This window comes from Zalophus californianus, chromosome 6 (genome assembly GCF_009762305.2).
Source record: "Zalophus californianus isolate mZalCal1 chromosome 6, mZalCal1.pri.v2, whole genome shotgun sequence".
NCBI classification, from domain to species: domain Eukaryota; kingdom Metazoa; phylum Chordata; class Mammalia; order Carnivora; family Otariidae; genus Zalophus; species Zalophus californianus.
In genome coordinates this window covers 146676277-146746575 of record NC_045600.1, presented here as the reverse complement: position 1 = coordinate 146746575, position 70299 = coordinate 146676277, and the positions used below count along the sequence as shown (strand labels likewise).

The following is a 70299-nucleotide window of genomic DNA, read 5'->3' as shown; positions in this document are numbered from 1 at the left end:
AAACAAAGAATGCAATATATGTTAAGAAAAAAAAAAGGAAGAAGATAGCAGGAGGGGAAGAATGAAGGGGGGTAAATCGGAGGGGGAGATGAACCATGAGAGACGATGGACTCTGAAAAACAAACTGAGGGTTCTAGAGGGGAGGGGGGTGGGGGGATGGGTTAGCCTGGTGACGGGTAATAAAGAGGGCACGTTCTGCGTGGAGCACTGGGTGTTATGCACAAACAATGAACCATGGAACACTACATCCAAAACTAATGATGTAATGTATGGGGATTAACATATCAATAAAAATTAAAAAAACAAAAAACAAAGTGGCTTCCTTCTAAATTTTCCAACCGCGGAAATCTGAAGGAAACTTGAAAGCTAAGCCTCTCTGCCCTTTTTTGGAGGGTGTACTGGTTGTGCCTCAGCCTGCCTCTGTTCACCCATTTACTGGGCCACACAGACCGGTGCACCCTTAGGCCCCAAACCCCCCAACCCCCCCTGCATACGCGGGAGTGGGATGTTCTTCCTGGAACACTCCGGACTCCCCAGCATTACCCAGCACCTCCCTGCCCCCCACGCTGAGGTCTCCGCAGGCCTCACAGAACGGCTTCGATGCATTACTCAGGGCTCGCCAACCTGGCTCTCAGCTGAGCAGGGGGGACCCAGGCAGGCAGAAGCCACCCCGGCCGTGACTGGGAGCAGGGAGAGACCCTTCTCGACTGAGGTCTTGCAGCTGGCAAGCCCTGGGGCTCTTGGACGTGTCCGACGGGCATCGCGGAGGCGGAGGTCGTAAGCTACAGAAGCCAGATGAGCCCGAGCCAAGGGCCCCAGAGACACAGACCACTGCAGCTGGTGGCAGCAGGGGCCGCGGATACCTGGCACACGCAGGAAGAGATGAAAACGAACGATGGAACCTAATTCCTACCAGCAGAGCCCGTCCAGGGTCACTGAAGAGCCTCCTGCCACGCTGATGCTAAAGATCTGAACCCAATACACAGACAAGCGGCCAGCCGCCCTCTCCAGCTTGGTCCCTCCTGGCCTTGAGTCACACACCACCTCCAAAAGCCCTCGGGGTTCACTGGGGAGCTGTCCTGGGCAGATCCCAGTGGGCCCAATGGTGTAAGCTCAGCCAGGGAGGCCGCTTGCTGGGTTCTCACCCTAGGCCTCGGGACAGCAAAGCTGCTCACTAACTATGTGGTCTTGGGCCCAGCTACTTCATCCCGCGGGGCCCAGACTTCATCCATCAAATGGGGACTAATAAGAGCACCTACTGTTAGATCACATAGAGCCACTTGGAGGCTCTGCTGAGAAGTGAGGCGCCTGGCCTATGAAGAGCATTAAGTATGCACTAACTGGATGCAGAGGGGCTTATCCTAGCACACGGCCTTGGGGAGCATCTCCTGCTTCCTCACCAGAAGGCTCCACTCTGGGCCAAACCCTCCCCACAGCTTGGCAGGCAGCAGGGGCCTGGGGGCGGGGGCGGGGGGGGGGGGGGGGGGCGGTTTGGGCGAGGGCACAGGGAAGGGTGAGGCGAGGCGATGGCCTCCAGGCCAGGGAGGGGTGTGTGGGGCCGCGCCAGCACCAGGCAGGTGCTGAGTGAGGGAGAGAAGAGGGTTAAAGGCAGAGCAGTCCCAGGACTGAATGAGTCATCCCAAGATTGAATTGTAGGTGCCCAATTTACATGATAAAACTCCTTTTGGAAGGACTGGGAACATCTTTGGTTTTACCAAATGATTTAGCCATGAAGGAAGACACGGAAAGACAAAAAGAAACATGAGCGGCTAGTCCAAGTTCACTGCCCTCCGAGCGGGGCCCAAGTCCCTGGGAGGTGGGGCTGCAGGGGGCTGCTCCCTGATCCCACCAGACCCCACCCCAGAGGGTCTCCCCACCCAGGAGAGGAGAGGTACCCGACCCCGCAAGCCTGATCCCCACCCCCCAGCCCTTCCAAAAGCTGGCATCCCAGGGCTCATGGAGTTGATGGGGTTTGGGAATATAGAAGAGGTCCGGGGGGGTGAGGTCCGGAGCCGAGGACCACGAGAGAATTCTTGAGGCGTCTTTGGTGCAGAGTGGCGGTTCATTAACGCCCAGGGACAGGACCCAGGGGCAGGAAGAGCTGCTGCCCTGGGAGATGTGAGGGGTGACTGTATACTATGCGATTGGGGGAGGCAAGGAAAGGGGAGGTTTTTGAAAGAACTTTCACATATTAAAGAGGACTCACAGGATACCGGCCGGAGGCCATTATCAAGTTAAGGTTGTTTTTCCCTCTAGCAAGGCATTAACACGGAGATAGTGGGGAGCTTCCTGGAGGAACAGCCCACTCTGCCCCTTCAAGCACCTGTCCATGGGCTGCAGGTTATGAGGACGTTTAAGTGTATCTACATTTCCTTCTGGAAGCTAGTCCACCGATCGACATGCTTTGTTCTTGTAGATTGCTGAGACATTTGTTAAGTGAGGGAGACTCCTGTCTTGCGGGATTGTGATCTCTGGAAGTTAACTATTTGTTTTTCCTCTCCTTAGCTTTAGGGCCATCAGGAGTGCCTGAGGAGTGTCACGGAGATCCCATCTGGGGGCGGGGCGGGTTGTGGGGTGTCAGCTCTGCTGTGTGCTCAGCTGGCCTTCTGCCCCTTCATCATTCCTAGGTATCATTACACATAACGACCAGCATTGGCTCTTGTTGATGATGTGGTTGTTGAGGGAGGTGATCACGTAGCACGAGGTTGCGTGAATTTGGCACCTCCTGCACACACTGTAGGTCTGAGTCTTAAAAGGGCAAGATGTGGTTTTGTTACTTTTATTAGTTACTTAAGAGAAATATCTCCTGTTGGCACAGAGCTTCGTGTCTTGGGCCCATGACCTCATCTCATCGTCATGGTTACTCTCTGGGCTGAGGTTTCCGGATCAGGAAGCCAGGCCTGACTTCCGTGTGCTAGGGAGAGCTCAGGCACGGTCTGAAGGCCTGGACGTCTTATTCCAAGAGTGTGTTCTCCACCAGGCACTCCCACCCGGGAGACGTGGACAGGTGTGGGGGTGTTCAGGGGGTGACGCTAGGCAGTGGACAAGCACGAGTGGGGTTCAGTGTCCTGCAGCCAATAACAAAAACGATTCAATCCCAATTCCAGTAGATCCCCATGGCGGGGGGCAGCTCTGCACCACGTCCTGCCTCCCAGGCGGCTCCCGGTCCCGTGGGGAGATGGCGTCACCAGCTGCACAGAGGGATCAGCACCAACGCAGGGAAAGGGGCAGGTGGCCAGGTGGCAGGGGCTGCCTTCCGATCTTCCAGGGACAGAAGGGATGGGATTGAGCCCTGTTCAATTTTCAGTCAGGTGCATCCTTTAAGCTTCCCTCTAAATTTGCAGGAAGCAGTGATGAGTAGTAGAAAGAGCACATGCTTGTCGGGGGCTAAAAACCCCGAGTTGACCACTGACCAGCTGTGCCCCCAGAGCAACTGACCGCCCCTCTCTGTGCTGCGCTGTCCTTGGTGTGTCTGTCCTCTTGCGGGGCTGCAGACAGGACCAGATGAACGAGGGAACGTGCAAAGGGAAAGCATTTTACTAAGGGGATCATAAAGCAACAATCAACAAAATTCAGCTCTTCCCTTTTTAAACCCTGAATTGGGCTTCCAAAGGCTGTGGGGGGACTTATCTATCTGACAGCCCAGGTGCAGGCTTGCCACCAGCGGCCCAGCAAATTGAGATTTTAACTTTGATCACAACTCCAGCAAAAGCAGCCAGTGTGAAAAATGAGCCCAGGACACCGACCGTGCTCTCCGAGTTGTGGAGAAGCCATCCATACCGGCCAGATGTTGAGCCACGGGAGGACAGCCTGATGGGGTCACCCGCTGGTCAGGCTCCACAAGCTGTGTTCCCCTGGGAGGGGCAGGGTTAACAGTTCCTCTGGTCAAAACGTCAAGTTGGAATTAATCTATATAAATGCCAAGCCCCCTCGGTAAGCAACAGTGAGGAGGATCATCATGGCCCGTCCCCACGATGAGGTGCACACCTTTCATCTACAAAGCTCGGAGCCCAGTGGGGGCCCCTGCCTGTTGAGACGGGGCCAGGCCTGGTTCCGGGCCCACGAGTGCACACCTCCCACCGCCTTCCCACGCTTCTGCACAGGTCTGAGGGTCTCCTTGCACGGCCTCTCCCCCTAAGGCCTGCTTCCTCTTTGGATTTGGTCAACTCAGCTGAGAGACTGACTCCTCTACTTCCAGAAAAAAAGCCAAAAACAAAAAAACAAAAACAAAACAAAACAAAAAAACAGGCCCCCAAAGGATCCAGAGAGAAAAGAATTTGAGGACATTTTCCCTGTCAGCACAGCTGTCAACCTTGTTTTGCAGAAAAACAGGTTTTGGTGTGGAACTTCTTGGGTTGGAACCCAAACTCCCTCACTTACTAAGGGGGTGACCCCCGGAAACCCCTCAAGTGCTGGCTTCATTATGTTCATCTGTAAAAGGGGGCCACCATTCTGCACATTAAGGGTTTGCTGTGAGCACTAAGTCACATAAATGGCAGGCACAAGCCACCTACCCATTTCAGTTGGAACTCTCTTTGTCTATAAATAGGTTTAAATAGGATTGTGGAGGCTGGCAAAACTGCAAAGTCTGGCAACCGTCCGGCTTCAAGCAGAGTTTGATCAGGGTGCCGGCTCTGTCTCTTGGCATTCCCTGGGCTCTGCTCTCGTCTGAGGAATTTCCTTTCCTGTCCAGCTTCCCTCGTAGTTATAAAATGACTGCAGTTGTTCCAGACCTTACAGCTACCCTCTGCAACACCCAGAAGAAGAAAGCTCCTATATTTTACTCTGATCATAACACTGACCACCAAGTATCCACTTCCAATCACTGTGGCTGGGGGCTACACCATGACTGGCTTAGGCCAAGGTGGCAGAGGGCTGGGATTCCCATCAGGACCCAGAGATCGAGGCTCATCCGTGTGGGATCCTGCCTCCTTCACACCCAGGTCCCCAGAGCCTGGAACAACGTTTGCCACAAGGCGTTCTCAGTAAGAGCTTGTCCAATGAATGAGGACAGGTAAGTGAGAATGATACAATCTAAGGGGACAGTGTGTGTGGTTAAAATGGGCAATCGTTTTGTGAATCCATTGTCTAGTCAGTGGTAATTTCCCAGATGCTCACTTCAGCGAAACTCCAAATACAAACGCTGACCTGCACCTTTCCCAAAGAGCGGCTTGCTTCTTCTAGGAGAGCCCGCCAAAGCCTACGGAGCGCCGGCGGGGGCGTCCCAGGCGATCGGGAACCAGCCCCACGCTCCTTGCGCACAGCTTAGTTCAGCAGAGAGCATGAAAATCAGAAGTCCAATTCCATTTTTAACCACTGGCTTCAATAAAGAATATTACATTTACCTTTGCATGGCTTTTGTTTTGTTTTGCTTAACGGAAATGAGGAGGATATTGAGACTTGAAAGGGCAGGGCTTTTTTTTTTTTTTTTTTTTTTAATGAGCGTGTGAGGGCCCCGCCCCCCGCTCTCTGCAGCCGGCGCGGAGACCTCGGGGAGCAGAGCCACAGCGCAGGGCCCCGGGGAGGTGACGGAGCAGGCGGAACTGAGGGCTCACCTTTCAGAGACCCCTCCGTGCCTCCTGCCTAGCCCGCCTGGCAGCCAGCACGCGGGGCGAGGGGTAGGAGTCCAGCCAGCCTGTCCGGCGCTCAGACCCCGTGCCCCTCTGACTCCGCCGCGGAGACCCATTCAACAGCACCAGGGCCTGAGGGAGGCGGGGGCTCGAACTCACCACCTAGCATGGATGCCTGGGATTCGGACCCACAGAGCTGCTGGTGATTGCCTGGCTGGCCCACTGCCTGCGCAAGCTCACCACGTCCACACGCGAACTCCTCAGCTTGCTCATTCCCGCCGCCCACCTCCAATCCGCAACAGCCCCCCAGCCCCCGCCCACCACCAACTTCCCAGCCAGCAGCTTGGACGGCGACCCAGCCCAGCCCCGCCTCCGAGGACCCCCTGACCCTGTCCCCTCTCCCATCCTCCAGCTTCTCTCCACCTGTCACCACGTCTGTGCCTCCTGCTCTCACCTCCTGGAAAACCTTCTGCGGCTCCCCACTGCCCTACAGAAGAGAGTCTGCATCCTTCTGCGGCTCCAAGGACTTGTTCTACTTCACCTACAGGCGCAAAGCCCATTCCCTAGACCCCCGCCGGAGGGCTCTGGACCCCAGGCCCCCGGCCCGCCCTCCCCAGCTCTTCCTCTCAACTCTGGTCCCGGCTGCTCACTGACGCGGTGCGGGGGCAGAGACGGCGGCTCCTGCTTCACTGGGGACCCTTGCGGACATCTGCGTTGTCTAGAGCCGCGAGGGGGGACGTGGCCACCCACACCTAGTACACGTTTACACTCACACCAGGCCCTGGCCAGGCTGCAGGATCTCAGCCCGCACAGGGAGGAGACCCGGCTCTCTTTCCACTTCATAGTCAAGAACCTGCCCAAGCAGGTGGCAGGGCACCCCGATTCCCCCCCCCCCACCTCCCCAGCTGGAAACACATCTGTCCCGTTTGTACGGAAAGGGCCGGTGGGCCCAGCACGCGCCTGCAATCACTACTTCCGTGTGTCCGTCCTCCCAGCCCCCCCACCTAATCAGGGCCCCAGGTCTGCATGGTTTCCTGATGTCACCAGAGACATCTGTCGCCCCCAGAGCTTCCTAAAGTGCACCCAGGGAGGCTCTGAGCCATCTGGCCAGGGAGCCCGCTGTGAAATCCCATCACCCCTTTCAGCTAATTGGCTTCAAAGCAATGAAATAATTAGGGAGGGGGCCACGGCCCGTGTCCCCACAGGGGAATGGGCAGCACACGAGGCAGACATTGTCATCTCTTTCCCCACCAGGAGCTCATCTCTCCCTGAACGCGCCCTGCCTCCTCGGCCTCGGCTACCCTTGGTGAGGCAGAAGGACATGTGGATGACTGCGGTGGGAGCACATTCTGAGATGCTCACTCATGTTCACTACCCCCATCTGGGCCGGTCGCCAGCTTTGGGCCTGCCGCCGGGGGTGGGAGGAAGGGTCTGGCAGAGGGGAGAGCCCCCAACCCTTTTCCGCGAGACTTCCCACCACCAGGAAGCAGAGGGAACAGCCCCGGGGTGTGTCGAGGGCCACAGACAGAAACGATGGACAGAGAAAAGTCTCAGTGGTGACCCGGGTGGAAGGGTAAGGACAAGGTGTCCCCTACCCCCAAGCCCCCTGACCTTGCACACGGCCACGCAGCAGGGGCACAGCTGACCTCCTGGGAAAGGCGCAGGTGAGCGGCAAGAAGTGGAAGGTGAGATGATAAAGGCCAGTGGTCCCTGTTGTACAGCTGGGATCTGGGCTGGGCGTGCACCCCAGGACCGGGCCTTGTGTTAAGCACATTGCTCCATTCTCTTAGAGCTCCCCAGCAGTCCCCACATGGCAGGCGGGTCAGAGGCCACAGTGAGGCCACAGTGAGGTGATGGGGATGAAGTAGAAGCAGCCACTGGCAGGTTGAGGCTGGGACCAGCCAAGGACCCATGCTGAGGACCTCCCTCCCTCCTCTGAGGGCTGCACCAACCAGCCCCCAGGAAGCCGCCCCTGGCCAAGGGCCAGAGCTGGGCGAGTGGACACAGTCCCAGACGCCCCCTCAGTGCTGCAGCATTGCTGGAAACTTCCCTAGGGAGGAACTTTTTGTGCCAAGGGCTTCTACTCCACTGGGCCTCTTTCCCCAGCTGGAATCCGCTGACCATCACGCTGGCTTGGATGATCAGGCCCACTTTCCAGTGGGTGCAAGGGAGATGCAAGGCAGACTGGGAGAAGATGCAGGGGCCCAGCCACAGGGGGCCCGAGGCAGAGTGAGGGGAGAGCCTCTGTCCATGGCCATCTGCCTCGGCTGGTAGGTCAGGACACAATCTCAAACACCACCCTCTACAGGGCCACCCAATCAGGAGACCCCAGGGCTCAGGGAACAGAGCTGCAGGCCGAAGAAGTGATCTGAGAGCCTCCCACTGCAGAAGGACTTACAACGTGCTCACAGCAACCCACAAACTAGGAACCCCTATATTCAGCGAATGGAGCAGGGACAAATCCCACTGAAGAAAACCTGAGTAACTCAGATGCAGCCGGCCCAACACATGACTTAAAAACAGATGCAAATCTCACTGCAAAAGCCCCAAAACGGGACATACATCATCAGCGGTTTCTCCAGGCTGTGGAGGAGGGGCTTATGCAGCACAGGACAAATGTCCCCAAGCCTCCCCCAGACACTTGTCCCCACAGCGCATCCCCCCTGTCCTTGCCCAAAGCTCTGTAACGTTTTCTCTTGCTTCCCCCACACCCTGAAGCCACACCCTGTCTTTCTGTACCCTCCCCTCCTCTCCCCTTCCCACCCCTCCCCCAGGAGCTCCCAGATTTCCCAGAGACCCCCCGCCCCCAGCGGCTTCTCCATCTCTCCACAAACGGATCTATTTGGTATCACTTAGCTTCTCCAACTCTGTCTCTCGACCCTTCTCCCTTCAATACACAATTTTTCCCGGCGGCCAAGAGCCCACTGAGACCCTCCCTTTAGAGAAGGGCTCGGGGAAGGGGACTACAGATGTGACACTGTTTCCACAGGCGGCCCTGAGCCCTGCCCAGTCCGGCAAAGATCCAGGACTGGCTCCCATGAGGTGAGCTTGGGGACAAGCGAGCTGGCCCAGGGAGCCTTTGATGAGGACCTTTGCATCCCACCCTGCAGCCCCCCCATGCCCTGGCCCCTGAGCCTCCCCATTCCCCCTCAGGCCTCCCCTTGCCGGAGCGATCACCACTGGAGGCCCCCAGGATGCTCACCCCGGAGCAGGCCTTACAACAGGAGCCGGCCGGGGTTTGGGACCAGCCAGGAAGCTGACGTGGAAGGGGTTGTCTCAGGGCTGAGCGGTGGGCAGGCCAGTCTGGGTCTGGAGCCCTCAGCAGTGTCCCCTCCCCACTCCTACTTCCTCCTGGCATCAGGCCCCAGGTCCCACCTGCACGGGGCCAGGTTGGTGGACGTCTGCAGGGGTGCTAGAAGATCAGAGCAGCAGGGGCCTGCAGATCGTGAGCAGAATCCAACTCCTGTGCTTCAAGACGGAGATGTTGAGGCCCAAAGAGCGTCAGGGACTCTCAGAGTCACAGAGCTTCTGACAGAAGGGCCTAGAACCGAGGTCTCAGGACAGCCAGGCTCATGGTTTCCCCAGAGCACAAAGCTGTGGACAGGAATGGAGGGCGGGTGTGTTGAAATGAATGAAACTGAAAATGTCATCGGTTGTTTGCATTTTAAATGGAACTCCAAGATCCTTGATTTAGGGGCAAATCCGTGGAGACGGCTCATTGGTGCCTGCATCTCAGGGCAGGTGGGTGCGGCTGCAGGACACTCCAGATGTACTTAATGCCACTGAATTGTGCACTTTACAACGGCTAAAACGGTCCATTTTCTGCTACGTGTAATTTACTACAATTAAGGAGAATCTTGCTTGGCTCCCATAAATAAAAGCTGGATGGAGGACAGGCTGGAGTTTGTACAGTGCCTTCCCTTCGCCCACCCCAGCCCTGCGCAGGGAGGCTCCCAGGCCTGTGGAGGGTGGCGGTTACCGCAGACAGACCGAGCATGTCTCCATGGACAGCCATGTGGGGACCACCGGCTCCGTGTACAGACAACAAAGCCTTCCTCCCAGCTACCAGCGAGCAGGCCTCCCCACACGCCGACCCTGCTCACCTCTGTACGTCGCAGGCATACTACCCCTTCTCCCTGCTTCCTCCTCCCTCAGCAGCCCCACGTGGAGAAACACCAGGTCAAGAAGGCTTGCGCACATTTACTCTCAGTAAAGGTTTTCACAGCCGTTTCCTGCAGGTTTATAGGCTCAACTCATTTAAATCTTTGTGTGGGGATGGGAAGGGGGCTTTTCTACTTTAATTTGGGGGCTGGCGGGGGGGGGAGGGGGCTCCAGGCAGGCAGAGGCCTCTCGTCACTCCAAGCCCATGGACCTCAGGGAAGCTCTGAAAATACCCCACAGAAAGGACTCTGTTGTGAGGAAGGGGGGCACGGGGTGACGATTTACTTCTTCCACCCTGGCCGTCCACTCTGGAGATCTGGGCCCTGACCCTGGGAGCAGGGCAGGCAGGGGAGGGGGTGTCCACATCACCCCAACAGCCTCTTCTGGCTTCATCACGTCCTGGCCTCAAAGGCACTGACCTCCCAGGGGTGTTTTCTCCATGAGACTCAGAGACACACTAGGGCCCAGAGAGGGGAGGGATCAGGCCGTGGCCCCCACACTGGGGTGCCCAGCCCCCCAAGGCCCTTGTGGCTGAGCCCTGTGAGCAGCACGATTCTGGGCTTGCTGAGCCGCTGAACTCCCACTTCCCTGTGGTGACCCTCGTGGGTCAGCTGCCACGGCTGAGGGACCCTGCAACCAACTACACGCAGCTCTGGGGAGACTACGAGGTTCCCGTGGTTGTTGTCACAGATCATCACAGACCCGATGCCTTAAAACCACAGAAAAGTGCTCACCGTCCTTGAGGCCAAAAGCCTGACATCCGGGTGTTAGCACAGCCACGTCCCCTCCTGCAAGAGAAAAACCTGTTGGCTCTGCCCCTGGTCCTGACACGGGCCCTGACCCGTTGTAACCTCCCGACACGGGGCCCTGAACCCGTTGTAACCTCCCGACACGGGGCCCTGACCCGTTGTAACCTCCCGACACGGGCCCTGACCCGTTGTAACCTCCCGACACGGGGGCCTGAACCCGTTGTAACCTCCCGACACGGGGGCCTGAACCCGTTGTAACCTCCCGACACGGGGCCCTGAACCCGTTGTAACCTCCCGACACGGGACCCTGAACCCGCTGTAACCTCCCGACACGGGGCCCTGAACCCGCTGTAACCTCCCGACACGGGGCCCTGAACCCGCTGTAACCTCCCGACACGGGGGCCTGAACCCGTTGTAACCTCCCGACACGGGGGCCTGAACCCGTTGTAACCTCCCGACACGGGGCCCTGAACCCGCTGTAACCTCCCGACACGGGGGCCTGAACCCGCTGTAACCTCCCGACACGGGGGCCTGAACCCGTTGTAACCTCCTGGTGACAGGAGCGTCCTTCGTTCTAATGAGGTGACCCCAGGTGGGCCCCTGGAGGGGATCTGGTCATGAGAAAGCCAACAACCATGATCAGAAGTTTGGCATTTTCAGGCCCCTCCCCACCCTCTGGAGAAGGGAGAGAGGCTGGAAATGGAGTTAGTCGATCATGCCGACATGGGGAAGCCTCCATCAAAATCCCACATGTATGAGGTCTGGGGAGCTTCCGGGTCGGTGAACAGGTGCCAGGAGGGTGACGCGCCCCAAGCCCAGGGGGACAGAAGCTCCTGCCTGTCCTTTAATAAACTGGTACAAGTAAGCATCTCCCTGAGCTCTGTGAGCTGCTCAGGCAGATCTGAGGTGAGGAGGTCACGGGAACACCCGACCTGCAGCCAAGACAACACAGGTTGTGGGTGGCCTGGGGCCAGGCTGCTCTGATGGCAGCCAGTGTGGGCGCAGGCTGGAGGACACAGCCCCCGGCCTGCAGGTGCGGCGCCGTGTTGGGGGGCGGGTGGGGTCAGAGGTGAGCAACCCTGCAGGACCCCCAGCGGGTGCCGCAGAGACATGCTGGTGAGGAACCCCCCACATCTGGTGACCAGAAACGAAGTGTTCTGCCTGAAAATTCCAGAAAGAAGCGTCTCCCTGATTGTGCCCCGAAGGAGCTGCAGCTCCAGGCCCAGTGGGCTCTGGCCAGAACTGGAATTCTGTGCCTGGCATTGGAGAAAAGCCACCATTCCACTCTTTTCGTGGAGGACCCTCTGGGAGCTGGGTTTACGTCCAGGTTAGGGACTCTTAATTAAAATACAAGAAAGGCTCTGACGTTGTCAGCCACTAAAAGGTAACACAATTCCACATTCCAGGCAGGGTACCCTGTATTCCACCCGAGAGCCTTCCCCTGAGCTGCCCCTCAAGAGCACACTTGGCCTCTCCATGCCCCAGCTATGTGCCCCAAATGCCTCACGCTTGACCTCTCCATGCCCCAGCCACACGGACCCCAATCCTGCACACCTGGCCTCTCCATGCCCCAGCCATGTGCACCCCAATCCCACACCCTTGACCTCTCCAAACCCCAGCCATGTGCTCCCAATGCCGCACGCTTGACCTCTCCCCGCCCCAGCCACGGGGACCCCAATACCACCTCCCCAGGGCGTCCTCTTCATGCACGACTGCCCCCACCTGTCTGAGGGCCTGTCTGCCTCTCACTGGCTCTCTCTGTATCATCCCTCCGCCCACCGGGCTGAATCTCCCCTCCCTTCTACCCCTCAAAATGCTCATCGTGCAGACATCACTTCGCAGTGAAATTGTGGCTTCCGCGTCTCCATCTCTCTCCTGTCTTTCTTCCTGCTTCCCTCTCTAAGTGGGTCTCCATGTCTGTTTCTCTCTCGGCCTCCCTCTCTGACCCCATCCCTGGCTGTCAGGGTCCTCGAGCCCCACACCGCACCCTGCCCTCCCACCCAGAGTCAGGCTTCCAGGCCCACCGCTCAGCCCTTCCAAGTCTTGTTTCTGGGAAGCCAGATTGAATTAGCTGCTGGACCCATCTGGCCAGCCCTTGGCCTAATACCATCTGGCAGCTCATGCCTCAATGCTAACCCCAGCCCTGTGGCCTCACGGCCAGAAATCCAATTTGCCACAGCTTAATTGAGCCCTGGACTCCCCGGGGCATGGCCCTCGAGCCCTCCCGCCCGGCCAGCAGCAGATTTCCCAGTGATTAGAAGGAGGGGAAAATGACAGGAGCCAAGTTAATTTCAATTACCCTCAATTTCTCCCTAGAGCAGCACGCACCCCTCCCTAAGTGCATCTTTGTGTTAGCTGCAGTGGACACTGATAAGTATTAAGTATTCTGAGCGCTCAGGGTGCCCCAGACACCCTGCCTTTACCTGTTCCCTCTGTTAGAGAGCAGACTGTGCCCCCCGTGTGCTGGTCCTCGTGCTTAGTCCTACTGACAGAGCCCAGAGAGTGAGCTCAGAGATACCACCCATGTCCACCCTGCCCTAGACCTGTTCAGCTGCTGGTGGAACCAGAGACGGGGCTCCAATAAGATTTTATGACTCTGATGAGAATTACACCATTTCCTCCTACTCCACCGCCGTCCTCCTGGGAGCTCAGCCAGAGAGGCCGCCTTTGCCGAGGTCTCTTGGGGAGGGACTAGCTTAGCAGGAGGCAGTCACCTTTCCTCTGCCTGGGGAAGCAGATACTCCTGGATGGGTTCCCGCCCACTGAGCATGCTCCCTCACCCATCCCTGGGAGGGGTGGGCTCCAACGAGGGGCAAGCTGTGTCAGGCCAGGTGCATGTACCCTGGCACGTGGCTGGATTCCTGAGGTAACAGGAGCCTGCACGTGCAGCTGGGGAGCCTCAGCATCTACACAGGTGCTCACCATCCACCAGGGCAGCCCTCGGGCTCTTAGCACAACAGCAAACACCAGGAGCCTCCCAAGTCAGGAGTCCGGGAGAGTTCCCGAAGTGCGGCCCAAACCCAAGCCAAGGGGGAGAGGAAGCTACCCACAGGACTGCAGCCTGGGAAAAGGAGGTAGAACCTGAGAATGACATCAGGCCACCTGACTCCTTCCCATCGTGAGTGCTGGCAGAAGGCTGAGGAAGGTCATGAAATCTGTGCTGTGTTTGAACTTGCTAGGACTGGCCCAGGGCCCAGCTGCTTCAGGCCGCCCCTGGTCTAACAATGGACCAGAGCCTCAGAGTGGATCTTCGAGCACAGGTGGGCCTGGCTGGAGCGACCTCCCCCACCCACAGCTGGTCTCCTGACTGCTGCCTTGGGGGGACCCCAGGGCAGGGGTCCCTCCCGTGAGAAGGCGGGTGGGCCCCAGGCTGCAGTGAGGCACTAAAGAACCAGCAAGGATCTCACCTGTGGACTCTAAAGCCCAACTCGGAGAAACAGACAGTGGAGTGGCAGGGGTGGGGGGCATGGGGAGATGTTGGTCAAAGGGTACAGACCTCCTGGCACAAGATTAAAACATTCTGTGCATCTAACTTACAGCACAGTGACTGCAGTTAATCATACTGTATCATGTACTAAATGTTGCTAAGAGAGTAGATGCTAAATGTTCTCCCCACAAGAAAGATGTGGTAACTATGGGACAGGATGGAGACAGCGGGCCAATGCTATAGGGATAATCATTTTGTAATATATAAATGTATCAAATCAGCACACTGCACGCTTTAAACTTATACAATACTACACATGAGTTCTATCTCAGTAAGGCTGGGAAAAAAATGATCAATTCCAAAGAGGTTGTGTTTCTAAGAGTTATATCTATTGATATTTACCATTTTAGATATTAAAACGGTAAGTATTTTAAAATATTTAAAGATAAAAATAAACCACCATACGTTAACATACAACATATTTTTAGGTAAGCATATATTCCAAAGTAAAAAAAGCGTAGTGAGAAGAATGGCATTGTTTCATACTTTGCAAATCTCTCCTAACGTCTGGCTTTAACTGAAGATGCCCAGGTTCTCATCCCTCGTTCTGCATTCAATCTGTCCTAATGTGGTGTTTTGGCTGAAGTATATGAAGAGAAGACGATCTCAGGGATTTTAGTAAGAAACAGGAGGGATGTTTTAATAATCTTTTCAGATAATTGTGGGTATTCTTCTGAAATACTATACTAAAAATCAACAAGTAGTAGCTTTTTAAAGGTTAGTTGCAATGTGGAATCTGAAACCACATTGATGAAAATCTGGTACTCTAACGTTAAAATCTATCAGTCTATCTTGACTTTGGATGAATCCTTAATTCATGCATCCATCGTTTGTGACATCACACATTGGTCCTTTGGAAAATATCAGTTTCCTGAGTTATGCAGATCTTTCAAATGTTGACACATTTTATTATACAATATTCAAAAAATCACTTTATTAATATTATCACAGAGTTCATCAGTCTTTAAGTTTTTAAAAGATTTTAGCTTGTGGTGGTGGATACAAGTTTTCCCAAATTCTCATCTTCGCTTGAAAGTTCAAATTTTACGGTTGCCAATAAGAACTGTCCATTGTTTTCTTGAAAACAGCGGAGGCCACAGCACAGGGAGACATGAGGTTGGTCTGCCCGGCCCCGTGGCAGACCCATGTCACACACAGCCCCCACGTCGGGACGCGCTGTTCCATACGTGCCCTGCTGTATGTTTACGGTGTTTTCTTTTTAACACGTCCACACAAACCAGTTCTTGGTGCCTCTCTACAAGGCATCGTGTAATTCTGGGGACCACAGAGGAGGACAGGGTTAGTTACAGGGCATCACGGGGCCCTCCTCTGGTGATAGGACTACAAGCTTCTGGAGTCTTGGGGACAAAGCCCTTCTGAGAGGGGCGGGAGGTACGGGGGCCACCTGCTAGCCAGCCTTCCTTGGCCCAGAGTGGATGGGGAAGGAGGGGGGAGCCAAGAGGAAGTAGGGCTTGCCAGCTGCCAGGGATGGGCACGGGATGAGGGTCCAGACACCCGGCCTGCCCGGAAGGGGTGAGTGTGGGCCATGCAGAAAGGAGCACATCCAGCCTGAGCACGCTCTGCCCTGTCTGTCTGCAGGGCCTGTCTAGGGGAGGCGGCTGCGGGGGCCAGGGAAGTGCGACACCATCACAGCTCAGAGTCTTTCATATGGCCATTACAAAGTAAGAAGACCATGCACGCTGTGCTAAGTGTACAGGCGATTATGGAGGACAGAGCAGGGACCTAACCCAGCCTGGCAGGCGCTGCAGGCTTTCCGGAAGAGGTGACCCAAGGGGAAGTGGGTCAGGAGGAGGTGGGAGTCCCTCCACACGGAAGGAAGCACCAAGAGGGCGCATGAGTGTCCCTCCCCCATGGATGAATTTAAACATCTGGGGATAAAAGGCCCGGAAGGGAGAGGCACCAGGTGCCCCCCCCCCCCACCCCGAGAAGCTACAAAAAGATGAGGCTGGAGACACAGGTGGAGTCCAGCTCACAGAAAGCCTTGAATGTCACGCTAAGGAGCACGGATTGGATCCCGCTGGCTCCAAAGGTCAGCTGAGGAGTTCAAGCAGGGAAGCACCCCGTTCAGATCCCTTTTGTAAGGTCATCTGGTTGTGGCAGTGTGTCCTGGGGGACGGGGGGGGGCAGATCAGCGAGGCTGAGTTAGGGCAGCAGCTGTAGGGATGGAGGGTGGGGGGCAGGCAGGCTTGAGAGCCCCACAGGTGTGCAGACAATGTCCTCACGGAGTGGCCTGATGACTGGGTACTCAGGGCTTCCAAGCTGTGACCAGTGTGGATCCCACCCCGTGACAACGGGACAGGCGGTGGGTAAGGTCCCAGGACAAGCGGGGTCCATTCAAGACAGGAAGTCAGCTTTATATTCTCTCCCTCATTTAAGCGATGCATCACCATCAAGTGATGCAGCAAAGAGGCCAGGAGGTGGCCCGAAGCAGGCAAGTGATCTCAGCATGCTTCTGGAAGATGGAAGGGAAGTGGGGGCCTTGGGGACAGATTACAGGGAGCAGAAGTCCCAGAAGCAGAACCTTGGAGACCAGCATCACGGAGGGCAAAGTGAGAAGCCGGGCTGGATCCGGCAGAGCCCACCAAGCTCCAAGTGTGGAGCTAATGCCACTTCCCCCAAATTGTGAACGCAGCCAGGCAGTTACGCCAAGGAAGAAATCCAGAGCTTCCTCTCTACAGATAATTGAATCAACCGCCCAGTGGGAAAGGGTATCAGCACTCCTGACTAAGTCCCCTGCATTCTAGCATGTAGGGGCTCCCACCTGTTCACTCTCCACCCCGCCCACACACACTACACCCCAGGTCTGCCTGTGCAGATACGAAAAGATGCCTGGAAGCCTCACACATTTGGCAACAGCTTCCAACATGCAGAAGAAAGTAAAAGAAGTCCTCAGAGAAAATGCGGAGAATAAAAGATAACTTTAAAAGAAAGAAAGGAATGCAGGCGTATCTTGGCGATGTTGCGGGTTCAGTTCCAGACCACTGCAATAAAGCAAATATCCCAATTTAAAAAAAAAAAAAAGAATTAGTATCCTCAGGAAAGCTCGAGAAAATACTGCATCTTAGAAAGAACGGGAGGTTAAGAAAAAAGGGAACAGTTAGAGAAAGAAATAACTTTTTAAAAACTGTGATAAAATATACATAATACAAAATTTACCATTTTAACCATTTCTAAGTTCACAGTCCAGTGGGTTTAAATATGTTCATCTTGCTGGAGAACCATCACCACCAGCCATCACCAAAACTCATTTCATCTTGCAAAATGCACTTCTACGCCCGTCAGACACTAGCCCCTAGCCCCTCCCCCAGCCCCTGGCACCACCCACTGCTTTCTGTCTGTATGAACTTGATGACTCCAGGGACCTCACGCAAGTGGTATCGTACAGCATTTGTCCTTTTGTGACTGGCTTATTTCTCTATCATGCTGTCCTCCAGCCTTGTCCATGTTGGAGCAGGTGTCAGAATGTCCTTCTTCTTTAAGGCTGAAAAATATTCCATTGAATGTATGTGCCATATCTGTTGATGGACACTTGGGTTATTTCTACCTTTTGGCTAATGTGAATAATGCTGTTATGAACATGGGTGTACAAATACAAAAGAAATATTTTTTGAAATTAAGAAATATACTTGCCACAATATAACTTTTAATGGATGATTTGGAAAATAAAGCTGGTGAGATCTCCAGAATATGGAACAAAATGTCCAAAAGAAAAATATACAAGAGGAGAGATAATACTGGGAGGAATAATTCAAGGAGTTCAACATCCGATCAGTTGGCATCCCGGAAAGAGAGCAGAGAAAAATGAAGGAGAAGGAATTATCCAAGAACTGATAAAAGCTAAGTTCCCAGAGCCATGGTTGGCCATGTTGAGGCCTTACGTACATCACGCACCATGTGGACACTGGTGCTAAAACGGATGGATGCAGTCCTGCCTCGTGGCATTGAAAAACCTGAGGGGGAGGGAGGGAGAGAAAAACCAAACAGTTGCATAAATTAATGTACAGTTGCAACTCCTGGAATGTACACCACAAAGGAGGCCATGGAAACTGAGGCCAGGGCAGGGCTTCTGAGACCGGGACACCTGAGCTCAGAAGTAAGCAGGCAGGGGGATGGAGGGCCATCAGCAGCAAAGCCAGAGGGAGTACAAGGGGTCTGAGGACCTAAAAGAAGGCAGCACTCAGGCCCTGGACACTACAGGACCTCTTCTTCATAAAGCCATTACTCCCAGGAGCAGGACACATAACTGGCTTTTCTAACACAGAGAATACAGAGACTTAGAAAAAACGCCAAGGTGGAGGATTTCATCCCAAATGAAGGAACAAGATCAAGTCATGGCCAGAGATCTAAGAGAAACAGACATAAGTAATATGCCTGATGGAGAAGATAAAACAGCAATCACAAGGATACTTGCTGGGCTCGAGAAAGGAATAGAAGACATTGGTGAGACCCTTACCACAGAGATAAAAGAGTTAAGAAACAATCATGCAGTAACAAAAAATGCAGTAACTGAGATCTGAAACAGACTGGATGTAATGAACACAAGGATGGAAGAACCAGAGGAACGAATCAGTGATATGGAAGACACTGAATGGAAAATAATGGAAATAATGGAAAATAATGAGGCTGAACAAAAGAGAGAAAGAAGAATTATGGGTCACGAGAGCAGACTTAGAGAACTCTGTGACTCCATCAAACATAATAACATTTGTATCATAGGGGTCCCAGAAGAAGAAGAAGAGAAAAGGGGGCAGGAAATTTGAGGAAATTATAGCTGAAAACTTCTCTAATCTGGGGAAGGGAACACATACCGAGATCCAGGAGCCACAGAGAACTCCCACCAAAATCAACGAAAGCAGGCCAACCCCAAGACATATTGTAACTAAATTTGCAAAATACATCGATAAAGAAAAAGTCCTAAAAGCAGCAAGACAACAGAAGTCCCTAACTTACAAGGGAAGACCCATAAGGCCAGCAGCAGATCTCTCCACAGAAACTTCGCAAGCCAGACGAAAGTGGCATGATATATTCGGTGTACTGAATGGGAAAAATCTGCAGCCAGGAACTCTACCCAGCAAGGCTATCATTCAGAATAGAAGGAGAGATAAAGAGTTTCCCAGACAAATGAAAACTAAAGGAGTTCAGGAACACTAAACACTAAACCAGCCATGCATGAAACATTAAAGAGGACTCTGTGAGGGGGAAAAAAGACCAAAACTGACAAAGACTAGAAAGAAACAGAAAACCTCCAGAAACTATAACAAAACAAGTAATAAAATGGCACTAAATTCATATCTTTCAATAATCACTCTGTATATAAATGGGTTAAATGCTCCAATCAAAAGACATAGGGTGTCAGAATGGATTAAAAAAACACAAGACCCTTACGGCGTCTGGGTGGCTCAGTCGTTAAGCATCTGCCTTCAGCTCAGGTCATAATCCCAGGGTCCTGGGATCGAGTCCCACATCGGGCTCCCTGCTCGGCGGGAAGCCTGGTTCTCCCTCTCCCACTCCCCCTGCTTGTGTTCCCTCTCTCGCTGTCTCTCTCTGTCAAATAAATAAATAAAATCTTAAAAAACAAAACACAAAACCCATCCATATGCTGCCTACAAGAGACTCATTTTAGACCTAAAGACACCTGCAGATTGAAAGTCAGGGGGATGGAGAAACATTGGACATCAAAAGAAAGCCAGAGTAGCTGTACTTACATCAGACAAACTAGATTTTAAACCAAAGACTGTAACAAGAGATGAAGAAGGGCCTTATATCATAATAAAGGGGTCTATCTAACAAGAAGATCTAACAATTGTAAACATTTATGCCCCTAACTTGACAGCACCAAAATAGAGAAATCAAATAATAACAAACTTACAGAAACTCATGGAGAATGATACAACAATAATAGGGGACTTTAACACCCAACTTAGAGCGATGACCAGATCATCTAAACAGAAGATCAACAAGGAAACAAGGGCTCTGAATGACACATTAAACCAGATGGATTTCACAGATATAGTCAGAGCATTTCATCCTAACACAACAGAATACGCATTCTTCTCAAGTGCACATGGAACATTCTCCAGAATAGATCACATAGTGGGTCACAAATCTGGCTTCAATAAGTACAAAAAGATTAAGATCATTCCCTGCATATTCTCAGACCACAACACTATGAAACTTGAAGTCAACCACAAGAAAAAGTGTGGGAAGACCCCAAATACATGGAGGTTAAAGAACATACTACTAAAGAATGAATGGATCAACCAGGAAATTAAAGAAGAAATTTAAAAAATACATGGAAGCAAATGAAAATTAAAATGAAAGTACAACAGTCCAAAACCTTTGGGATGCAGCAAAGGCAGTCCTAAGAGAGAAGTATATAACAATACAAGCCTTGTTCAAGAAACAAGAAAGGTCTCAAATACACAACCTAACCCTACACCTAAAGGAGCTGGAAAAGGAACAGTAAATAAAGCCTAAAGCTAGCAGAAGAAGGGAAATAATAAAGATCAGAGCAGCAATCAATGATATAGAAACGAACAAAAAAAACCAGTAGAACAGATTAAGGAAACCAAGAGTTGGCTCTTTGAAAAAAATTAATAAAATTGATAAAACCTTAGCCAGATTTATCAAAAAGGAAAGAGAAAGGGAACCCAAATAAATAAAATCACAAATGAGAGAGGACAGATCACAACCAACACCACAGAAATACAAACAACTCTAAGAGAATATTATTAAAAATTATATGCCAACAAACTGGGCAACCTGGAAGAAATGGACAAATTCCTAGAAACATATAAAACTGAAACAGAAAGAAATAGAAAACCTGAGCAGACCCATAACCAGCAAAGAAATTGAATCAGTAATCAAAAATCTCCCAACAAAATAAAGTCCAGGCCATATGGCTTCCCAGGGGAATTCTACCAGACACTTAAAGAAGAGTTAATATCTAATCTTTTCAAACTACACCAAAGAATAGAAATAGAAGGAAAACTCTCAAATTCATTTTATGAGACCAGCATTTCTCTGAGACCAAAACCAAAGACTCCACTAAAAAAGAGAATTACAGTCCAGTATCTCTGATGAACATGGAAGCAAAAATTCTCAATAAGATACCAGCAAATCGAATCCAACAGTACATTAACATAATTATTCATCTCTTTGGCATTGACCATAGCAACTTCCTTCTAGATATGTCTCCTGAGGCAAGGGCAACAAAAGCAAAAAAAAAAAAAAAAAACTCTATCAGGACTTCATCAAAATAAAAACCTTCTGCACAGCAAAGGAAACAATCAACAAAACTAAAAGACAACCTATGGATAGGAGAAGATATTTTTGCAAATGACATATATGAAAAAGAGTTATTATCCAAAATATGTAAAGAACTTACCAAACTCAACACCCAAAAAAGAAGTAATCCCGTAAAGAAATGGGCAGAAGACATAAACAGACATTTTTCCAAAGAAGACATCCAGATGGCTAACAGACACATGAAAAGATGCTCAATATCGCTCATCATCAGGGAAATGCAAATCAAAACCACAATGAGATACCACCTCACACCAGTCAGAATGGTTAAAATTAACAAGTCAGGAAACGACAGACATTGGCAAGGATTTGGAGAAAGGGGAACCCTCGTGCACTGTTGGTGGGAATGCAAGCTGGTGCAGCCGCTCTGGAAAACAGTATGGAGGGTCCTCAAAAAGTTAAAATTAGATCTACCCTACGATCCAGCAATTGCACTACTGGGTATTTACCCAAAGGATACAAAAATACAGATTCGAAGGGGCACCTGCACCCCGATGTTCATAGCAGCATTATCAACAATAGCCAAATTATGAAGCAGTCCAGATGTCCATGGACTGATGAATGGATGAAGAAGATGTGGTCTATATACACGACGGAATATTACTCAGCCATCAAAAAGAATGAAATCTTGCCATTTGCAAAGACAAGGATAGAGCTAGAGATTATAATGCTAAGTGAAATTAGTCCAAAAAAGATGAATACCATATGATTTCCCTCATCTGTGGAATTTAAGAAATAAAACAAACGAACATGGGGTGGGGAGAAGAGAGGCAAACCAAGAAACAGACTCTTAACTCTAGAGAACACACTGGTGGTTATCAGAGGGGAGGCGGGGGGGAAACAGGTGCTGGGGATGAAGGAGAGCACTCGTGATGAGCACCGGGTGTTGCATGGAAGTGTTGAATCACTAAGTTCTACACTGAAACTAACGTTACACGGTATGCCAACTATATTGGAATTTAAATAGAAACAACAACAAAAAGAAAGGATTATAAATAGTTCCAATGAGTTAAGTATAGTGATATTCCCATATGCTTCTACACTTAAGTTTACAACCACTTATAACTTAATAAAAGAAGATGCTATTTGAAAAACACATACATACGTACGCACGTATAATACATGAAGGAAGGCAGGAAGGAAGTGGGGAAGGAAGGCTGGCCGGTGTGGCTGGAATTACCCACCAGCCTCAAAGGGGTGGGGGGGGTGAAGGCTGAGCAGACCATGCGGGGCTCTGAGGGTCCAAGAGTAGCGAGAGGCCAGGTCTTAGAAACAAAGCAAGTCCCAGAGCGCCTGGGTGGCTCAGTCGTTGAGCGTCTGCCTTCAGCTGGGGTCATGATCCCAAGGTCCTGGGATCGAGCCCTATGTCGGGCTCCCTGCTCAGCGGGGAGCCTGCTTCTCCCTCTCCCTGCCGCTCTGCCTCTCTGTGCTCTCTCTCTACGTCTCTGTCAAATAAATAAATAAAATCTTTAAAAAAAACAAAACAAAACAAAATAAATAAAGCAAGTCCCTAGGGAGACAGGAAATGCTTTCTGTTCCTTCTGGACACCAGGACCACCACAGAAAGCACCTGCCCGCCTGCTCTGGTCCTGGTGGGGACACCCAGCTCTAAGGGAAAGAGCTAATTTGGTCCACGGTGCTGGGAGCTGCCCCCCGCTCCCCGCCCCGGGAAGCACAGCCAGAGCCCTAAGAGCCGGGATGCAGGTCTTGGGGACCGATCAGGGAGCTGGAGGGGTCTGTGCACCCACGTGGAGCATTCCTCACGCATAAGTGCCACTGCAATATAACACCCAACCATTTCTTTAGGATCAGTTTCTAGAAATGGGATTTCTGGGGCAAAGAGATGGAAAGTTTTTAGGACTCTCGCCCAACACAGCAGTTGTACCAGTTTATAACCCCGGAAGCAGTCTGTCAGCGCGGACTGTGTACCCACTCTGGCTGTTACTTAGAAAAATGGTCATTGTACTTTTAAATTCCACCTCCATTATGCACAGTGCCCACGCCCCCGGGTGATGTCTGTTTCCTACTGATTTGTAACAAGATTAACGCTTTGTCGGATACATATTGACTTCTCCCCATTTATCCTTTGCTTATTAACTTCATGATATTTTTTAATGCACAAAACATTTTGCTGTCACATTTTGCTAGTTTCTGCTTTCAGTGTTAAACTTAGAAACTTAGAATTATATAAATATTTTCCCCTACTTTATTATCTTTTCGGTATCACCTATTACATTTAACGCTTTCTCCCATTGGGAATTTGTGTTAGTATGTGGTTTGGGGAAAATGAAATCCTTAATTTTCTCAGCCATATTTATTCATTTCTTACCCCTTCTGAAATACTCCACATGTCATATTCTAAAGGAAGTATATTTGGGACCTCTGGGCACATCTTTTGTAAGTATCACAGCCTCCTACCATACTCTATTTCTTTCTTCCAATATTTATTTGACTATTTTACTAGTCAGTAAGGTTACTAGTTTACCATTACTAGTAAGGTTTGAAATGAATTGATCAAGTTCACTACCACTCTGCTCCCCACAAACAATTCCTTCAGATACTGACTAGAACTTGTGAACTAACTTGAAGATAGCTTCCCATTCACAGACATTGCTCTCTCTCTCTGGCTCTGTTACCCCACATGAGAGCATATTAAAAAGAACCAAGGTCAAAGGTGGTGCGTCCAGTGGGCTCCTGGCTTTGCTGGGAGCCCAGCGTCTCCCTCACCCTGCCCCGGCCCTGAAAGGCGTGTGAGGAGGAAGCAGTCCCTCTGTGTTCATTACTTCCTGTGCCCTGTGGGCCAGGTCTGAGCTCTAGAAAGTAGGAAGGGCCTCTCCTCAGCTCCCCCCACCATGGCACCTGCTCCCCCAGCCTCCCCGCCCCCAAGCCATGGGCAGGTGCACACCTGGCCCCCCCGCCCTGGCAGGTGGGGGCTGCAGAGAGAGGGAGGGAGCATGCCTGCCAGCACCCTGGGGTTCTGATTGAGGGGTAGGCTTCCCTGGACAGGACAACAACACAGATGTCTCTTTATATTATTGGCAGGACAGAGAGAGAGATGAAGAAAGGTTTCTAAAGACAAGATAGAAGAGAGAGACAAGAAGAACCTGAATGAGTCTTTCCTCCGAAGACGCCACACCCCGGCTACCCAGACCTCAACCCTCCATTTCTCTCCTCTATGCCCACCCCACCCCACTCCGCTCCCACGGCCAAGGCTCTCTTGAAAGCGTGGCAGGTTAATCAGCAGCATCCACATTACCCAGGAACTTGTTAGAAATCAGAAAGCTGGACCCCTGCTGGGTCATGCTGGGTCAGAGTCTGCGTTTAACAGAATCCGCAGGTGAGCCAGCGCTCTGTAGGAGCAAGGGCGGTGAGATGCTGGGAGCAGACTCATCTCAAGGGCATCACCTCTACAAAGATCCCATTTCGGAAAAACGTCAGACACAGTTCCAGGTGGAGTCAATCATAAGGCAGACACTAGTTAAGGTGGTAAGAACAGACTCTTCAGTAATAATGACGGCAATGGGGAAAGGGTCCCCAGTTCAATGCCAATCTGCAGGGGTGACCAGGCATTTCCGGGGGGAGCCGGGCAGGGGGTGGGGGCGAGCCGGGCTCTGGCAGAGACCAGGTTCGCTCACCGGTGCTCACCTGCAGGAGAAGCAAGCCTCTGTGTGACAGAAGGTAGTAATGCAGGAGCAGGTACCCATGGGGCCAGAGGGAGAACGGGGTCATTGCCCTGAATGTCTGCAATCCCGAGGCGCAGCTCTAAGGCCCTGGAGAGGGGGTTCTGGGAAGTGAAGATGCATCGAAGGGGGAGAGAAGATTTATAACTGTAAGCTTTCTAAAGTAACTGCCTGGGGGCAAGGGAGGCTGGGGGCGTCTATCTAGCACGAGGTTCTGGCTGGAACACATAGGAATTCTCCTGGCAGCCTTGCGCTTTCTCTGGCCCGTACTTTACCAGGGGCCGGGGTCATCCCGGAGATGTGTCCTTCATGGCTAGAAACTGCGTTTGTTCAAGTCTTTCCCTGTGGGGGTGGGGGATGGGCAAAATCCTCTGTGCTGAGAGTTTGCAGGTTCTATAGGCCAAAGTGGAGGCCCAGCTGACAAGAGGAGTCTGTTGGTGAACATAAATTTGGGGGAGACAGCATCCGACCCAGTGCCGCCCCCCCTGGCTCTCCCATCACACTATGCGATTCATCATTCACAGTCACCCAAGTCCATGCCCAGGAGCCATCCTTGACCATCCCTGCCTCCCCACCCTCCCACACATCCAGCCTCCAGCCTCAGCAAAGCCTCCTGGCAGCTCCACCCCTGGCCTGACTGTTTCTCCCTGCCTCTGCCTCTCCTCTCCAGGCCTGAGCCACCAGCAGCTCTAGCTTGGGTTCCCCTGAGCCTCCTAACTGGTCCCCTGCCACCACTTTGGATCCCTGGACGCTCGTCTTTATCCAGCAGCCAGAACATGCCAACGAAAACAATTACATCATGGCACTCCCCTTGTCCAACCGTCCAGAAGAAAATCTAACCCTCCTGCTTGATTGCGAGGCCTTCAGTGAGTTGCGTCGCACTCGCTCGTCCATCTCACCACACTGTGGACTGCTCCCCCCGTGTTCACGCCGTGCTCAACGCACAAACCAAGTCTGCCGCTCAATACCCTCGATCTGGAGGGGCCGTCTCCTGCCCCCGCTGCCTGGAATACTCTCCCCCCAGCTCCACAGACACGGCCCCTGCAGGCCACTGGGTCTCGGTGTAAACGCCATCCCTCCCCCTGTCGCTCCCGCCCCTCTGTCCGACCTCTCAGACCACCCACCGCCCCAATCAGAGACCTCTTCATTTACTCCTTTACTTGCTCACTGTCCCCAAGAATGCACAAGAACATAACTTCATCGTGTTCCTTCCTACATCCCTAAGACTTGGAATAGTAACTGAGACATCGTACGTGCTCAGTGAATGCTTGCAGACAAAGAGGAAAGACAGGCTTGCTCTCGGCCCCCGTGAGCCTTCTGTCCAGAAGTCCCATTGGACTGTTCCCGAGATGGGCTGTTTACTGCAGCCCGAAGCAGCGGTTCAAGTACAGCTTCTCTGACATGAGCTTCGGATGAACGGACCTGCATTTCCAGAGGAGGGCCACTGCCTTAGACAACCAAGACCCGGCTCAGGTCAGGGTCCCAGGAGAAAGCACCGCCCAGTCCTGGCTAACCATATGCGCTCTCAGGAGGACATTAATAGCCTCATCCAGTCCCGATGCATCCGGTTATCAGTGCCTGGCATGCAGGAAGCACTTAAGAACCATTAGCTGGGAGCAAAATGAAATGAGATCTATACACGGCAGACACATCTTTCCTGGTGCAATGCGGCGGCGGGGGGGGGGGGGCACTGGTCTGTCTGGGAACCTGGAGGACTAAGTTCGCACCCCAGTTTTGCTGCTTCCTAGCCAAGCAGCCTCTGACCTGCTTTCTCCTCTGTAAACAGAGAGTAACAGCACTCAGACCATTGTTGGTCATTTCTTTGTTGTACCTTCTGCATCTCAGGACTAGCAGGGGGACCTGGGAATGAGAAGGCAGCAGCCATGGCAGGGAATAGTGACACATGTGTCCCCAGCCCCGGAAATGCCCGAGCCTGTCCCTGCTGGCAGCTGTGGTCCCCGTGAGGCTCCAGAGTGACACAGGGGACCTGCTCTGGCACGCAGATCTCCATCAGCTTCCTTTCCGTCTTGACACCTCCGGCTTTATGAGAACAGGCCTGGGACTTCCCACGCCAGCTCAGATGAGGCAGCTTCCCTCAAAGCGTGTGTAGGGTAAGACCACTTTCCATACCATGAATCTTCATCCATGCATCCGTACAACAAGTGCATGTTGGGAATCTCCTGCTACTCCTCTTGGGAGCTGAAAAGGAAACCCAGGCTAAGAAACAGTGTTGGAAGGAGGCTGGGAGTTCGGTTCTGTAGATGTTTGAGGGCCCTGTGGGCACACCTGCCTGCAGCCAGAGGAGCGGTCTGGGGACTCGGGGGTCTTGGGGGTCTCGGGCTCCTTGCTGTGCTCAGTCACTGGCAGAGGCTCCCCAGGAGGCTGAGGTGATACCTGAAGATGCAAGCCAGCTAACGGCATCCCTGTAGCTCAGAGATCTGAGCATCGTGATCGCCACCCCACACGGGAGGAAACACTTCTGCACCCGCCTGCCCTGCTCACGGCACTGCTGGAGAAGCAGGATCTGATTAGGCCCCCAGCTTGGCGTCTGAGCCAGAACAGCCCACCTCGGCCTGGGTGCCCAGGGACACCTGGACGGGCCCCATGGGATCAGGAATAGAAGATCAAATACTGATGAAGGAGGTCCTTCAAGAGCTGAGACCATACAGATTGGGAGTAATCAGGGCAGGTCTCCTGGAGGGGACGGTGGGGGTGCGCCCTGAATGCTCAGACACCTGTGACAAACGGGAAGGTCAGAGGAGGCGTTCAGGACAAAATAGGGCAGACACTTAGGACTTAAAGCTGGGGTTAGGAGAGTCTGAGACACAGACCCTAAGGGTTGAAGAAGCAGCAGTCAGCATTACCTCGTGGAAGGATAACCCACCTATTAAGCACCTACTGCATGCCTGCAGACTATGCAGGGCACAAGAAGAGGGAAGGGGCAGTGGGCTGTCTTCTGAGCCCCTGAGCCCATCACAACCCCAACCATTCCTGCGGGTCCCGCCCTCTCTTCACACATGGAGAAGCCGGGGTCACTGCCCAGCACAGCGGCTAAGTTCCCGGGCCCTCAACCCAAGTTCTCGCGCTTTCCCTGTGCCGCGGCTGCCCCCGGGGGGCATCTTCTGAGCACCTGCCGAGGGCCCAGCGCTTCACCCAGGCCTCTTGCTCAGTCGTCAGGACGGCCCTGCACACGGGGGACTGAGAGAGAGCTCCCAAGGGGCAGAGCAGGATGGGGTCTGTCGACCTCACCGCCTTCCCCCCACACCCTACAGTCCAGAAGGGCCCGGGAGGATGATGGAGAAAACCTGCTCCCACCTGCTATGAGACGGGGGAGGGGTCTCTGAGAGCGGCCCGGCGTCCAGCCAGAAGCAGGCACTTGATGAAGCCCCGGGCCAGATGGAGACCCTGGACTCGCCTGAGTTGGGGCTGGCTGGAGCCGGAGAGACCCGCCGCTCTTGTCTCACACACACAAGGTCTCGGGTCTGAGTCCGTGTCCCCAGGCTCCAGCTGTAGAACCTCAGCTGTGCCTGCCCACACGCGGCTGAGCAGCTTAGGGCCGGGAGCCCAACTGTGCCTGCGGAGAGAGGCAGCAGGTGCAGGGAGAGGGAAGCAGAGGGGGCAGGGGCGGAGCAAGGGCCATGGGATCTGACTGAGGCCCGACCGGACAGAAATCATGATTCCACCTCGAGCCCCAGCGGCGGGTGAGTGGAGGGGCCGTGGGCTTCGGTGCCTGGTCGTCCTGGGGCCAAACACCAGCTCCACGAACTCCCACCCCTTAGTTTACTGTAAAATGGGGCAACAACGTCTTGTGAGGACAAAACAGGAGAATGAATCACACAGTATCGAGCGCCTAGTAGAGCCTGGGTCATTGTGTCTTCCTCCCCCACCTGCCCTAAGAAACGAGGGTCCCAGACCCCACCCTGTCCCCGGAGCCCTTTCAGATGGGCAGGGGGCAGACTCAGACCTGCTGAGGGGCAGAGAGGAGAGGGGAGTTCAGCGCCTGCCACGCACAAAAGCCCGCCTGGAGGGAAGTTCAGGGTTCAATCAGGCAAGAAACAGACCCTCCAGATTTATTCTAGGAATTTCATGGCACGTAGCTGGGGCACGGCTGGACAACTGGAGAAGAGGCCACCAAGAGGTCAGTCTGCAAAGCCATGGCCAGCCTTCCACGTGGGACTACCAAGCGAAGCAGCTGGGGGGCTCTGTGGGCAGCTGGGACTCCCGAGAGCCCCCACATCTGCAGGTCTGCCCCTGAGCATGGGGTGCTGGGCCGGGGGCCATTGCTGGTCAGCAGGGTCAGCAGGTGGGACAGAGAGCCGAACCCAAGCGCACTGCTCCATCCATCACTGAACATAAAACCACAGCCTCCTCTACCTTCCAAATCTCCTGCAAATTCCTCTTTCGGCCCACTTTACCCCAGAAGCAAAAGGAGAGGGGGATCCTGGAAAACAGAGTTCCAGCTTACGCAAGCTGGTACAGGATACACCATGCGAAGGTGAGCTCACATAACCGGGCATCTTGAAGTCTAGCATTCACGGTATTTAGTGCATCCGCAGCTGTATAACCAGCACCTCCACCTGTTGCAGACCATCTCATCCTGGAAGAAGCCTGCAGGCCCATTAAGCAGGGAGTCCCATTGGACCGTTTCAAATAAAGATAAAATACAGGTGGTGGTCAATGTGTTTGATATTCTTATTTTTTTAAACGGGCTATTACTCTAAACACCCGCTCCTTTACATTCTAAAGGAGGAGGTTCAAAATGGCATTCTTCAAAGGATGAATTTAAAATTTCGGCCCCATGTCTTTCCCCCTTGAATTCAGGAAGAGAGGGATGAGGAGGGAGCGAAGAAGTTCCGTTCACGGGACTTCTTACAAAACAGGAAGGGAAGCCTCGGTGTGACCGGCCCTGAGCCAGGTTGTCAACACCTGTCAAATCTGCAGTTCAAACGAACAGCGAGTACTATTCAGTATAAGTATGTCCCGTGCAATATCTGGGTCATACTTTTGCCCAATTTGACAACCTTCCATGGGGGTTGTTCAGAGGAGCGCTGGCGATCCAGGAAGGACGGTATTACTGTTCGTGGGGGGCACTATGTACCAAGGGAGCCTTCGGAGGCTGTTTCTGTGCCATGGGCAGCACCCCTCCTCCTGTGCCCAGACTGGCCCAGCACCAGCTCCCGTCCTTCCCCTGCCTCCAGCCCGGGGAACCGCAGAGAGGTCACAAACGAGAGAGCGCTGTAAGGCTCCAGGGCTCTGACCTTATCCTGCTTCCCATTACTCTCCCAGCAGGGCTGTTGTGGGCTGGTTTGGGGGTGGTGTTGTTAGTCAGTTTTTCCTTTCTTTAACTTGTCCTCGGTGCTTATAACCCTTTTCCCCACGTTATCCTGCACAATTTCCAACAAAGGAAAAGTTTCAAACGAAGACAGTACTTGTCCATATCCTCCTGCAAATGCAACTGAAACCCCGAAGAAAGAAGAGGGGACCCTGAAAGGTGGAGAGATGTCAGACTGACTAGGACCCTGGGTTTTCTCTCTGCCTGATAGATGCCCAACTTGGAGCCCAAGAGGCCAGCAACCTGGAAACAGACAGAAGCCTCCATGGAAGGCTGCTCTCTCTGACCCCACACTGGGGAAACGCACAGTCCAGCAAGACAGCAAGATAAACAATATTAGTTCTCCACCAAAATGCCATGGCTCAGCCCCACCCTCAGCAAAGGCCTCCATCCTTGCACACACACCCCTCAACCAGGGTGTCAGTCGGGGTCACCGAGGAGGAGCATCAAGCCATGCCTCTCCTCCCACCTTCCCAGCCAGACTGGGGTCAACCACACAAGCAGGCACCTGGGCGTCCGCCCCACTTAGCACCAAAACACACACTGAAATAAAATCCAGACTCTCAGAATCACACATGCACACGTCCAGAACAGATCTAAAGGCCCTCGTCAGACCAAGAACCGGGAAGAATTCGACGTGAATGAGAGAAGGGCCCATGCCCACGGGGACTCTGCATCTCTCGCACGAGGATCCGAAGCCCCACAAACACGTGCCAACAAATGGTTCAACCATGAGTGAAACAAAGAAAGAGAAAAGTCAGAACCACTTCACGGTGAGCTCCAAACCACCCATCACCTAGATTCCACAATGAGCCCCTCACTGAACTTATTGGCTTGCCCACCAATCTGTCCGTCTAGGTGTCTGCACGCCTCTGTCCCACCCTGAGCCCCAGGCTCCACAGATGAGCTCTTCCTGGAGTGGGGACAGGCAAGTCAGGGCTCTTGTGGCTGGATGATGCCCAAGGATGTGTGCGCACATGTGCGTGTGCATGCGTGTGCGTCTGTGGGGGGGCAGGCGTGTGCGTGTGTACGTGTGTGCGTCCATGTGCAGGTGCATGTGCGTGTGCATGTACGTGTGCATGTGTCCATGTGTGTGTCCATGGGCATGTACATGTGTGTGCATTGTGCATCCATGTGTGCGTGTGTGCATCAACGTGCGTGTGCGTGTGTGTGTGGACATCTGTGTGCACGTGTGCGTCCATGTATATATGCATGTGTGTGCACGTGTGTGTGCATGTGTGCATGTGCATCCGTGTGTGTGCCAATGTGAGTGTGCATGTGTGTGCACGTGTCTGTGTGCACGTGTGCATGTGCGTGTGGGGGCAGGCGTGTGCAGGTGTTGTATGTGTGCTCCACATGGGGGCCAGCACTGATGGGAAAGGCAGTGCAGGACAGGTGTTAAAACCCAGGAATTGGGAGCCCAACCAGCTCACCGCTATCACCCGGGGTAGACAGGCTGGAGCCCACGGCAGCAACCACAGGCCTCAGGACCGATCCCCAGACCCAGGAAGACTCAGCAAGAGGAATCCATGCAGACCACAAAACCCACCATCTGACCACAGATGGAGAAACCAGTCCTGAGTCTTGCTATAGATCTGGGGCTGATCCCAGACTGTTCCACTGTCTGTAGGGCCAGAAGCTCTGTGGTGGGCCTCAGCTGCAAGCCACCCAACCTCACCCCCGGCCAAGGCGACTGCACAAGCATGTGGCCTGTCTGTCTGGCCCATGGACAAGCACTCAGCCTGCAGCTGGGGCCAGGCCATCCGAGGGACCCAGCACACAGCAGGGAGGGCTCAGCCCATCTCCACAGCCCTTGCTGTCCTGGGCCCGCTCACCAAACACCTGCGTACCACCATTCAGCTTCATCAGAACTTAGTCACATCTAGCTGTATTTGCCTTAGATCTTCTTTTCTTGTTTAAAGAGATAAAGCATTTTCTATTTTTTTCCTTTTTTATATTTTTTAAACATTTAATTGCGATAGAGTTAACATACACTGTTCTATGAGTTTCACACGCACAATACATTGATGGCATTCTCATCACGACACATGCGTTCTTCATCCCCATCACCTGTTTCCCCCACCCCACCTCCCCCAAATACTTTAGATACAAGAGAAGTCCCCAGAACCTCTCCCCAAACTCATTCCTCTTCCCACCGCCGGAGGTAAGTGCTGTGAATTTAGACTTTATAACTCCTGTGCAATCTTTACTCTTCTGCAACTTGAGCGGGTATCTTGAAATGTGTTCTTTTTTAAAGATTTTATTTATTTATTTGAGAGAGAGGGAGAAAGTACAAGTGGGTGAGGGAGAAGGGGCAGAGGCAGAGGGAGAAGCAGGCTTCCTGCCGAGCAGGGAGCACAATGTGGGGCTCGATCCCAGGACCCTGAGATCATGACCTGAGCCGAAGGCAGACGCTCAACGACCAAGCGCCTCTTGAAACATGGTTTTAAATACTAGTTCCTGAGCATATGCCCACATATCATGTATGCGACTTGTACAGATTATTCAAAATTCACTCTTTTAACACCATTTGGTAGAAAGAATTACTTGTGTTATTAACATAAGTCTACATCAGGGGGATCAGCAAACCTTTGTAAAAAGGCAGCTAGTAAATATTTCAGGCTTTGCAGGCCACATTCGGTCTCTGTCACATGTCCTTTGTTGCTTGCCTTGTTGCTGTTTTGATTTTACAGTCACTTCCTAATGCAGAAACCATCTTCCTAGCTCCAGCCTGCACGAACGCAGGCGTGGCCAGACCGGGCTCCAGGTCCTATTCTACTGTATGAATCTCTCACAGTTCTCTCTTCCAGGCTCCTACGGATGGACATTCCAGCTGGTCCGAACGGCATCACACACAGGACTACGCACATCATTGTGTAAGTGCGTGAACACACATCCAAGGACTGGCACTGAACACAAGCATCTTCGACGTCACGAGATGGCACCAATTTCCCCACAGACGGGCAGCACCCGTTTACACCACCAACAGCAGGTTACGGGTGTTCCCACATCCTCGTGGGTACTTGCTGTGACAGGCTTTCAAAATAATACATCACAATACCTCATCATTGTTTCTATCTGCATTCCCCTGTTCCTATTGAGCTAAACATCTCTCCTTATGCCTGCAGGCCATACAAATCTCCTTTTCTGTGAATTACCTGTGCATGGCACTTGCCCATTTTTCTTTTTGGTTGGTTGGTTTTTTTAAATATTAATGTGCAGGGGCGCCTGGGTGGCTCAGTCAGTTGGGCATCCGACTCTTGATTTTGGATCAGGTCATGATCTAGCATTGGGCTCCTTGCTCTGTGGGGAGTCTGCTTCTCTCCCTCTGCTCCCCCACCTCACCCCGGTGACTTGCTCGTCCTTGCCCTCTCTCAAATAAATAAATAAAATTTCTAAAATATTAATGCATATAGGAATTCCTTAAATATTCTGCAGTGTATCTTCTGCTGATTATATGATTCGCAAAGATCTTCTCCCAGTCTGTGGCTTTTCTCTAAACTGAACTTGTAGGATGTTGGTTGGACAGAAGTTTAAGTAGTTTAGTGAAGTCAAATCTCATTTTTCTCTGGGGCTTCTGTTTTTAGTATTTGGTTTAAGATATTGCTTTCTGCCTGTTATGGACTGAATGTTTGTGTCCTCCTCTGTGAAGCTCTAACCACCAATGTGATGGTGTGAGGAGGGGGTCTCTGGGAGGTGACAAGGTCACGAGGGCAGAGCCGTTGTGACTGGGACCAGTGTCCTTATGAGAAGGGACAGGCGAGTGCTCGCTCCCTTTCCTTCTCTGCTCTCCAACACGTGAGAACACAAAGAGAAGGGGACTTCTGTAGAAAGGGCTCTCACCAAGAACCCACTGGGATGGCACCCTGATCTCAGACATGCAGCCTCTGTCACCGCGAGTAAACAATGTTTACTGAAGCCACTCAGTCCTGTTACAGCCGCCAAGACTGAGACCCCACCTCAGTCACACTGATGCCCTCCTCCATTTCCTTCTGAAAGGTTTTCAGGTTTTGCATTTTACAACTAGATCTTCAATCTGGAGTTTATCTCTGATATGATGTGAGCTGGGGATCTAAGTGTATTCACTTTCCATATGGAGAATCCCCTGTCCCAGTGCCCCACACAGAACAGTCCACTCTTTCCCCACTGATCTACAAGGCTACCTCTGTCTCGTTTCAAGTTCCCGTGTGTCATGGGTCTATTTGTTCATCCCCTTGACAACACTCCACTGTCTTAACTTCTACGGCATTGTGTCTAAATAATAAATACGTCTTAATGAGTTCCATTACCCACCACCCCCTATGTCACTCTTAGTCTTTAAAAATGGACTCATTTGGGTTCCCCTAGATGCAGAGCCTGAGACAAGGATTTAGGTGCAAGGATTATCTGTGGAAAGTAATCCCAGGAAGGCCACATAAGAAGGTCGGGAAGTGAGACAGGGCAGGGGATAAAGCCAATAGAGGGTGCACTGATGAGCAAAACGGAGGTGACCAGAGCTCAGTCTCATTGGGCACTTTGAAGTTATTACAACCGAGCGGCAGAGAAGTGGGAGTATCCATCTACTAATTCCCATTCCTTATTGGCTATTTAGAACTGTAGCAAGGTCCTGTTTTCATCAGATATGGTAGGACACAAAGACACAAAAAAGACTGTCGTGGAGGAAGGAGCTTTTATATTCACGGATCCCTGAAACAGAATGTGTGGCATGCCGTGCAGGGTCACACAGGGAAGAACCAGGATCAGTCAGGAGGCCGATGGAGTGAGGGCAAGACAGCGTTAGGAGCCCTTATTGTGGTTTCTGCAGGAAAGTAAAGACAAGGCAAGGTAAGCAAGCTTGGGATTGGCTGGTTTGCATCATTTCAGTGGGCACAGTTGTCTAGGACCTGGCCGTGGGGCGATTAGGGCAGAAGGATGATGGCCTGGAATATGAGAGCCTGATAAGGAGGTGGTTGAGGGGTTTGGACTTTGGACTGGTTGGTTTGCACATGAAAGCTGCCCTTGTGGATGAGTCCTGTACTATCTCTAGGAACTGGCCCACCGTGGGAGGGGCAGGGTCTCCAGGATCAGCAAGGCTGCAGATGTCCCAACATCAGAAAATGCAGAAGATAACACAGCATGAGTAACATACTGCGCCCCACCACCCAGGCATGTGCGGGGCTGCTGACGCTGACGGGTGTGGGCAGGGCACCAACGATGTCTGCTACATTATTCCTGGTCCCTTGATTTCTGCACAGATTTTTCAATGAGCCTAACTAAGTTCCATGAAGAATTCTATTGGGATTTGTATGGGAATTGCATCAAATGTATAAATTTGGTGAGAAGTGATTTATTTGTAATTTGAGTCCTCCCATTCATAAATATGTATATTTCCAGTTCTTCCTGTGAGTCCTTGAGTGAATTTTTTTTATCATTATTCTTCATGAATGCTCTTGTTTATCTTTTCTTGATGTACTCTCAGGTTTTTTTGCTATTTTGAACAGAATCTATCTTTCTTTCTATTACATTTTTTAATTTGGTATTACTCCTATGAATGCTAGTAATTTTTTTTTACAGATGACCTTGAATTCAGCAACCCTACTCTCCTACTAATCCTAACAATTCATCTGTATATTCTCTTGGATTTTCTACACAGACAATCATATCATCTGCAAATAGGGGTAATTTTCCTTCCCAATTCTTAAATTTTACTTATTTTATTTCTTTCTATTACAGATTGAATCTATAAATTGCTGATGTGGGGCAGTCTGTGACCTAAAACAACATCAATTTCATATAATTTAACCTACCACATTCCCCAGGACCTCCAGTACAATGCTAAATAAAAACCATGATAGAAAGCACCTTTGCTTAAGTCCTGACTTCGATGAAAATTGCTTCTAAAGTTTTACCATTAAGTATGATCATTGCTACATGTTTATTAGGTTAAGGAAGCTAGCTTGCTAACAGTTTGCACTAAATGAGTAATCTGTTAGGGTAGCATATCACATTAGTGAGTATCTGATGTTGACTCACTCTTGTATTCTTGGAATAAACCCTACTTTAACATGATGCAATATTTTTTTGTGTACACTGCTGTATTCGACTTGGTATTATTTTATTAGAATTTCTGAATTCATAATAGCTAATAGCAGCTCACATTTATTAGGTGCTTTTTATGTTCTAGGCATCATTAAGGCACTTTCCATTAATTATTTCATTTTAATCTAGAAAATTTAGCATGAAGGGCATTTCCTCCTTTGAAATATGAGAGAACCGGGGCGCAGAGAAGTGAAGTCACTTCCCAAGGTCACAGAGAGTGTCAGTAGTGACACTGGCCAGACCACCTGACTCCGAAGCCCTGCACTAGCTACCACTCCACGCCCCCTCCCTGGGGCAAAGACCCGTAACTCAGAAGTCTACTTCTCTTTTCTTGTGTGTCCTACCTCCCAATTTACAGCTTCCTCAACAAATAGGTTCCATGGCATTTTCTCTTTTTCTTTTCTTTTTAAAAAATATTTTATCAGACTTCTATAAACATTGTTTTCGCCTGCAGTGAATTTGCTCATTTCTTCATTTTGTTGGCTATCGTTTCTTAATCATATGTCAAATCTTGGTTTGTATGCTCATTTTGCTTTTTTTTTTAAAGCTCAAAGTTACAGAAAAGTTGCAAGTACCATACAAAGCACTCTTTATCACTGCATCATTTGGATTCTGTTTACAACACATGGCACCCCATCATCTCTGAATACTTTCTTGTGCGTTACCTATAAGATAGTCTCCGATACACCCAAAATACAGCCTTCACAAAGCAAGAAATTAACACCAATGTATTACCACCATCCATCCCTCAGACCCCATTCAAGTTTGGCCAGTTTTCCCGACGATGTCGCAGACAGCAAAAGGACCCATTCCAGAACCACGTCTTGCATTTAGTTGGGATGTCTCTTCAGTCTTTTCTTGACTTTCATAACCTTGACATTTTTGAAGACAACAGACCAGTTATTTTGTAGAATGTCCCTTAATTTCAGTTTCTCTGATGTATCATCACGGCTAGATTCGAGTCATACATCTTTGGCAGGAATATCACAGAAGGATTCTGCGTTCCTCCTGCTGCGTCCCACCAGGTGCTACACCATTTGGATTTGCCCCATTACCAATGGTGTTAATGTTGATCCCGTGGTTAAGGCGGTCTACTATTTTCCTACCGATGCTGTAACAAATAACTACAAATGGACTGGCTTGGAACAACATTAGTTTTTTTTTTCTCTTACAGGTCTAGGGATCAGAAGTCTAACATCAGTCTGACAGGGATGAAATCAAGGTATCGGCAGGGCTGGTTCCTTCTGAAGGCTCCGAAAGAGAATCCATTCCCTGCCTCTTCCAGCTTCTGCTTCCCTCTTCATATCACACTGCCCCACCCAGACCCCCTGCCTCCCTTTTGTAAGGGTCCCTGTGACTCCATCATGCCCAAGGAGAATCTACCCTTCCCAACATCCTTCATTCAACCACTGCTGCAAAGTCCCTTTCACTATGTAGGGTAACATTCAGAGGTTCTGAGATTAGGACGTGGACATCTTTGGGAGTCATTCTTCAGCCTACCACGGGTGGTATCTGCCAGCCTTCTCCCCTGGAGAGTTAACTCTTTTCCCTCTATAATTAATAACTATTTTATGAGGAGCTACTTTGAAACTATGTAGGTATCCCTCTTCTTATCAAACTTTCAATCATTTATTTACTTTGCTATATGCTTATAGTTTCTTATTTTATTCAATGAGTATTCATCAGCATTATTACTTATTTTAACGCTCAAAGTGTCCCAGCCTCGGTTGGTGGAGCCCCTCCAGGATGGCTCATGTGTCCCTCTGACATGTCCCCGTTCTCACCGCCCTTCTCTCACTTTCTGGCACAGTTGTAGGCTCTTTCCGGTGGACGTTCTATTCTCTCCCTCTCTGTCTGCCTACCCTTGCACCTTTGCTCTCCTAACTTACAGTTTGGCAGCTGCTTCTAGGTGGGCATTTTTAAGCTCCCATCCTGTGGTATATCAGGGAAAACGTGCATCCCACAAAGCTAGGACTTCAGACAACAGATCAGCAGCCGGCTTCCCCTCCCAGCTTCCTTTCAGGGACTGAGGTACATGCAAACCCCCAGCTTCTAGTCCAGTCTTTTAGTCCCCCTTAAGCCCAAAGGACCTGCCCCTGCCTTTGGCTTCCAGAGCCCAGCAGGCTCCAGGCTTCAGCCAGCCCCTACCACTCTGCATTTCTTTTCTGATTTGGATTGATGGAGATCTTGTTTTTCAGCCTGGCTGTGACTTTTTAATTTACTGTATATATTTCACCTATTTATTGTTGCAGTTTGGAGAAGAGAGGACGCACTTGAACCTAAATTCTCCAAACCATCCCAAAGGGAAAGTCAACTACATTTCAAGAGCATTCTTTTTAAAAGATCATATGTGGTCGTATCCGATTGTAGCAAGAGGACGACAGGGGAAGCAATATGAAAGTAAGACTGCGAATCCTGGGAAGAAGGTGGCACCCCCCCCTCCCCCCAGATCCTGCCCTCCCGCTTGGTTCGTCCAGTTGTTCCGTTTCTCTGCTGGGACCCAGACAGGGGAGGAGGTGCGGAGCCGCGCGCTACGGAAATCACTGGAGGCACTTTTAGATCCCGGACTGAGGCTCTGGCCAAGTCCCGAAGTAGGGCTGCCCTGGTGCTGATGCCTGTCCCGTGAAGTCCCCGGCCCCGAGGGGAATAGTACTGATCCCAACACCCGGTGAGGACCACCGGGCTGGAGGAGGGGCTGCGTGCTCCCTTGAGTCACCTGAGCTGCCTCGGGTCAGCCCAGGTGGAAGGCCAAGGGGGCAGGGGGGACAAGGGGCACAGGCGGCCCACTCCGGGCCCCGTCCAGTCCCTTCAACTCTGCTCGCTTCCCCAGTTCCCCAAGCTAGGCCAGGGGACCCTGAGCTAGTCACCCTCCCCAATGCCACCCACTTTTCCTAAGTGCCTCCCTTGTTTGCAGAGAGCCGAGCCCCACTCCAGCTGGCTCGCTCCCTACTCCCTGCGACGCCCCTTTTTTTCGGCAAACCCCAGGGTACGGACCCTCCCTGGGGCACAACCACGTGTCCGAACAGTGCGGGGACCCTGCGCCAGCGCCCCCGGGTCTCCCCACGGGACGCGCGGGGCGGGCGCGGCCGGAGCAGGTGGGAGCCAGGCGGGGGCGACAACCCGCGGCCACAGGTCCGGGAGCCCCAGCCGGCCCCGCCCCTCCCCGAGTGGGCGGGGCTCACGGCAGCCACCCCCGCGGGGCCCCGCCGGGCCCTCTGCCGGGTCCTAGTGCCCGCCGGCGGCGCCGTCAGACTCCGAGGCCAGCCCCCGCGCTCCCTGCCTGCTAGTGGCTCGCCGGCGCCGGGGTGCTCCGACAGCTGCGCTCGCCGCGGCTGCCTCTCCGGCCCCCGCCCGCCATGAGGAGTGCGCAGCCCCTGGTCCTTTTCTCCCTGGTTGCCCTTTGCCGGCGCGGTGAGTTCTTTTCGGGAAAGGAGGGAGGGGCGTCGGTCGCGCCGCCCGGCTGCACTGGCCACAGGTGGGGGGGCCTGGGGGAGTGGCCCGAGGTCGTCCCGGCCGGACGGGGGCGTGGGCGGGCTGAGCCCACTGGCCGTGGCCTCTGGGACGGGCCAGGGCGATGGGTCCCCGAGGTTTGGGGTGGGGGCTGCCTCTCCTCCCTGTGCACCTGCCGGGCAGCCTGCGCGGCGAGAACCTCCGGGCTGAGCCGGGGCTGCGTGGCACCGGCTCTGCACTAGCGCGAAGGGAGTCTGCGGGACGCCGATGTCAGGTGTCAATAGGCTCCTCACCTGCCAGGTGTAGGCAGGGAGCACCCCCGCTGCTCGGCCTGGGAGAGAGGGCTCCACGCTGCTAGGCTAGAGATGGGGAAACTCAGCCCGGACCGGGAAGGGCTTGCCCAAATCGCCAGACCCGGAATGGTTTGCAGTGTGGGGCGTGTCTCCTAAGAAACACACTTTTAAGACACCACTGTCTCTGGTCACCCACCCTTGGGGCTGGGCTGGCTTGGACAGACAGCGTGGAGGAGCGTCAGGCTGGCGAAGTGGAGAGCCGCAGTCTCTGACACCTGAAAGGGAGACCTCATCAGCCCTTCCCAGGCAGAGTCCAGATGTGATGAGGATTGCCTTCTCTGGGCCTCAATAACCCGCCCCCCCCCACCTTCCCCCGAGTTCCAAGGACCCTTAGTTCCTACTGTCTGGCCCAAGCTTGTCCTCCGAGTCCTGCTTATAACCCAGGAGACCAGGCGGGACTACATCTTCCTTGGACAGCACACAGCACTGGAGGTGTTGGAAGCAGGTCTGCGAGGACATACAAGTTCCTACAGGGAAGTGCAGCTCTCACCAAAGATGGTGTCCCCACTCTGTGTGTGTCCTGGCTCTGTTGCCACTTGCCGGGTGACCCCATGCCATTCCTTTCCTCTCTCCGGGCCTCAGTTTCCCCACCTGTTCTACAGGAATGATATGCCCTGCCTACATCCTTGGGGACTCAGATATGAGTCAGCTGCCGTGTTTCTAAAGCGCGGTCCTGGGGCCACCTGCATCAGGATGACCCCGTACAAATTAGTGGACCCCACCCTAGCCTCATGGGATCTAAATCTCTGGAAATAGAGCCTGGGAACCTGGGTTTATACAAGCACCCAGCTGATTCTTACACATGACAGATAATATGTGGTGAGCTTTTTGTAAAAGGTAAAAATCTCGACCTTTAAAAAAAAAAAATCCAGAGCTGCCTTTTAATAAATACGAATCTCCTGTTCCTTTCCTCAGTGAAGGACACGCACCCCAAACTGAAAACCACTCTGCCTTCTGGATATTGCCTTGCCAGGAGATTCTGTTGGTCTTTACCTTCTATGGTTTGTGTTCCAAAACAATAGCTATTATCTCTTCGCTTTCCCAATATTAGATTCTAAGATTATGCTTTGTCCAACTGTACACACAGTCAGCACAGTGGAGGGTTTGAGCTGCGGCTTCCCCCCAGATGTTAACCCCTTCCTGCTCCCGAGCTGGTTTTCCAGAGAAGGCCTAGGAAGGCCAGGCCCTGGACACAACGCTGGCCCGGGACTCCTCAGAGTCACTGGGTCATGACTGACCCCTAGTGGTGGCCTCCCTGTTGAACTGTGTCGACCCCAGGGCTGGGACATGACCCCCTGACCCTTGTCATGGAGCGGGGACAGGCCCTTGTCTTTTGAACCCAGCAGGCCTCACAGACAGAAAGCAACAAATATGTGTTGTTCTGGGTTCCCACTGCCTTTTTGGTGGTGGTGGGAGACCATTCCAGCCCACAGCAGCCCTGCTGGTCTTTCCCCCCCACACATACAAGGGCAAACACAGGTGACAGTAGGAGCACACACTCAGCTATGTACCAGGATGGCCTCTGCAGGGCAGTCTCCCTTTGGGGACGTTAGCAAGGGCAGGACAGAAGGCACTGGGGTCCGGGAGGGCCCCCTCTGAAGGAGGCTCTGAGACCTGGCCCTGCTCTGACCTGGTGGGGCTCCTCAAGTAAGTTCCTTCCCTCTTGGGTCTTAGTTTCCCCGGATGAGAAACAGGGAACGTGCAAAATGGCCTGAGGTTTTCAGAACCCCTAACTCTGGAGCCCACAGCCTGTCCTCAGGATGGGGAGGGTCCCTCAGGCCAGGTGAAGGCCCAAGAGGCAGGAGAGCCCCAAAGGTGAGCAGCCTGAGCGCCCCAGCCTGCAGAGCAGCCTTGACCTCTCAGGAACCTGGTGGACCAACCTCTGGGGCTGCAGAGATGTGGGCTCCAGTCTCTCCCTGTCCTGTAGGACCAGGAGCTGCAGATTCTGACCCCAGACTGGCCTCAGAAATGCCAGAGGGGCTTGGGCAAGTGATACAGCCCGCTTTCTGAAATGACAGGTCAGCCCAAATACACACTGAAGAGGCGCTATGGGAGGGACCCAGCTTCAGTCTGGGGCTACAGGCTGGCTTCTAGGGTATTCAAACAGCTTGCCTCTGGGAGGGGTCCAGGGTAGGAGAGGCAGAGCTCAGAATCTAGGCCACGCATCCAGAGGACCCCCTCTGGACAGCCCCAGGCAGTCTGGGGGAGGGGCAGCGGGCAGCAGGTGCACCCGGGAGCATCATTCACAAGGCACTAAATATTGCATCTGCTCCACATAGGCAGCGAGTCGGAAAGTGCATGGAGCAGGCTGGCGTGGCGCCGGCTCCCGTGGCCCTGTGTCCAGCCCAGCACCCACACAGGAGGCCACCTTAGACCCGCTTCACAGGCCGTTCAGGCTCTGGGCCCTCTGGCCCCACCCAGAGAGAGGGATTTGGCAAAAAGCCCGCACTGGCCCTTCAGGGAAGGATGTCATCTGAACCCCACGCCCAGCGAGACCCAGCCCCTCCCCGGCAGCCCCACCCCCACCTCCTCAACCCCCCTGTTACCTGATCTTCTCCCACCTGCTCTCCTGCCCAACACCACCTGCTCTGCACATCTCCCCTCCCTCCTGCTGGGCTCTCCTGCTCAAGTGTCCTTGACCTTCCCCAGAGTCTCTTCCCAAGGCACCACCCCCACCCCTGCCCTCAGCTGACACATCCTCCCAGAAGACACCAGGGTAAACAAGACCAGGTCCCTGAACCTCATCTCCACTCCCAGACGTGTGAAGGAGCTGGGACCCAGACCCACACCCCGCTGGGCAAGAGATCCAGGCCTGTGGGAGCTCAGGGGGCCCAGGGGCAGGCCAGGCTTCTTGTGGGAGCTGCACTGGTTACGGCCCTGAGCCCACCCCTCTCCTTTAAGCTCCGGACCAGGAGCCAACTGTCAGCTGGACCCCAACACTTTGCAGTCTGAGGGTCCTAACTCGGGAAATTCCCCGTGGTCAGTCTGTTCTCTGCCCGTGAACATAGCACCCGCCTCGCCTCTCTGCACACAAACCCATGGTGGTATCCCTCCGCCGCTACACCGGAAACCGAGGCAGGAGGCACTTCTGGTGTTTGCTTGCTGTCATCCCTGGCACCTGGCACGGTGTCTGGCACAAGACAGACAGACGTTTGATGGTTGGTGGCCTGGGGGCCACTCTGGCAGAGAGAGTGCATTCAAGGACTCAGACGTACGACCGTGAAGACAGGGAGGGAAGAGGAAAGCAGGAAGGACGGCGGACCGCCGAGCGTCCGGGTGGACCCGTGAGAAAAGAGCAGGTCGAGGAGGGCAGGCTGGTACCAGGGCCAAAGGGCTCAGTCTGGGACACCTGAGAGGCTCAGGTGGGGAAGGCCCTGGTGAGGCCACGGCCACTGACTGTCGTGCTGCGTGGCGTGTGGCAGCAGGGGCAGAGTCAGGCGGGGACACCTGCAAGGGGCTACAGGAAGAGCCCGGGCTGTGCTCCATGACCCGGGCTAGAGTCGGGGAGCGGGAGAACAGACGGATAGACTTGGGGTGCAGAGAGACTTGCAGGCAGCACCCCGTTTCTGGACGCAGCGTCCGGGTGTGGGCTGCCCTTCATCCTAGTGGGAAGGGGAGGAAGGAGGGGGCAGCCCGCCCCCGGCCTCTGTGCACCCGGCCCCGCTCTCCCCTTGGCGGCCAGCAGGGAGGGCCCAGCAGGTCTGACCGTGTGTCTCCCCAGGGGACTGCCGTGTGGCCAATGCAGAGGAGAGGCTGGTAGATGACCTTCTAAACCGAACCCGCTACAACAACCTGATCCGCCCGGCCACCAGCTCGGCCCAGCTCATCTCCATCCAGCTGCAGCTGTCCCTGGCCCAGCTCATCAGCGTGGTAGGTGCTGGCCGCCCCCGTCCAGGCCGGGTAGCCGGAGTGTGGGGCTGGGGGCACCTCTGGCTTGGCCCAGACCTCTAGACCAGGTCAGATCGCTTGTCTGCTCCTTTTCCATATGCATATGTTCAGGAGTCCACCTAAACTGGAGGCCTGACCACCTCAGTGCTGTGACTCCTTGGTCCCGGAACTGCAGGCCGGCCTTGCACTCTCGTCCTTGCTGGGCGAGCCCTGCCCGCTGCGTGCACACCAATCCTACCGTTCGGGGCCACCGTTAATCCCAGATCTCAACATCGATGAAAATGCTTTAACTTCAAGCCACAGAACATCCAAGTCCCAGTGGCCAAAACACTGAGAACCCAGCGAGAGCAGGCCAGTGCCTCCGTGCCGGTCAGTCAGTCGGGGACCCGGCGGTGCCGGAGCTCTGGGTCGCCGTCCGTGCCGGTCAGGAGGCCCGGAAGATGCTGGGTGTCCAATACCTAACAAAGTCATGGTTCTGTTAACAAAGATGTGAAGGGGCAATGACCGCTGGGTGGGCGTCCACCATGGCCATAAACTTCTCCTTGTCCTGGCAGCTGTACCCTATCATCGCCCTCCCCTAGCCTGCCCAACAGAGGCCCCCACGTCCCCCCACTCGTCGGGGGACAGAGGAATGAGGCTGTGGGACCTGATGGGTACCGAGGCCCCGGTGTGGGGACAGGACCAGAGGCAGCCGCTGCCCGGGGTGGGGGTGAGAGTCTGGACAGGTGAGGGCAGCCACCGCGGGCATGGGAAGGAGGAACAGCTTGCAGACTCCACCAGTAGGGCTGTCAGCTCCTGGTGTGTGGATGTGGGGCAGGGGTAGGGGTGCTGAGGTGCCGGGGAGCTCCCCCTCTCCCCTCCTTGTCTCTGAGCTGAGAGTGTCTGCAGGAACCACGGCCCACGGTTAACCTTCCCCGTGTGGCCTTCCCACAGCCCCAGACACGGGGTTGGAACCCGCCCGGGAAGGAGCTGGGAGGGGAGCACCGTAGGGCACCGCATCTGGTCGTGGGGAAGGAGGTAACGGGGGGGCTGAACCTCCTGGGGACAGGTGGCCCCCACAAACCCACCCCCTCCAAGCAACGCCCCCCAGAAGGCTGGGAGGAGGGTCCCCTGGGAGGAAGCACAGCCAGACAATGGGGGAGGGGACGGACAGCCTGGGCTTTCTGTCCCTCTCCCCTCTGCAGGCCGCCTGGGAAGAACAAGGAGCCAGGCCAGGCTAGTGTTGGAGTTTACGGTGCAGCCAAAGGTGTTTTGCTTAACGGGGTGAGCCCAGATGCCACTCCACGGCTGCTGCCCTGCTCAGGGGAAACAGGCAGGTGCCTGTGGTAGCGCTTCCAGGCTAAGGCTGCCCCTGCCAGATCTACCCTGTGGGCCGTGGGAGGTCACAGAAGTTACCAGAAGGAGGAGGGCTCCCACCCTATGCTGTGAGTGTGCTCCTGTGAGCGGTGATCACCCCGAACGCTGTACGGAGAATAGGTATTCGGTCCGAGGGTTTATTTCTTCTGTATTCCAGGACCTGGTTTTCCAGGAGGGAGGGTTATGGGCATGACCAGTTTAAAGATGGAAGTTTCCAGGGAGGAAGCAAGGAGTGTGTGCAGGCCCTCCCAAGAAGCTCCCTGGGGTGGCCAGGCCTTGAGCTGTCCTCCTCGGGCGTGTTCTGCAGCCGCTGGGGAGGGACGGACAGAACTGAGACACAAGAGAATTCCTGAGCGATAGAGCCTGAACGGAGGTGGGCCACGTGGGTAATACATTTGCTCAAATTGATCAAACTGTTTGCTTAAAACCTATGCACTTCACTGTATGTAAGTTTTACCACAACTTAAAAAAAAAATGTTTTTAAAGACAGATGAAGGCATTCAGAGTTGCAGACTAGCCTTTCCACAAGAACAACTAGAAAAGCTGTGTAAAAATGCCTCCCACTCCATTAATCTCTGTGTGACAGTCTTGGAGAGCTCAGCCAGGACTCAAGGGACCAGGTTCCAGGAGGAGACCCTCGGTCTATGGCGCTTGTCCCTGCACATGATGACAGGGACATGCTAAAAGGCCGAGGGGCTAAGGAGAGGGCAGCATGGTGGCTGCGAGGCTGGAGCCCAGCTGAGTGTCTGGTGCTCTCGCAGGGCTGGGGACACATGCCAGCGTTCGGGCCCCACGAGATGCGGAGACCCTGAAAAGACCACCCATCAGAGTAAAAATGAATCAAAAGTAGGCCAGCTCTCAAAACAACTAAACCTGCTGTGAACCAGCTCAGACACAGACCAGATGAAGGGGATCGGCCCCTCCTCCATCTGCCATTATGCCGAAGTCAGTTCTCCCTGGAGGCCTATGAAAGCAGATAAAAATGCACTAGGCACACAGTAAGACAAGACCAAATGAAAAAAGACTGAGAGAAAAAAAGACAAAGGAAACAGACACACAGATGGTTTGGATATTGGAGTGATCAGACAAAAACTTTACACCAACTGCCATTAACGTGGCAAATTTTATGTGCATTTTACCACTATGAAAAATAAATAAATTATGAAGAAACTTCGGGAGCTGGGGGGAGGACGGAGGAGGGACACTGGGGGACGTGGGGTAAGAGTGGGGGTTTTCAGCTGAGCAACACAGTCTGAGAGGTTGAGAGGAGCCTTTTGAAAGGATCCCCTGGCTGCTGAGCAGAGACAGTGGGACGAGGAGGCGTGGGGTGAGGAGGAGGGCCAGCGGGGAGGCGACTGCAGTTGTCCAGCTGGTGGATACTGCCGGCAGCCATGACAGAAGCAGACAAGTCTGAGATGCACGCAGAGGGTTCCATCTACAGGACACCCTGGGGGGGGGGGGGGTCAGAGAATGGGGTGCAGAGACTGCCCCCAGGTTTCTGGCCTATGGAGCGGCACGGCTGGGGGAGGCAATACCAGCAGAGGACCCGATCTGGGTGACAATCACAAGCTTTTGTCCCAGACACGTGGGGTGTGAAATACCTCTGAGCCATCCCAGAGATGGTGGGTCAGCGGCTGGGCATGTGGCCCTGGAGCCCCGAGGCTTCTGTGTGACAACGTGGGGTCTGTGTGTGAGGGCTCCTCCCACCTGGTAAGTGGATATCCCCGTTTCCCTCCCCAGAATGAGCGAGAACAGATCATGACCACCAATGTCTGGCTGAAACAGGTAAGTGTCCTGCAGGGTCCCCAGCCCAGGAGGCATTTCTTCCAGGGCCACCCCCTTGGTGGCTACGGGCCTCCAACTTACAGGGCCGTGCCTGTCTGCTCAGGAGTGGACCGACTACCGCCTGGCCTGGAACAGCTCCCACTATGAAGGCGTGAACATCCTGAGGATCCCTGCAAAGCGCATCTGGCTGCCAGACATTGTGCTTTACAACAAGTGAGTGGCAGGGTTGGCCGAGGAGGTGAGAGCCAGGTCAGGGCAGCAGGCCTGGACTCTAGGGGTCCTCGGGTCCTGAGGCCAGCCCTGGGCCTCATCTGTGCTTCACTCAGACCTCCAGGCGGTCAGGCGGGAAAAGGAAATGGGCAGACCCAGCACCCTCCATGGCAGGTGGGGCATTGGAGGCCCGGAGAAGGGGGGAGAGCCCCACTCACTCATTCGGGCACAGCTGGGCCCAGAGCCAGCGTCTGGACCCCGAATCCAGTGCTCTTTCTGGTCTCCATCCTATCTCGTTGGCCCTCAGATGCTCTGTCAGTGCTGGGTGTTGGTCGCATCAATATCTTGGGTGCACGGAGGGAGCGAGAGGGTCTCGTGGGGTCACAGTGTTCCCAGCAGAAGCATGAACCAAGTTCAGGTCCTCACTGGACTGCTTCCTAGTTTTCTGACCTTTAAGAAGTCACTGAACCTCTCTGAGCCTCGGTGTCCCCATTTGTAAAATGCGGGTCCTAGGAAAACCCACCTCCGATGACTGTGAGGCACACGTGAGCTCATCCATGTGAAGGGCGCTCTGTGCCACACGGGGGCCACAGGAAGTTGGCCTTTTCAGGGAGGGCGCCAGGGGCTGGAAGGATGGCCGCTGAGAAACAGTCCCAAGGACTCGCTGGCAAGTTCCCCATGTTCTCTTCTCCATGCCTCTAGCGCCGATGGAACCTACGAGGTGTCTCTCTACACCAACGTGGTGGTCCGCTCCAACGGCAGCATCTTCTGGCTGCCGCCCGCCATCTACAAGAGCGCCTGCAAGATCGAGGTAAAGCACTTCCCGTTCGACCAGCAGAACTGCACCCTCAAGTTCCGCTCCTGGACCTACGACCACACAGAGATCGACATGGTGCTCAAGTCCCCCACGGCCAGCATGGACGACTTCACCCCCAGCGGCGAGTGGGACATCGTGGCACTGCCCGGCCGGCGGACCGTGAACCCGCAGGACCCCAGCTACGTGGACGTGACCTACGACTTCATCATCCGCCGCAAGCCGCTCTTCTACACCATCAACCTCATCATCCCCTGCGTGCTCATCACCTCGCTGGCCATCCTTGTGTTCTACCTGCCGTCCGACTGCGGCGAGAAGATGACGCTGTGCATCTCCGTGCTGCTGGCGCTCACCGTCTTCCTGCTGCTCATCTCCAAGATCGTGCCGCCCACCTCCCTGGACGTGCCGCTCATCGGCAAGTACCTCATGTTCACCATGGTGCTCGTCACCTTCTCCATCGTCACCAGCGTGTGCGTGCTCAACGTGCACCACCGCTCGCCCAGCACGCACACCATGGCGCCCTGGGTCCGGCGCTGCTTCCTACACAAGCTGCCCACCTTCCTCTTCATGAAGCGCCCGGACAGCAGCCCCTCGAGGACCCCCCAGCCCTGCCAGCCTCGCCCGACCCGGTCCGAGGCCACCTCCGCCTCAGCCACGGGTCCAGCCAGCGCCCCCAACCTCTATGGGAGCTCCATGTACTTTGTGAATCCTGCCTCTGCAGCCCCCAAGTCCCTGGCCGGCTCCGGGTCCGGCTCCAATGCGGCGGGCACGGCCCGGGGTTTCCAGCTGAGGTCTTCCGGGAGGTTCCGGCAGGATGTGCAGGACGCATTAGAGGGTGTCAGCTTCATTGCCCAGCACATGAGGAGTGATGACCAAGACCAGAGTGTAAGTCCCCAGCCCGGTCCCTGCCCCACTGCCCGCAGTTCACTCACGGGACAGAGCGCCCAGACCCTTGGCTGGAGCGTGGAACCCAAAACTGAACTGTTTTATTGTAGCTCCAGGCATCAGGGAAGAGGAAGGAAGTACCAAGGACCCATTTTTTGTTTGTTTTGGGGTCCCCAGAAGCAGCCCTGAGTTGAGGGCCCAGGCAAAGGCAGTTCACCTGCAGAGTGAGCTCAGGAAGCTCAGGGAGGGCCCCGGGGAGACCAGGGAAGGCAGAGCAGGCTGCCCATGACTGCCATGGGCTCTGGAGGCTCTGAGGATGCAGGGAAGCACACACCCCTCGGCTCCCACCCCCAGGGGCAGAGGGTGGCCCCGGGCAGTCCCTCCCCAGCTCGTCCAGGCTCACGCTGGGGCCGAGGAGGCAGGAGCCACGGGAGCCACGGACACCCCGAGCTGGTGGCTGTCACTGGGCTGGAAGGGGACCTCAGTCTTGGGGACGAGGGTGGGCCGGGCACCAAGGGCACCCGCTCCCCTTGTCCCCCAGCTTGCCAACAAGCCCCACAAACGGGACACCTTTGGGGAGTACAGAAAAGCAGTTAGAACGTCACTGCTGGTACGGTGATAATGTGATGACAGATTTGCAAAGAGAGGTTACGTTTACTGTCACAGGACAAAGCCAGGGGCACTAATGGAGAGGGTCTCCCAGGCCTCACGGGCCAGGCTGGTGGTAACTGAACGCAGAGCAGGATGTGTCTGCACCAGGCAGGAGGGCTGCTGAGTCACGGTGCTGTGAATGCTCTCATTCCAACACCTTACAGAGCAGACCCCCTGCCCGGCGGCCTGCAGCTGCGGGGGAGAAGGAGGGCACAGCCTCGTGCTCACCTTGCACCGGCCGCCTTCTCAGGGGAAAGCACGGGTTTCCGCTAGTTGGAGGGACAGGAGCAGGCTGCAGAAGCTCCAGGACCACCCCATGAAAGAGGAAGAGCACGTAACCAACGGGACGTGGCACGGGAGCTCCTCGGAGCTCGGCCAGGGCCAGCAGCGCCGCCACTTACAAATGCAGCCCGGCCTGGCCCGCACTGGACTCAGAGTCTGCATTTTCAGCAGACCTCATGTCACAGTCCAGCTCGAGAAGCACAGCTCTAGAAGACCATCAGATTTCACTTTTGGTTGTGCTTTCTTTCTTTTAAAACCATCCAGCAGCTCGGCATCGGCTAATCGCCTGGGTCCCAGATGCTGATACATAGCGCGGGGCCCTGCTGGCTACAGGGAACCCCTGGGTAACTGCTCATGGTCCGGCTCTGGGGCCACAAGGGCCGCGTTCTGAGTGAGCCCAGGCCTCTCTGGGAGGCCCCCTGAGCCTGCACCTGTGACCCCTCCCCCGGTGCTCTGTGCACACATTCAGGCTGAGAAGCCTGGTGTCCTTGCTCCTGGCTGAGCCGCCACCCGCCCTGAGCGCCCTCTTCTAAAGGTCCCCCCGCCCCGTGACACTCACGTGCCTCCCGCCATTTCTAATTCAATTAAGCAAAAGCCTCTTGCGGGGAGCAACCAGGCGGGGTCCCCCATTATTACAATCACCATTTCCCTGAGCCCCGAGTACACGCTGGGTGCTCTGCCAGGACCAGACCTACATCACTGCCCACCCCCCCAGGAACCATGGCAAGAGGCATGTATGCGAACCCCACTCCACGTCGGGGAGCGCGAGGCTCAGAGACGCGCGCTGCCTGGCCCGGGGCCACGCAGCCGGTACAGGCCAGAGCGGATCTCTGCTGTCCTCACACCTCCCTGCCTGCCTTGAGCGCACGCTGGCCACCTTCCTCCGGCCTGGTTTGCCCCCTTCCGAGCACAGACCCAGGCTGCGGCTCATCTTCAGCACCCCCCCCATTAACTGGTCGCTGTAAATAGCAAATATAAAAAGGGGAAAAGTCACACACACCAAAAATACAGTCGTCTTAAATGAGGGCTGTCAAAATGAAACCTCAGAGAGCCAAGCAGAGGCCACACGGGGCGCAGGCTGCTCGGGGCCTGCCGGTCCTGGGGGGTGGGGGGGGCCGCCTGACACGGGATCGCCCTGGAGGGGCCCTGACAAACTGGGTCACTGATGTCGCCTCGTCCGCTGCTGCCCAAATTTCCAAGCCCAGAGCCTCTGCTGAGTTCAGGTCAGGCCACTCTCCAGCGGGAAACACGGGCAGAGGCGTCAGACGGGCCTAGGGTCGGGGGTGGGGTGGGGGGCGACAGACCAGGGTGCCCACGGAGGCTCTGGGAAGTGGGGGCAGGGGGAGGTGACGAAGCCGAGGGAGGCCGGTCTCCGTCCACAGTGTTAGGGAACTGAGCAGATTCCACAGCCAGGTTTCCAGGTGTCCTGCCCCCCACACGGAGAGGTGGGCCCCAAATCTTCCTTTGGGCAGAACCCAGGCAGGAGGCTGGGGCTCAAAGTAAGAGAAGGGGACTCGCCATGATGTGGTTCTCCAGTCACACTGCTCAGTATTAGTGGTATTACCATTACTAACCCTTCCATCTGTCGCTTCTGTCCCGCCGGTGCCTGTCGGGGGGGTGGGGGGGGAGTCCTGCAACGCTGCAGCTGGGGGGTGGCCACACCAGCCTGGGGGCTCCCTGGCCCACAGCGAGGGCCCCGCGTGGGGGAAGGAGACCAGGGAGGTCCGGGTGCCCCTAACGGCCGCTCTGTCTGCCTGCAGGTCGTCGAGGACTGGAAGTACGTGGCCATGGTGGTCGACCGGCTGTTCCTGTGGGTGTTTGTGGTTGTGTGTGTGCTCGGCACCGTGGGGCTCTTCCTGCCTCCCCTCTTCCAGACCCACACACCCTCCGAGGGGTCCTAGTCTGCCCTGCCTGCCCAAGGGCCCCGGGGCTGCAGGGTGAGAGGACCCGAGTCCCTCGGCCGTCAACCCTGTCAAACAAACAGCCACAGCTGGGGGAGGGCAGGACGGAAGCAGGGGGCTGCCCGCGCTGAAGGGAAGCCCAGCCGCAGGGGCTTCGGACAGAGTGACTCCGGCCAGCCTCCTTCCCTGCACCGGAGAGAAGGACGTGCCCAGAACCCTGCCCACATCCCGGCCACACTGTCACCCCGCTGCCCTCCGCTCCCCGGTCTTCTCTCAGCCCCGCACACGCTTCAGGACGCTTTCCAGCTCAAAGCCTCTGCACTGGCTGCACCTTCACCCCCCGGTGCCCCCCATGCTCCCGCAGTGGCTGCAGCATCCGGTGCATCCTCTGTCCCCATGTCATGTCCCCGTCAGGCCTTCCCCAGTCACCCCGCCTTCCTCCAGCCCTCCTGGGGACCGGAATTCTCACCTGGTAGTGCGTCTCTTGTCCACAGCTCAGCCACTCCAGTGTGAGCTCTGGGACAGCAGGAACCTGGTTCTTCAAGTTCGCTGCACAACCCCAGGGCCTGGGACAGCGCTCGGCACACAGCAGGTGCTTAATAAATGTTGAATGAATGAATGACTGACTCCTGTTCCTTCTTCAAGCTCAGATGCCCCCTCCCAGCAGCCGTCCCTGGCTCCCCTTCTGACAGAAGGACCCTCTCCACCACGCTCCACAGCCCTGGACACCTGTTTCAGACCCAGGCCAGGCTGAGCTGTCCCCTCACCGATGCTCTGACTGGTCCTTCCGCTGGTTTCGCCCAGTGCCTGGCATGTGACAGGCTCTTAAAATACTTGGGCAATAGAGGACTTTTTAAAAATTCTGTTTTTTTAATCATACAATAAAATTGACTTTTTGTGTATCGTTCTCTGAACGTTAACACGTGCAGATGTGTGTCATCAGGACACGGGAGAGCCTGATCACCCAAACACCTCCCTCCTGGCCAGTCCCTGGCAACCACTGAGGGCCTCCCCACCGCCTGGTCTTCTCCAGATGCCATGCCCATGAACCACACAGTGTGCAACCTCCGGAGGGTGGGCAACTCTTGTCCCTCAACATAATGCCCTTGAGGTCACCCGTGTCGGTACAGGCACCCATTCTGTCTCTTGCTGAGCAGTAAGTAGTCTGTCCTGTGGACGCGGACGCCCACTGAGGTAGTGACCAGTTAGCTGCGAATAGAGCTGCTATAAAACGTTCACGTCTATGGGGTTTTGTGTGAACAAGAGTTTTCACCCCTCTCGATAAACGCCCAGGAGTGTGATCGCCGGGTTACGTGGAAAATGGCTGTTTAACTTCCAGGACGTGGTCAGATGGGGCTCTGGAGCCCCCATACCACCCTGCATCCCCCCACGCAAGGCAGGAGAGAGACCACTGCTCTGGGTCCCTATCTGCACTTGGCAGGGATGTATCACAGCCATCCCAGTGGGCGCGAAGTGATGTATCCGCCAGCTCTTAATTTGCTTTTCCCGAACCGCTAACGATATTGAACATCTTTTCTTGTGATTTTTTTTTTTTTTTTTTTTTTGCCTACGTACACCCTATTTGGTGCGGTGTCTAACTCTTTTGCTCATTCTTTAAATTGGGTTTTAGTTTTCTCACTATTGAGATTTTAAAAACCTTACCAAGGTATAACCTACATAGTATAAAATTCGTCCATTTTACGTGTACAATTCAACGAGTTTTAGTAAATTTATCACCATAATCCAGTTTTAGAACACTTGCATCACCCCCCACAAGACCACCTATCTATTCTGACTTCTGAGTTTTAAGGGTTCTTTATATCCTCTGGATACAAGTCCTTGGTTGTATATCTGATTTGCAATACTTTTCAAATGCAGGGGTTTTTGCCTAGAGAATGAGAATGCTCTAAATGGGGCCCTGAGAGATTGGCCCCAATTCTTACATTTCTTGGGTCCTGCAAAATCTCTCCTTTTGTTTGGGTTTAAGGTGATCCATTCTGTAAATACTAGAGACGATTCACTTGCCAGTGCCCCCCGCCCCGCGCGGGTAGGCAGTCAGAGGGGTAGAGGGGCGGGGGGGAGGCGGGGGGGGGGGGGTGGTGGGCAGGGCCGGCGGCGCAGGTGCAGATGCGGGCTGACAGAGGAGGGTCGGCCAGCCACCGGCCGGAGCGCAGGAGCCCCTCCCACGGCTCCATTTCGGAGCCTCATTTCTTTGAGTTTCTTTTTACTTGTTATCAGGGAGCATTTCAAACTTATCCTAAGTAGCGCGGTCTAGCAAACCCGCAGGTCCTCCTCCAGCCTCAAGTACCCACTGGCGGCGGACCCCGTTTCCACCGACTCCAGCTCCCGCCGCCCCCGCAAACTACAAGGAAAACACGATCCCGCAATCACATCATCACACCTGGGACACTTCGCACTTACTCAGCGGCTTCAGGATCCCAAGGCCTTCGGAGGGTGTGTCGGAGCCTCTCCCGCGGCCCGGCGGTCCCGAGGTCCGCGAGCGCGGGGGACGCGGGACGGATAAAGCCACCCCTCTTCCCCAACCCCGCGTGGTCCCGGGAGCAGGACCCCCGCCGGCGGGAGGCTGCGCCCGCCCCGCACGCCCCGCACGCCCCGCCTCCGCCCCCGCCCCCGCCGAGCACAGCCCGCCGAGCCTCGGGCGCCCCCACCGGCGGGAGGGGCCAGCGTCCGGCTCCGCGCCCCGCGCCCCGGCGTCCGGCTCTGCGCCGGCGGGCTGTGCCGGGAGTCGCCGCCGAGTCCGCCTGCGCCTTGGCCGCGCGCCCCCCGCGACCATGGGCGCCCACCCGCGCCGAGCCGGGGTCGCGGGGCTCCCGCTGCTGCTGCCGCTGCTGGTGCTGCCGCCAGGTACGGGCGCGGGGCCGGAGGGACGGGCGGGGGGCGCAGAGAAGGGGGGCCCGCCGGGCCGGGGAGCCCCGTTGCCCCTCCGGCCACCCCTCCACCCCGAGTTGTCTGGGCGCGAGCAGAGAGGGCCCGGGGTTGCGGGTCGGCACCCTGATCGTCGGTTCCACTGTCTGCGTCCCGCACCCTCCCCTACTCGTTCTAGGAATAGATGGGGAACTGAGGCCGGTGCCACCTACGGGAGGGGGGCACCGCTGGGAGGCTGGGGGCAGGCGCGCCCGCCGCTCCCCGCGCGCTCGCCTCTCCGCGCCCCAGGCCGCGCCTCGTGCAGGGGCTGGGGAGGAGCCCGCTGGGCGGGAGGGCTGCGGGCGGCCGGGAGGGCGGGCAGATGCCCCAGGGGTCGGGAGTTTGTCAGGGCTGCAAGGGGAGTCTGACGGGGGGGGGGGGTGGGGGGGAGCGCCGCTTCTGCCCCCTTGATGCCGAGGACCCCAGCACTCAGAGTTCCTGAGCTCTGACTGTGGCCCCTGCTGTGTTTGGGAGGGGGCAGCAGGCAAGACCCCATTTCAGGACGCAGGCAAGTTGGGGTAGACTTCCCCGAGCATTCCCCTCATCCCCTTCCCACCCTGTCCTCAGACCTGTAAGTGGGAAGGGCAGAGGGCTGACTCAAGTCGCCTGGGTGTGGCTTGGGAACAAAGGGGGTTCTCCCCCCGTTCAGGGAGGTAAGGTCTTTGACCAGCCTGGAAAAAGAGACTGAGCAGGAACCATGCATGGGTCTCACTCCAAGATCATGGGAGCCAAGTGCACACCCAGCTTCTCAGAGGGTTGGTGGCCAAACCCCTACGGGGTCCTGGGTGGGCTGCAGTCTCCTACAGGCTGGGAGGCAGAACCCCTGCCCCCCCCCAGTGGCCCAGGGTGGCCCCGGGTGGCCCTGCCCCGGAGTCCACTGGCCATCTCTCCGCCATGGAAGTAGCAGGCTGACTGCGTTTGCACCAACCCCACCCTGTGTTAACACTGGAGGTGAGGGTAGTTGGTGAGCTCTTCCCTATGCTAGCCTGAGAAGCAGCTCACTTACTGCAACCCTGCAGGTGGATGCAGATATAATGGATGCTTCTACGGGTAAAGAAAGTCAGGTTCAGAGAGGTTAAACCCCTTGACCGAGCTCACACAGCTGACAAGCAGTTTGGCAGGATTTGCACCAGATCCCCCCCAACTCTCCAGCCCAGGCTTGTGACCATAGTTTCTCCCTGGATGTGTGTGACCTCGTGCGGCTGGCGGGCCTCAGTTTCCCAGTCTGTAACTCGCACTGCAGAGTCCCCACAGCAGGCGATGAGGGGGCTATGGGCGGGCGGTGTCCCTGGCCAGGGGAAAAGTGACGCTTCCTCCTCTCAGTGGCCGTGGCCTCCGAGGCTGAGCACCGTCTGTTTGAGAGGCTGTTCGAGGATTACAACGAGATCATCCGGCCTGTGGCCAACGTGTCGGACCCAGTCATCATCCAGTTTGAAGTGTCCATGTCTCAGCTGGTGAAGGTGGTGAGTGCGGGAGCCGGGAGCCAGGGTGTGGGGAACGGGGCTTCTGGAAGAGCCTTTCCCAGAACCAGCCTGGTGTTTGTATTCACGTGACCACTCTCCTCTCTCCATCTAGGACGAAGTCAATCAGATCATGGAGACCAACCTGTGGCTCAAGCAAGTGAGTGAGTGGACACTGGGCACTGCTGCCCCCTGGTGGTGGCTGCTGTCTCTACTCCCAAAGATGGGGTCAGCCCCCCTGGAAGTTGGACCCTCAAGTCACACGTGACAGGTTGCCGCCTGGAGGGAGAGACCTCCATAGTCATGCGGCGCCGGGGACAGACCTGGGCCTGGAGCCCACCCCCAGCTGGGCTGGTGCCGAGGCCACCTCCTTCCCTTCTGGCCAAAAATCCGTCCTTCAGTAAAATCAGATGCTGTTTTCTTTGGCAGAGTGGGAGCAGGGGCTCCGGACTTTCCTGTTCAGATTGAGGCCAAAGACACCGGCTTCCATGGGCCCCCATCCCCCGGGGAGGCTTTGTCCAGCCCTGGACAGATAACTCCCCGGATTATTGTGACCATCTGCTGGCCCACGCAGCCTTCCCATTCCCCGGAGGCTGGGGAGCCAGGAGGGTACAGGTCCTGTTGTGCACCTGCTCCCATCCCCCAGTGTCTGCTGCTACATGATTCTCGGGCCCCAGTGGGGTCCTGGCTCCTTCCCCAGAACCTTCAGTCACCAACCCCGCTTGACCTGGAGGTGGAGGAGGGTTGTGTGTCATCAGCACCCCATTCTTGGGGCTGGGGGGCAGGACAGGTGTGGGGAAGCTCCCGGAGAGCCGTCTCAGGACGTAAACAGCAAGCACATAAGGCATGCAGCTGGCCTGCACTAGTGGGGATCCCCGTTGGTCGGTGCAGGGTGGCTGGCCCCCGCTGCAGAGGCAGCCCGGCGCGGTCTCCCCCATGGGCTCAGCGGTGCAGGCTTCCACAGGACCAGTGAGGTCAAGGAAGGAGACCGTGCAGGTCCTTCTGCTGACTCCCGCTCTCCCCCTGCTCCTCTCCCCAGATCTGGAATGACTACAAGCTGAAGTGGAACCCCTCTGACTATGATGGGGCAGAGTTCATGCGCGTCCCCGCGCAGAAGATCTGGAAGCCAGACATCGTGCTGTACAACAAGTAAGCGCGGGGTGGGCCCTGCCCCGACTGCATCCAAGGGGGCTTCGCGGATTCGTGACTTCCACAGGGATTTACTGAGCACCTGCTGTGTGCCACGTGCCGGAGATCCCCACCCTGACCCCAGGGGATGCAGGCAGGAACCATAACCTCCAAGTGTGCAGCCGGGGACCCGAGGGGTGGCCAGGGAGGGGGCGCGACCTTCCCCGAAGGTCAGGACCCAGGGGAGCTTCACTCTCCGCGCCTGATGACGGCAGGCCCACAGTTGCATGCAGCCTCTCCTGTCTCACTGGTTCTCCACCTGCCCATCATGGCGCCTCCAAAACTGGCCTCTTTCCCAAAACCTGACGCTTTCCACAGCGAAGCTCTGTTATTGGGCAAATGTAAATCTTAGGTGATATCTTCCAACACGTACTAGTTTTTCTCTGGAAAAACAGCACTTTTATAGCTGTGCTTTGTCTAAAGTTACCATGTTTTAACCATACACTTTTCAGCAAAGCACTTCATACAGAATTAATCAGATCTTAACGATTCAAAGTATTCTGTGTTTAGGTTTCTTATACCGGATGAGCACAAACTAATATGTTTCAACTATTAGGACTGAAGAAGCTATATTTTTGGCTGAGTCCCACTTCCTGGTCACTGGCTAAAAGAAGGGTCTTTAGCCACTCCAAAGATGGGCCAAGGTTTTTGTTTGTTTGTTTTTTTACTGTTTCCCCAAGGAAATACATCATTCATAAATGTTTCTTTCATGCAACTTGTATTTGTAGATTTAGTCCGCACAGAACTGGGACACAAGATAAACTCCGTTGGTTTGCAAAGCATGAGCATCCAGAGGCTCTTAGGGACCTGGGCAGGGCACTGAGAATTTTCGCTAAGCTAGAATTAAGAAAATGTGCAGAAATTTTAATCTCATGATATGAATTTCAAGGTTGTTTTCTTGCTGGCAATCTTGGGTGAACAGCCGGAGGCCTGAGGGTGTGAGTCTAACGAGACTGAGTCCCAGTGAAATGCTTCACGTTGGACATGGTGAGGAGCAAATAGCATACGGAATTCTCCCGGAATCTGGAACTGAAAGTTTTAGAGGAAACTGCACAGCTCCTGTCTCCGGGTTAGAGCTGGAGTTTCTCAGGACTGGTCCCTCTGTGGAGAGTTTCTCTTCATTTGGACACATGAGACACATCTTTGACAATCTCGGGCCAGAATTTCCCCTGTGGTTTCGGTTTTCTGAAGTTCACTCTCTAACAGGACCCTCAGAAAGCGCTCATGGGCACAAAATTCCCCACGTTCTTACACGTTCATAACCCACTGTAGCCTTTTTAGATAATGCTTAGCTGGATATAAAATCCTTGCCTGAGATCTTCCTCACATGAAAGTCTTAATGCTGCCTCTCTGTCCCGGGATGAAGTGTCGTGTGAAAATCTGATGCCCGTCTAAGCAGGTGACAACAGGTGGCTTCGGGAAGAGAAAGGGGGCCGCTGGGGTACACACGCCAGGACCACGACCTGAACCGGGACGGTCTGGGCAACCCAGTCCTTGCAGGGGCTGTTCCTCCGGCCCAGGTGCCCAGAGGCTTCCTCCCTTCGTCTGTCAAGACCCCTTGTTTGTGCCGCGCGTGCACACAGGATAGGACTCGACACCGGGAAAGCTTTTTTCTGAGTCCCAGGACATGAGATTTGTCCTGCTGCTTTGGTTTTTCTCTCCGGGAACCCTGTCTGCATGTACGTTGGTGCTTCACCCACATTCTGGATTTTTCTCTGGGGTTCTCGTCTCTGTCTGATGCGGACGTCGGTCCTGTCTGGGTTCGTTCCCGCGACTGCGCCTTCGACACCGTCTTGTTGCTTTTAGGCTTTGCTTCTAAGGTGGTTTTTGTTTCTTTTCCTCATTCTTTCCTCAGTTTTGCCAACTCTTGATACACCCGCTGCTCCAGCCAGGTTATTTCGCGTCTGGTTACACCGCTCTTTCCGCTTCCAGAGGTCACTTAGCGCATCTTGATCTGTACATTGGGCCGTGCCTTTCCCCGGCTCCGGGGCTGTCCTTCGGGCTGTGCGCTTCTCTGCTTGTGATTTAGGCATTCATGTTCCTACATTTCTCACACTACAGTCCTTCCTGTTGCTCTTGTGGAGATAGTGGCCTTTGCTGAACTTTGAGGACAGGCTCCCAGAGGGGACTGGGCAGGCGGGGTCTCCTTTTGCCAGCTCGAGAGCATCTGGGTCAGCGGGCCCCAGGGTCGGAGCGAGCCACCGCTAGACACCTGCTTCTCGGCCTGTAAACCCTCTTCCTTCTCTCCTCAACCTGCTTCCGACCCTGTTTAACTTGGGTCCTACCCTAAGCAGCATTTTTCTGGGTGGGTCTGTGTCCTCCCAGGAGGGAGTTTGGGGGAGGAATGTCTGAGACCCTCGAGCCCACACCAGCCCCCATGGCCGTCCCTGCAGACCATCCGTGGACCACACCATCTTCTTGGTTCTTCCCCACAAGCAAAGCCATGGGCCCCCCATTTCCCTGCTCCCCTTGCTGAGGGTTCACCACAGAGCGGGGGCCTCTTTCTTGAGGGGCAGATGCCGACTCGTGGTTTCTTGGTCTGGGGCTCTTGGGACACGAGAACTCCCTCTTACCCTGGCCATCACTGCTCCTGGTTGATCACCGTCCCACGCAGGCCTCCCTGGGCTTGGGCTTGGTCCCCACACGCTCGTATTCTGAAGCTCGTTTGCCTGTAACCTGACTTCGATGATGTGCTCAGTAGGTTTTCCTTTGCTCCCCGGGTTGCCTGTCTGTCTGCTGCTGGGAATTTGGAGAGAACATTCACACCGCTCATCACCCTCACCCCCCTGAGGCTCCGTCTCCCTGAGAGCAAGCCCCCACCCACCTTCTCTCCTCCAAGGGCCTCACAGGCGGCCCGGAGCCCTCCCAGTCCTGCTGGGTCTTGCTGCCCGCATCTCCTGGACCCCCGCCAGAGGCTGCGACTGTTTATTACGTACGTAATGCGTACAAGGGCCCTGTCTGTGGTGGGTGCTGTGCCACCCCCAGGGCCCAGCTGGGTTGTGGTCTTCCATGTGTGCCGGTGGCAGAGACGGGTTGCAGACATGGCCCAGTCAGCAGACAGGCCCTCCAGAGCAGGCACCGCCCCGGGACCAGGATCCCCGGGAATAAGCAGGAATGAGCATCACCCATCCGGGCAAACCTCACTCCAGTGTTTGGCCTTGGGGTGCACAGGGGTGGTTTAGCGACCCCTCACTTGTGCCCCAAGTTCCAGTGGGTCAAGGCCCTGCCACAGACACTCCGTGGGAGCCCGCGGTCTGACCGTCGGTGTCATCCTCAAGGAGGTCACTGGACTAGAGCGGTGGGTGGCAAGGGCTGGGCAGTAACTATTTTAGACTTTGTGGGCCAGTCCCAGCTGTGGCCCCGCTGCCCTTGTCACCAAAAACAGACACAGACAGGGTGGCTGTCTCCCAGTGGACACGTATTCACAGAGAAGGGGGCAGGCCTGTGCACCGTGTCCGGAGGTCTCTTTCCGTTCCCACGTTTTGTGGACCCAGGATGCCGTGAGGAAGTTGTTCTGGGGTCTTCTCAGCCCCCTGAGCAGGCCCCGCAGGTTCTTCAGGAGAATCACAGTCAGGGACACATGGGCCCTGCCCGCTCCTCATGCCTCCCGTCCGCATGGAGCCGGAGCGAGAACGGAGGGCGCTGAGCGTGAATAAAGCCCGCAGGGCCCCTGTGGGACAGACAGGCCAACTGGAGGACAGGGAGGCAGTGGCCTGGGGTCTTCACACCGAGGGCCTGCTCCATGGAGGCACGGATGGGGGGCAGAGACCAGCAAGACACATCCCTTCTGTGTCCACATGTTCTCGCTAAATAACAGGGAACACCCAGCTGTCCCCAAACGTGCAGGTGTGTCCTGTTCTCCAGCCCTCGAGGCAGACGGGCGAGGTGGCTGCTCCTTCGGCAGGGTGTGCATGCCTCCAGGGCAGAACTCGAGGAGGCCACAACCGTGACTCTCAGATGCAGGACTGGGGCCCACGGGGCTCTGTGTAGACAGTCCAGGCACGTGGCGGTGAAAGGCAGGGAGAAAATGGGGGCAGATGCGGAACCAGAAGATCAACTAACCTGTTGTGCAGGCTTTGAAAGACAAGGAGTCAGAACCCATGGTCGTTCAAGCAGAGCAGGGCTGGGGGTGGGGGTGGGGGTGGGCGCATGGGGCGCGCAGGGTTCAGGACGCAGCTGGTGTGAGCCTGACTGACGGGGCTCCGGCTGGGCGAGTGGGCCCCCCGGTGGTCTCATGGCTCCACAGTCTGGCCTCACGTGCCTGTGGGCACAGTGCACGCTGGAGACTGAACGAGGTGCTGACAGGTCTAAACCATAGCAGAACGAGGGGCAAACATCCCCACAGGTTTCCTGCCTCAAGGACAACATTCATCCCATTTCTCTAGAGGGGAAACAATCCCTTTCTGGCCTTTGAAAGCGTCTCAGTAAATATCAAGGCAGAGTCATGGTTGTGGAGCGAACCAGGGATGCACCCTGGGGTGGGGGGATGCAGGCTTGGGCCACGGTGTCCCCGTTGGTCAGCAGGGTGACGGCCTGGGTGACTTTCTCTGGCTCGCCCTCCTGCCGTGTGGTCTCATACGCGGTCACTTGCACTCGCCTCCGGCGGTGTGAGATGCGGGCCCTGGTGAGCGTGTGGTCATGACCATGTGCCGCCCACCTGTCTCTGCAGTGCTGTTGGGGACTTCCAGGTGGACGACAAGACCAAAGCTTTACTCAAGTACACAGGGGAAGTGACTTGGATCCCGCCGGCCATCTTCAAGAGCTCGTGCAAAATCGACGTGACCTACTTTCCGTTCGATTACCAGAACTGCACCATGAAGTTCGGGTCCTGGTCCTACGACAAGGCAAAAATCGACTTGGTCCTCATCGGCTCCTCCATGAACCTCAAGGACTACTGGGAGAGCGGCGAGTGGGCCATCATCAAAGCCCCCGGCTACAAGCACGACATCAAGTACAACTGCTGTGAGGAGATTTACCCTGACATCACGTACTCGCTCTACATCCGGCGCCTGCCGCTCTTCTACACCATCAACCTCATCATCCCCTGCCTGCTCATCTCCTTCCTCACGGTGCTGGTCTTCTACCTGCCCTCGGACTGCGGCGAGAAGGTGACGCTCTGCATTTCGGTGCTCCTCTCCCTGACCGTGTTTCTCCTGGTCATCACCGAGACCATCCCCTCCACCTCGCTGGTGATTCCGCTCATCGGTGAGTACTTGCTCTTCACCATGATCTTCGTCACGCTGTCCATTGTCATCACAGTCTTCGTGCTCAACGTGCACTACAGAACGCCGACCACGCACACCATGCCCACGTGGGTGAAGACCATCTTCCTGCACCTGCTTCCCAGGGTTATGTTCATGACCCGGCCGGCAGGCAGCGAGGGCCCCACCCAGAGGCCGAGGCCCTCATACAATGCGGAGCTCTCCAATCTCAACTGCTTCAGCCGCACGGAGCCACGAGGCTGCAAGGAAGGCTGTCCCTGCCAGGATGGGACGTGCGGCCAGTGTCACCACCGCAGGATGAAAATCTCAAATTTCAGTGCTAACCTCCCGAGAAGCTCCAGCTCAGAGTCCATCCAGGCCGTGCTGGCTCTCTCTGCGATGTCACCGGAAGTCAGAGAAGCCATCCAGAGCGTCAGGTATATCGCCGAAAATATGAAAGCGCAAAACGAAGCCAAAGAGGTAAGGAGACGTGATTCCCTGGGGCAGGCGTGTGGGGTGGGGCTGAGAGGTTCGACCGGTTCCACCCGGAGACAGCGGCTGTGCTTGGCCCAGCTCCTCCACAGACCAGGCAGGTGTCCCTGGATGTACGGCATCACCGCTCCCAGCCTGTATCCTCACGCGCACCGAGCTGTGAGTGTGCCCTGGAGTCGGCCCTTGAGCCGGAGTCAGTCCGGAGACGAGCCAGGAGACGGTGCGAGAGCAGATCACCTCCACGTAGCCCAACCCTGAGCTTACAGTCGTCACTTTACTTTCCAACTGTTTGTTTGCCCCATTTAGGTATAAAGTGCACATGTGTAACCCTGAGCTGAGTAGGGACGTGGGACGTTTCCAGTGCCCCCTCCCGGTGGCCCCCTGCCCTCGGGAACCACTGATCCCGACCTCCTGGACGTCGGTTAGCTTTACCTTTCCTTGACCCCCCATCTAAATGGAATTCTGTGGCACACTCCCTTCCACGTCTGACCTCTTACATCCAACAAAGTGTCTTTCCAAGACATCTGCTGCTGCCACAGCTTCTGCACATGTGGTCATTTCTAGTTTGGGGCGATTTTGAGGAAAGGTACCATCAGTATTCTCATACACGTCTTCTGGTGAACATACGCACCCATGTCCCTTGCTGATCGCTGCAAGGAGGCATTTTTAACTTTGGTGGTGGATATTGCGAGGTTCCCAAGGCGTTGGGCCAGTGACGCCCCACCGCAGGCAACGTTTGAGTTTCTGTGGCTGCACGCCCTCCCCCCGACACATGCGAACCGGTGCCTTGTGGCTGTCTTAATGAGCTATTCCCCGCTCAGTAGCAACTCGGAATCTTTTTTGTATGCTTATTGGCCGTTTGCACATCTTCTCTCATGAAGGATCCAGGCAAACTATTTTATTGGGTGAACTTGTTTCCTCCACAACTCTCACACTGCACGAATGTGAAGTATTAGGAGACGTTTTACACTTAATAATATCATGTGTCTGCTGCTCCCTGACTGTCTGTTTACCCCCAAGGTTGTCCGAATCACATGCGATGATTTTATAAGAAGCTCTGCTTTCACATGAATTGGCTCTGCCTTAGGTTGCTGATTAGCAAAGAGCTAATGAACAGATCATTTCAGCTCCTGATGCGTGGTGGGTAGTTAACGTGGATAGATAACATGGATAGAGAGCCACTGGAGCCTCTTTCACTCCGCTCTGAATGCACAGGACAGTGGTGGAGACAGGAGGGAGCCCGCAGCCACCGCCTGGCCCGCGCCCCACCGGCCTGCGCCGCTGTGAGCTTGCCACCGCCACCCCCACCGCGGTGCCTCCTGATGATCCTGTCCTTGAGCCAAAAAGTCAGGCTCACCTTTAACTCCAGCAGAATCAGCTCCTGGAGCATAAGTACCTGATCTGTGAAAATCTCACGTCTCTAACACTGATAACATTTGCAGGCACTCTCTACCCTTTCTTCATCCACCTTAAACGTAATCATTTCAGTTAGCAGAAATTTTGTAAAGATTGAGATCTAAGTATTCATAGTACTCCAGCCTCTGTCAAGCTATCAGAAATTAACTCTTGGGGCGCCCAGGGGGGCTCTGTCAGTGAAGCATCTGCCTACCGCTCAGGTCATGATCTCAGGGTCCTGGGATCGAGCCCCACGTCGGGCTCCCTGCTCCCTCTCTGCCTGCCACTCCCCCTGCTTGTGCTCTCTTACTCTTTCTCACTCTCTCAAATAAATAAGTAAAATCTTCAAAAAAAATTTAACTCCATTCCAAAGTTACTAGGCACCATACAAAGTACGAGAGTTTCACAAGCATCTTTTCTACAAAAGGACACTGTTAAAAATTGTTACTTTTTAAAAGGGAAGTCACCACTGAAATGCCCAGAAGATAAATTAGTGGCAAACTAGTGGCACAAGGTTCATCTCAAGGGGCAGCCACGGCTCAGCTCTGGTCATCCGTTGCCATGGGGGCTGTGGGCCTCCTGTTAGCACTCCCATTTTTCCAGAAATAGCAGAAATCTGGCCCACGGCCTATTGGTAAGCGGGCAGCGAGAGCCAGGACAGACGCTGTGCCGAGGACACACGAGCTGCCTGGAGGGGCCCTCCTTCCCCTGGATTGCAGTCCACGGTTTTCCAGGGAGGCTTTCACTTCCTGGGTCCATGGCCTGGCCTGGCCGGCATCTTCTGAGCTGCGGGTCCTGAGACAGCTTGTCTTGTGCTGGGTGGAGACAGACACCCACAGAGGTATCTGCATGCGCCGATGTTGTGTGTGCTGCATGGATGTATGCTCCTTCCAGAGTCAGTTCTGATTGGTGACTTATTAATTCCGAGTCTTGTGGGTACTTTCCTATCAGGGCTCCATTTCTACCATCTTATTGTGTGTTTTCCATTTACCTTTCTTTCCTCCCGGAGTTTGGGCCGTGCACTGTGAAGTCTGAATCGTGGCCGCTGCTTGGAAAGCCCCGTCTTCTGTTTCTGTTCATGGCTGGGAGGGAGGTGGGGGCTGTGCCTCCGTGACTCAGACCCACACGCCGGACCCACCGCATTGCCTGGCACCCGACCCCACCGTGCTCCCCTCTACTCTTCCTGGCTGCCAGCTGCCCTGGATGTTACGGGAGCTGTGTTCTGGATCAGGGGGTTGTGGGGAGATGTGTCGCTCCTTACTCTGCTCTCAGCCGCACTGCGTGCGTCCTGGGCGGTCTTCCTGTGCCTTTCTCCCTGCACCGCCATGTCTTTTCCAGGGCTTACGGTTGAGCCTTCGGAGACCTAGGGGCTACAGAATCGAAAAACTCTTCATTTTCAAGGGAGTTTAGCTGGATCCAAAATTCTAGAGTTGAAGTTCCTTTCCTTAAATACTTAAAAAATACTACTGGTTCGGTATCACCGATGAGAAGTTCTCAGTTAACCTGACGCTCTTTGTCTGACTGACGGATTGCGTGTAGAAGCCTCTGGAATCTGTAAACCCAGGACCTGGGTGTGCAGGTCTCTCCTAGACAGACATTCTCACCACCCGCTGCCCCCGAACTTTCCCACCTTCAGTTCTCAGGGGGTCCAGGTTTTCTGTGAAGATTTCTCCCTGTTCCTCTTTCCCTGAACTGCACACGTGTGCTTCCAGCCCCCCACCTCTCCCCTCCTGCCCTCCGCCACCCACCCCTCCTCTGGGTACCTTCCTGCCCCTGCCCCCCACCCCTCCTCATGGGTCCTCTCCTCACAGGTCTCCTCCTGCCCCCTGCCCCTCACCCCTCCTCACAGGTCCCCTCCTACCCGCCGCCCTCACCCCTCCTTGCAGGTCCCTTCCTGCCCCGCCCCTCCTCACGGGTCCTCTCTTGCCCCCTACCCCTCACCCCTCCTTGGCAGGTCCCATCCTGCTTGACACCCCTCACCCCTCCTTACAGGTCCCTTCCTGCCCCCTGCCCCTCACCCCTCCTCACTGATCCCTTCCTGCCCCGCCCCTCCTCACGGGTCCTCTCTTGCCCCCTACCCCTCACCCCTCCTCGTGGGTCCCGTCCTGCCCCCTGCCCCCTACCCCCTACCCCTCCTAGCAGTCTCCTGCTGCTGGCTGTCTCGTCTCTTGAGTCTTTTCCTTGACTTGTCCATCTGACTTGGTGGTTCTGTGACCCTGCTCCTTCTACTTCGTGTTTCTGATACTCTGTGATCTCTGCAGATCTCATGTTTAGTTTAAATCCTTAACCTGTCTGCTGCGTGAATTTCCTTTCAAATGGTTAAGTCTGTGTACTGAGGTCTGAAAACTCACTTTTTCTGGGGGCGTCAGCCATCCTTACGTTTGGGGAGGTGCCCACGTGGCCACAGACTGGACTAGACCACCCTTCAAAGGTGCCTCCTTCCCTCCAGGTGACCTTGCCCCACAAGGGACATCTCGATCTCCGGCTTTTCACCTCCACCAGGCTCTCGTCCGCTCACAAGGAACCCGCATCTCTGGGCAGGGAGAGGACTGGCTGCAAAGAGGCAGAGCTTTAGGGGTGAAAAGAGCACAGCCCAAAGCTGTGCCCAGCCCGCCTTCCCGAGGCCCTCCTCTGCCTGCCCCACCGCACCCCGGGCCAGGTGCCGCCAGCCCCTAACATACAGGCTTCTCTGGCTTCTGGGACGTTCCAGGGCTGGGCTGGGAGAATGAGCCAAGAGCTTGTGCTAGTTCACTGTTTTGTCTGACGCTTCTCTGTTATCATTAGTTCCAAAGCTTCCAGAAAACACGCCATGTCATCTTGCCTTCGAGACTTTAACAGTTAGACCTAAAGTTAGTTCCCACCCTGCTCTTTGTGCGGCATATGTGTGTTCATGTGTGAGACCCAAGTCCCCTCCTCTGCACCGGCCTAAGCCCACAAAGACCTCAGAGGAACGTCTGTAGTTGGGGAAGGGTCATGTTTTTTATCAGCGTGGATATCAATAAGTGTTGTCCATGAAGGACTGTGTGCCAGCAAGCTATCTCACTCCCCCTCGGAGGTAAGTACTGTTCTTTTTTATTATTCAAATTAAATTAATTAACATACAGTGTATTATTAGTTTCAGAGTTCAGTGATTCATCAGTCTCATATAACACCCAGTGCTCATTGAAAATAGAGCAACCATATGATCCAGCAGTTGCACTACTAGGTATCTAGGTAGGTATCTACCCCAAAGAGACAAATGTAGGGATCCAAAGGAGCACCTGCACCCCAATGTTCATAGCAGCAATGTCCACAATAGCCAAACTGTGGAAGGAGCCGACACGTCCTTCAACAGATGAATGGATAAAGAAGATGTGGTATATATACACAATGGAATATTATGCAGCCATCAGAAAGGATGAATACTTACCGTTTGCATCGACATGGATGGAACTGGAGGGGATTACGCTGAGCGAAATAGTCAGACAAAGACAAATATCATACGATTTCACTCATATGTGGAATATAAAAAACAAAACAGGATCACAGGGGAAGGGAGGGAAAAATAGAACAAGACAAAACCAGAGAGGGAGACAAACCATAGGAGACTCGTAATCACAGGACACAAACAGGGTTGCAGGAGGGGAGGGGGATGGGGGAGTACTGTTCTTACCTGCATTTCACAGACAGAGAAATCGAGGTGAAGAGAGGTCACATAATTTACCCAGATTCTCAGACTCAGGGATTGAAATCAGTGTGTCTCCAAGTCTCTGCTTCCACCCTCTGCCTGTGACAGCCTTGGAGGGGTTCAGCGGCTGGGGGCAGGAGGAACCACGGGGTCTAATGTGTATTTGAGGCCTTACAAACCACAGTCTCGGGAATTCAAACGAAGTACCTGGCAAACAGGGCATTACAATTCTAATTTTAGCTGAGACTCCTTAGTGTCTTCAAGAGCACACATCCACTCCAGCTCCTGATGAGAAAGAAAATTCTTGTGTCCCAGCCCCATTTCAGTGCACTTAATTCAATTACTAAATCACATGCTGCCTCTTTATTATGTGATTATTTCTTCAAAATCCATTGATTCATGGGTTCTCTCTTCCTCAATTCAATTATGGTTTCCTTGCTTTCTGAGTTGTCTAGGAGTATAATTAACATACAATTCTCCTTCCTATTTCAAGCCTGAACTGAAGCTGTATTATATGCAATTAGTCTTGTTCTTTCTTCCATCTCTTACTTCGTTGTCAGCAATTACATCTGATTTCCAGCCTGTCCACGACACTTTGGCCTTATGGTTAAAGAGGATCTTTGGTTAGCTGGGCCTGGGGAGGGCCGTGGGGATGGCAATGATGGCCTGGCCCTGATGTGCTGATTTCATGTGTGGAACAGATGCTAACAGGAAATTAGTATCTAAAGCGGGATGAGAATAGCACTTAGAAGCAACGGTAAATGACAGTTGGATTGTATTAGCTTTTCTAACAAGGCCCAGGAGTCCTTCCTCAGGCACAAGTCAAAGTTTTACTAACTTTATAAATTAGAAATCAGTTGAGGAAAAAACAGATCATGGGGTGCCTGGTGGCTCAGTCGGTGAAGCGTCTGCCTTCAGCTCAGGTCATGATCCCAGGATCCTGGGATCGAGCCCCTCGTCAGGCTCCCTGCTCAGGGGAGAGCCTGCTTCTCCTTCTCCCTCTGCCTCTCCCCACTGCTTGTGCTCGCTCAAATAAATAAAATCTTAAAAAAGAAAAAACAGATTATGTATACATTAAGAAAAAAAAAATTTTTTTAAGTAAGCTCTACACCCAGCATGGGGCTTGAACTCACAGCCCTGAGACCAAGAGTCGCACGTTCTACTGACTGAGCCAGCCGGGTGCCCCAAGAAATTTCTGATTTAAAACCGATTTAACGTGAATATTTTATACCTGTTTCTCGCAGGGCGTAAAGAGAAACTTGGCAATAGTGGATGTCCTCAGGCTGCATTAGGAACACGAGGTTTCTTGCATTTGGTGGCAGAATGGCTTCTGCTGCTGCAACATGTTTATTCCATGTTCCCGCTGAAACTGGGTTTCCTCCGCCTGCCCTTCGTGCTTTATTTTTTCCTCTTTCCTGATGTTTGTTTTTGTTTTTCAGATTCAGGATGATTGGAAGTACGTCGCCATGGTCATCGATCGCATTTTCCTGTGGGTTTTCATCCTGGTGTGCATTCTGGGGACGGCGGGATTGTTTCTGCAGCCTCTGCTGGCGAGGGACGAGCCGTGAGCACCGCACCGGGTTTGCTGAAGGCTGACCCACATGGGCAGGGGGCGCATTTGTTTCTTCTGGTGGTAAAATACACTCACCCAGGACATGCACCGTCCTCATCGCTGTTAGCCGCACCGTTCAGCGTAGGACATACACCCACACTGTTGTGCAGCCATCACCCCCATCTCCAGACCCTCTTCGTCCCGGGAAACCCGAACTCCCCAGCCCCTCCCCCCCGCATCCCCATTCCACTGTTTGTAGGATTCTAAGTACCCCACACAAGTGGAATCATGCAGTACTTGTCTTTTCGTGATTGGCTTCTTTGACCGAGCATATTGTCTTCAAGGCTCGTCCGCGTTGTAGCAGGTGTCAGAATGTCCTTCCTGTTCATGGCTGCGTGATACTCTGGTGCCTGTGTGTACATTCTGCTTATCCATTCATCCGTCAGTGGACACCGGGATGG

The 70299-nt window shown here is 54.5% G+C and overlaps 2 protein-coding genes across 2 annotated transcripts; both read left to right on the top strand.

Annotated features, from left to right (window-relative positions):
• The first annotated feature begins 39699 nt into the window (after nt 1-39699).
• On the top strand, nt 39700-51958 carry CHRNB4 (cholinergic receptor nicotinic beta 4 subunit). Its single transcript, XM_027569246.1, has 6 exons — nt 39700-39794; nt 43908-44056; nt 47171-47215; nt 47319-47428; nt 48128-49124; nt 51818-51958. Exons 1-6 carry the CDS (start codon nt 39740-39742, stop codon nt 51956-51958), a joined length of 1497 nt encoding a protein of 498 aa, XP_027425047.1. The 5' UTR covers nt 39700-39739.
• A 2726-nt stretch (nt 51959-54684) lies between these two features.
• Nucleotides 54685-70067, top strand: CHRNA3 (cholinergic receptor nicotinic alpha 3 subunit). Its single transcript, XM_027568685.1, has 6 exons — nt 54685-54823; nt 56207-56346; nt 56459-56503; nt 57383-57492; nt 62201-63212; nt 69726-70067. The coding sequence occupies exons 1-6, from the start codon at nt 54751-54753 to the stop codon at nt 69852-69854; spliced, it is 1509 nt and encodes a 502-aa protein (XP_027424486.1). The 5' UTR covers nt 54685-54750; the 3' UTR covers nt 69855-70067.
• The last annotated feature ends 232 nt before the right edge of the window (nt 70068-70299 follow it).

Coding starts and splice junctions, on each gene's coding strand:
- CHRNB4 (XM_027569246.1), top strand. CDS start 39,740: ATGAGGAGTGCGCAGCCCCTGGTCCTTTTCTCCCTGGTTGCCCTTTGC. Junction 44,057..47,170: donor TGGCCCAGCTCATCAGCGTG/GTAGGTGCTGGC, acceptor TTCCCTCCCCAG/AATGAGCGAGAACAGATCAT. Junction 47,216..47,318: donor CCAATGTCTGGCTGAAACAG/GTAAGTGTCCTG, acceptor CTGTCTGCTCAG/GAGTGGACCGACTACCGCCT.
- CHRNA3 (XM_027568685.1), top strand. CDS start 54,751: ATGGGCGCCCACCCGCGCCGAGCCGGGGTCGCGGGGCTCCCGCTGCTG. Junction 54,824..56,206: donor GCTGCTGGTGCTGCCGCCAG/GTACGGGCGCGG, acceptor TCCTCCTCTCAG/TGGCCGTGGCCTCCGAGGCT. Junction 57,493..62,200: donor GACATCGTGCTGTACAACAA/GTAAGCGCGGGG, acceptor CTGTCTCTGCAG/TGCTGTTGGGGACTTCCAGG.